This window comes from Oncorhynchus kisutch, linkage group LG21, assembly GCF_002021735.2.
Source record: "Oncorhynchus kisutch isolate 150728-3 linkage group LG21, Okis_V2, whole genome shotgun sequence".
Taxonomy (NCBI): domain Eukaryota; kingdom Metazoa; phylum Chordata; class Actinopteri; order Salmoniformes; family Salmonidae; genus Oncorhynchus; species Oncorhynchus kisutch.
Window position 1 is genome coordinate 23,006,295 of NC_034194.2, and position 72,089 is coordinate 23,078,383.

General features: G+C 42.4%; 1 protein-coding gene across 1 annotated transcript; it reads right to left on the reverse strand.

Moving 5' to 3' along the window:
* Positions 1-1,905: 1,905 nt before the first annotated feature.
* On the reverse strand, positions 1,906-47,383 carry kcnk2b (potassium channel, subfamily K, member 2b). The gene is made up of 6 exons (XM_031800485.1): positions 47,069-47,383; positions 37,013-37,130; positions 26,632-26,792; positions 18,650-18,869; positions 18,232-18,371; positions 1,906-6,212 (listed from the first exon to the last, which is right to left on the reverse strand). The coding sequence occupies exons 1-6, from the start codon at positions 47,255-47,257 to the stop codon at positions 5,862-5,864; spliced, it is 1,179 nt and encodes a 392-aa protein (XP_031656345.1). The 5' UTR covers positions 47,258-47,383; the 3' UTR covers positions 1,906-5,861.
* Between the last annotated feature and the right edge of the window lie 24,706 nt (positions 47,384-72,089).

Sequence of the window (72,089 nt, forward strand, 5' to 3'; positions counted from 1 at the left end):
ATAAGTATTCAGACCCTTTACTCAGTACTTTGTTGAACCACCTTTGACAGTGATTACAACCTTGAGTCTTCTTGGTTATGATGCTACAAGCTTGGCACACTTGTATTTGGGGAGTTGCTCCCATTCTTCTCTACAGATCCTCTCAAGCTCTGTCAGGTTGGATGGGGAGCGTTGCTCCACTCAAGGACATTCAGAAACTTGTCCCGTAGCCACTCCTGCATTGTCTTGGCTGCTGTGTGCTTAGGGTCGTTGTCCTGTTGGAAAGTGAACCTTCGCCCCCGTTCTGAGATCCTGAGCGCTCTGAAGCAGGTTTTTATCAAGGATCTCTCTGTACTTTGCTCTGTTCATGTTTCCCTCAATCCTGACTAGTTTCACAGTCCCTGCCGCTGAAAAACATCCCCACAGCATGATGCTGCCAACACCATGTTTCCTCCAGACGTGACGCTTGGCATTCAGGCCAAAGAGTTCAATCTTGTTTCTCGTGGTCTGAGAGTCTTTAGGCAAACTCCAAGCGGGCTGTCATGTGCCTTTTACTGAGGAGCAGGCTTCCGCCTGGCCACTTTACCATAAAGGCCTGATTGGTGGAGTGCTGCAGAAATGGTTGTCCTTCTGGAAGGTTCTCCCATCTACACAGAGGAACTCTGGAGCTCTGTCAGAGACCATTGGGTTCTTGGTCACCTCCCTGACCAAGGCCAGCCAGGCAGCTCTAGGAAGTCTTGTTGTTTCTAAACTTTTTACATTTAAGAATGATAGAGGCCACTGTGTTCTTTGGGACCCTTCCCTGAGGTATGTGCCTTGACACAACCCTATCTCGGAGTTCTGACATGCACTGTCAACTGTGGGACCTTATATAGCTTGGGTATGATTTGGAAAGTCACACGCCTATCAATTGAACTTACCACAGGTGAACTACAATCAAGTTGAAAAAACATCTTAAGGATAATCAACGGAAACAAGATGCACCTTAGTTCAATTTCGAGTCTCCTAGCCAATGGTCTGAATAGTTTCATTATGTACAGTATATAAGGTATTTCTGTTTTTTATTTTTAATACATTTGTATACTGTACAGTAAGGCAGCTGAGGTTGAGCATCTGTGTCTGATTAGACGTGTCTCTGTGGACAGGGCCAGGGCGAACATCTCAAGTTCTCTGCTAATGCAATGTTCTTTTTTTTCACTGTTCTGATGCAATGATTGGATGATTAGGCTCTGTACACTGTACCTGTGAGGTCACATAGAACATGTTCTCCCGCCTCACACACTTGTGATTCAGAAACCCAAACCTTTCATTAGATAATAATTACATCATCTTACTGAGGATCGCCTTCCCCACTCACAATGATATCTGAGGGAGACTTAAAGCATCTAGCAGTTTGGTCAAATCTACAGTAGGGTCTATGTTCTTCTGCATTTTGAGGCACAGACATTTTCAGAAAGGATTTATACAGAACAAAGGACAACCAGCTGGGGTTAGAATAACAAGCATGAGTTATTGCATTTACAACTGACATTACTTAATGCTATCTAGCAATCTGCAATAACAACCTTTTAGGTTTTGTATGGTATCTGGTCAAGGTCTAGAGACTGAAAGCTTGGTACAGTATACTGTCAGTCTGTACATTTTATTTGGTCATATTGAGTTTCCTTTTCCTGTTAATTGCAATCTTCTGGCTCTGAGTGTTGCTTTCTGTGCAGGAACAAAGCATTGACCTTGAGAGTACTTCATATAAAAATACTTTAAGGTTGTTGTGGTCTGAAGAATTCACACACAGACGTTGACACATTTCATGATAAATGGAAAAATTGTCGTCCAAACCTCTTATTGGAAGCAAAGCACAGCTGGAAATATATATGCATTTACAAACACTGGAAGTAGTAAATAAATTAACATGCAACATGGTGTTATATACACATCCGTTTATTAGAAATAAATGAAAGAACTAACTGTTCTTTTCTCTTGATATACGTTGTAATCATCGAGACAACTTGAATGCTTCTGGGCACACACATCACAATGTTAGATCATGAGCATGTTTACATTCATAATGACTCTCAATATCCATTTCTATAAAAAAAGGCTGAGGAAAATGTAAAATGCTTGAGTCTGGACATTGATGCAAACCATAGACGTGATTATGACGTGTCTTTACCCTTGAAAAATTGTGACACTACCAAGATCCTTCAGGGGGGGATGGAAAATGATTAGTGATGATCACATATACTACACGTATGCGCGCATGCACGCACGCATGCATACACACACACACATACACACACACACACACTAACACACTCTCTCTCTCTCTCTCTCTCTGAGTCCCCCTGTGGGCTGTAGATATGCTTATATAACGTGATGCGCTAGTTTTTCTCTGGTGGTGACAGGACTCCTTACAGTGCCTGTCCATCATACAACAGCCCGGGCAGAAGTCGTACGAGTGAACTCCCATGGGCCTCTGCTCTGAGCTGTGTGAGCATTCTCCCTCATTACCACACTGATAATGGACTGTCCCAATACTGATAAATAGCTTTCTACTGTATCCTTCGTCTCCTTGTTCGTCATGATCACTTGATTTGATAGGATATGGCAGATTATAGCTATGGGGGAAACCTATGCAGTCATTTGACATCAGGGGTAATAAAGGAAAGCTAAGGAGACAAGGAAAATACACCATTTAAGAGTATTAGGACACTTCTTGACACTTCTTGGAAATAGGACAAACCTGTCATTGGATGTCTTTCCCCCCCAGTAACACATGATTCACTTTTATACTGTACTGTACACATAAAATAGTGCCGTGATGGCAATGATGCCTGCTCAGATTTGTACTGTAAATAAACATTTGTTTCTCCAACATGCTCTCACAGTTTCACGTCAGAATGATGTTCATCCATGTTACTCAAACGTCAAAATTCAAAGTGTTTAAAAGTTACGTTTAGGCATTAACTCCGGAATCTTAAAGTTCGGCATTAACTCTGAATGGTTAAGGTAAGGGTTAAGGTTTCGGATAGGTTTAAAATAAAAAGTCTACAAAACTACTTTCTATCTCTGGATTGTAATAGGCAACCTTTGGCACTGGAAGCAGATGGATGAAAGAGATGTTTGTTTTGTAAGCCTATATCAAAAACAGCTTTCTATTGCTGGATTCAAACATGCAACCGTTAGCACTAGAGGCAGCTGCTTACACCCATCCGCCATCCCTGTCCACAAAACCAAAAACTATTTCAAGGTTACTGCCCTCACTCTTGCCCCTAATGCTCGGTTTCCATGTCATCTCCCGAAATCTGCAGAAATGGGCTCCCGAGTGGTGCAGCACTCTAAGGCGCTGCATCTCAGTGCTAGTAGGCGTCACTATAGACACCCTGGTTTGAATCCAGGCTGTATTACAACTGGCTGTGATTGGGAGTTCCATTGGGCGGTGCACAATTGGCCCAGCGTCATCTGGGTTTGGCTGGTGTAGACTGTCATTGTAAATAAGAATTTGTTCCTAACTGACTTGTCTAGTTCAATAAAGGTTAAATAAAATAAATGGATGGATTTCAAATACTGATTTGTATTACAGGTGACCTGGCTGCTTTCTCACCATTCAAACATTCATACATTCAGTTAACAACCATTACCCTGTTCAAAATTGAAAGTTAAATGTAAACCTGTTTCTTGATGAAAGGGGCATTTGTAAGACACTTTGTTCTGTATTGTATGATGCACATGAGAAGTACATGCATGATGTTTTGGCAAGATATGACATTAAAAACGTGATTGGAAATAAGAAAGCACAGAATAAATAATACATTCAAGTAACAATCCAAGTAATTTCTTCATTGTGTCTCCCCTTCATTCAAGTAACAATCCAAGTCATTTTTTCATTGAGTCTCCCCTCAGCCTTATAACACATTGCATAACCAAGCCCATAATCATGCCAATAACCATGCCCAATACCCACACACCCAATCAAAATAAACAGTGAGTAAAATGCATAAAATGGGCCTGATTTGTATAAGAAAATACAATATATCTATGTCCCAAATATATTTATATCCAACATGATGAATAGCCTGTCAGAGGAGAGAAGCCGGAGTAAACCTTGAGGCTACCAAGCTATTTCCCTAATCTGCCTTCTACATCCACCACCCATTGAGAAGTATTCATCACTATGGAACTCCATGATATAAGCCCTGTCTTCCTCGAGCATTGCTTAGCATACTGTTATTCACAGGTGGACACAGGAAGAGTTTTTTTTAATGATGAGTATTCTGTTTAACCCCAGAAATAGTGATGTTGCAGACCAAGTGAGGGACTTAATGACGAAGCATTAGCCAAAACGTCTGTGTTTAACACCCCCTCTCCGTCCCCCTGCTGCATTAAGAAAACCAACCAAAGATGGCAAAAGAAGAATCTTAGAGTCTTTGTACTATGTGTGCAGATCACTTCTGCTTTTGATGGACTTAACATTGAGATAAATACATATCTTACCTTACTATTTCCACATGAATGGATGAGTTGTTGGGATACAGAGTTACTGAAGGCAACCATAGAGGTGAATGGTTGATATGCTTCTGTAGGACCATTTCTCTCTTTGATAAATAGTGTCTACGTTTGTCTATGAGTGGGAGGAGAGGAGGAGGGATGAAGAGGAGAGCAACAGGAGGAGTAGGAGGAAGAGAGTGACATTCTATCAGTAATGCGCCTGAATGACAAAGTCACCATTGCAGGCAGGGGACAATGGGACAGTAACAGGGACAAAATGATTGACACACACAGACAGACGTCAGAAATATCCCAGTCAGTCCAGCTCCAATCAGAAATATGCTTGTATGCTCTGTCTTCTGTTAAATCTCCACTTCAAAAGGTCAAAGTACATATCCTTCCATGCACCTTCTCTTTGTTACTTGATGTGTTGCTGTGTTCTCTAAAAGACACATAAATAATGTACAAATATTCTCAAGGATTGCTTAAGTAAGAATTAAGACTTGATAACGACCCACATAGATAAGACTCAGTCCAACATGCACCGGCAATCCAAAACACTGTTCAAAGTGTTCTTCCATTATTTAAGGCACTAGGAATATTCCTTAGGTAAAAAAGCTGCATGTCCATCTTGAAGGTAAAAAAAAATGATCCAAACATTCTGCTTTAAAACTGTAAGCGGTGTCATTACTGAAAGCAAGGCATCAAATAAATGCTGCCTTAGTAGTCTGAATACATGAACCATACAAAAGTGTCAACTGAAACGAAAAAAGACACAATCTTGGAAATACATCAACTGCATGCTCCGTAAGTTTGGTGATGGTTGTTGCCTCCTGGTGAGAACCTAACACTTGTTGGGTAAAAGGCCTTAGAGAAAGTTTCATCTTGGATGATACAGTGTTGGACAGTGAAGAACCTCTTCATCTGATGCAGACTTCAGAGCCTCTCTGTGTTTTCAGGTGGAGTGGGAGCATTAACGCGTGTGTCTCTCCACAAGCTCCATCAATTAGTGTGTGTGTGTGTGTGTGTGTGTGTATTTGTGTGTGATGATCGATCTACTGTAAGTGATGATCGACCAGTGTCTCTCTCCCTCACAGCACTCAATCGATTACTGCACAGCCTAATGTGTGTATGCATCTCATCACCTTTGACGAACATGTGTGTGTGCATGGGTGTATGTCTGAAAACTCACCTACAGTATGCCTGAGATCTCAGCTTGAAGTGTCTGTCTCTCCAACCAGCCTCTTAACCAATGAGCACAAGTGTGAGCATGAACACACAAGCGTGTGTGTGTGTGTGTGTGTGTGTGTGTGTGTTAGTCTCACTTAATGATCTCCACTGATGACCATAAATGTGTCTCACCTCCATGTTCCTTGCACAACCCCGGTGTCTCATCACTAGAGGCTCTCAATGATGGCTACCTCAGCGTAGTCCGGACTGAGTCCGTTCAGGTAGAGTCCACTGCCATTGCGGGCCAGGGCTCCAGGGACAGGAGTGAGGGAGAGAGCCAGGTTGGGGTAGGCCTCCCTCTCATCCCCTGGCCCCAGGTTCACGGACAGCGTCCTCCTGCCTGGGGTCATCTCCTGGGTGATGGGGTTGAGGCCCAGCTCCGAGGACAGTCGACGCTTAATGGAGGCGGCACGCTCAAACTTGTTGGAGATGTCTACGCTCAGGCGACGCCGTGTCTCCTTGAACTCAGCCGACACGTTTGCCGTCCACTCTGCTGCATGGATCCGGAACTCCCCTACCTACAGAAAGAAAGAGAGAAAGAGATAGAGAGGGAGGAGACTTTCCCCCAGATTCATCAAGAATTCCTGATGTATTTGACCTATTCAAATACTCTTTATATACACAGTACCAGTCAAAGGTTTGGACATACCTACTCATTCAAAGGTTTTTCTTCATTTTTACTATTTTCTAGAATGTAGAATAGTGAAAACATCAAAATTATGAAATGAAACATATTGAATTATGTAGTAACCAAAAAAGTGTTAAACAAATCAAAATACATTTTACATTCTTCAAAGTAGCCACCCTTTGCCTTGATGACAGCTTTGCACACTCTTGGCATTCTTTCTTTCACTCTGTGGTCCAACTCATCCCAAACTATCTCAATTGGGTTGAGGTCAGGTAATTGTGGAGGCCAGGTCATCTGATGCAGCACTCCATCACTCTCCTTCTTGGTCAAATAGCCCTTACACAGTGTGTTGGGTCATTATCCTGTTGAAAAACAAATGATAGTCCCACTAAACACAAACCAGATGGGATGGCGTATCGCAGCAGAATGCTGTGGTAGCCATGCTGGTTAAGTGTACCTTGAATTCTAAATAAATCACAGACAGTGTCACCAGCAAAGCACCCACACACCATCACAACTCCTCCTTCATGCTTCACAGTGGGAACCACACATGCGGTCACAAAGACACAGAGTTTGGAACCAAAAATCTCAAATTTGGACTCATCAGATCAAAGGACAGATTTCCACCCGTCTAATGTCCATTGCTCATGTTTCTTGGCCATAGCAAGTCGCTTCTTATTATTGGTGTCCTTTAGCAGTGGTTTCTTTGCAGGAATTCGACCATAAAGGCCTGATTCACTCAGTCTCCTTTGAACAATTAATGTTGAGATGTGTCTGTTACTTCAACTCTGTGAAGCATTTATTTGGGCTGCAATTTCTGAAGTTGGTAACTCTAAAGAACTTGTCCTCTGCAGCAGAGGTAACTCTGGGTTTTCCTTTCCTGTGGCAGTCCTCATGAGAGCCAGTTTAATCATAGCGCTTGACGGTTGTTGCGACTGCACTTGAAGAAACTTTAAAGGTTCTTGACATTTTCTGGATATATTGACCTTCATGTCTTAAAGTAACGATGGACTGTCGTTTCTCTGCTTATTTGAGCTGTTCTTGCCGTAATATGTACTGGAACTTTCACCAAATAGGGCCGTCTTCTGTATACCACCCCTACCTTGTCACAACACAACTGATTGGCTCAAACGCATTAAGGAAAGAAATTCCACAAATTAGCAAGGCACACCTGTTAATTTAAATGCATTCCAGATGACTACCCCATGAAGCTGTTAGAGAGAATGCCAAGAATGTGCAAAGCTGTTATAGTATCAAGGCAAAGAGTGGCTACTTTGAAGAATCGCAAATATAAAATATATATTTGATGGGATTAACACTTCTTTGGTCCTACATGATTCCTTATGTGTTATTTCATAGTGTTGATTTCTTCACTATTATTCTACAATGTAGAAAATAGTAAAAATAAAGAAAAATCCTGGAATGAGTAGGTGTGTCCAAACTTTTAACTGGTACTGTATATATCACAGGAGGTTGGTGGCACCTTAATTGTGGAGGACAGGCTTGAGGTAATGGCTGGAGCGGAATTAGTCAAATCAAATCAAATGTAACTATTTCACATGCGCCGAATACAACAGGTCGACCTTACAGTGAAATGCTTACTTACGAGCCCCTAACCAACAATGTAGTTTCAAAAAATACAGATAAGAATAAGAGATAAAAGTAACAAGTAATTAAAGAGCAGCAGTGAAATAACAACAGCGAGACTACATACAGGGGGGGTACCGATACACAGAGAATGTGCAGGGGCACCGGTTATGTGAGGTAGTATGTACATGTAGGTAGAGTTATTAAAGTGACTATGCAGAGATGACAACAGAGAGTAGCAGTGGTGTAAAGAGGGGGTGAGGGGGGGGGGCTGGGTAGCCATTTGACTAGATGTTCAGGAGTCTTGGCTTGGGGGTAGAAGCTGTTTAGAAGCATCTTGGACCTAGACATGGCGCTCCGCTACCACTTGCTGTGCGGTAGCAGAGAGAACAGTCTATGACTAGGGTGGCTGGAGTCTTTGACTATTTGTAGGGCCTTCCTCTGACACCGCCTGGTATAGAGGTCCTGGATGGCAGGAAACTTGGCCCCAGTGATGTACTGGGCTGTTCGCACTACCCTCTTGTCATGACGTTGGCCTGGGGGTAGGTTTATGACAGTCATAAATACCTCTTCCCCCCCTTTTCCTCTGTCTACCCTACTGATGTGACATTTTAAAACCTTTGGTTAACATAGAGATTCTGGGAACATCAGAAGGTGAAGGGAAATAAACTATATTCTGGTAATCCGACCAATTGAACATATCCCTTCCTATATAAAGCCTTGACGACAATATAACCTCCTGTTCCAAGTACGTGAGGTCTGCAGCCTCTGCGTTAAAAGGACTAACATGTCAACTACAGAACTAAGCCAACCTCAGCGTGAGCTTTGGTTGTGAATAGTATGAACTTTGAACTCTTATTCACTACAGAAGTGATACCTCCTAGCCGTTGAGTTAGCAACAGTAGCTGCAAACGCAGCTGGTTGCACATTTAACATGCTGATAGAAATGTAGTAAAACGGATTGAAGTTTCCCTGCATTAAAGTCCCCAGCTACTAATATCGCCACCTCTGGGCGAGCGGTTTCTTGTTTGCTTATGGCGGAATACAGCTCATTCAATGCTGTCTTAGCAATAGCTCAAGACTTCCTTTCGTGCACCGGCTGTTGTTTACAAAAATACATAGACCGAAGCCCCTTGTCTTAACAGACACCGCTGTTCTATCCTGCCGGTACATCGTATAACCAGCCAGTTGTATGTTGATGTTGTCGTCATTCAGCCACGACTCCATGAAGCATAAGATGTTACAGTTTTGAAAGTCTCGTTGGTAGTTTCATCTTCCCCGTAAACTCTGCGATTTTATTGTCCAAAGATTGAATGTTTGCTAGCAGAATAGAGGGAAGTGTTTTTTTGTTGTTGATTGTCTGCGAGTTCTTAGAAGGCAGCCGGACCTTCGGCCACTCTTTCTCCTCCTCCTCTTCACACAAATCACGGGGATCGGGGCCTGTTCCCGAGGTAGCAGCGTATTGTTCAAGTCGTGCGCGTCAGAGTCGTGAAAGGAAAAAGAGGATTCTGCTAGTCCGTGGTCAATAATCGCAGTCCTGATGTCTAGAAGTTTTTTTCGCTCATAAGAGATGGTTGCGGCAACATTATGTACAAAATCAGTTTAAAAAATAAGTTATAAACAACGCAAATAAGCAAGTAAGTAAAACGTCTTAATCCTGAGCCATATTTGATACCATTAGTGTAATGGTATCAAATACATCAAATACATGGTTTGATGCCATTCCATTTGCTCTTGTTATGAGCCGTTCTCACCTCAGCAGCCTCCACTGATACATCCTTTTGACAAAAGGAACCAATGTCCTTTTCCCCTTTGAATGAAGTTTCTACCCAGAACTATCCATTTACTACACGAGAACGTACTTTATAAGATGCAATGGGATGCAGGGCATTTTCATGGTTACAGAGAGGAAGAGAAAAGGAGAGTGGGGAAAAATGGAAGAAGGGGGATGAAGTTATTGATTCTTTTCATAAAATATAGCATAGGGTATTTTCTTACACAATAAGCTGAGATGAGCTGTCTTGGGCTACTGGATCGAAGACCCCCAAGCTAAGATTTGTGAGTCTGCATGTGTGCTCTTCTGCTTCCCTCCCCCTCTTCATCTTTTGTCCACATTTCCATTCCTCCCTCTCTTCCCACTCTTACCCTCTCATTTTCACTTCTCCGCCACATACTCTCTTGTTCTCTCACTGTCTCCCTCGCTCTCAGTAATAGGTTTCTATGTAAAACTCAGGTCTGCATCATAGGGCTCACACTCACACTCCTAATGATGTACAATCCTAAGTATTCACACGGCAGTCACACATATCTCTCCCTTTGTAATGGGATTAACTTTTATATCAGGAGGTTTGTGCCTGTCAGCGTTCATTTGTCTGTCTGTCTGTCTGTCTGTCTGTCTGTCTGTCTGTCTGTCTGTCTGTCTGTCTGTCTGTCTGTCTGTCTGTCTGTCTGTCTGTCTGTCTGTCTGTCTGTCTGTCTGTCTGTCTGTCTGTCTGTCTGTCTGTCTGTCTGTCTGTCTGTCTGTCTGTCTGTCTGTCTGTCTGTCTGTCTGTCTGTCTGTCTGTCTGTCTGTCTGTCTGTCTGTCTGTCTGTCTGTCTGTCTGTCTGTCTGTCTGTCTGTCTGTCTGTCTGTCTGTCTGTCTGTCTGTCTGTCTGTCTGTCTGTCTGTCTGTCTGTCTGTCTGTCTGTCTGTCTGTCTGTCTGTCTGTCTGTCTGTCTGTCTGTCTGTCTGTCTGTCTGTCTGTCTGTCTGTCTGTCTGTCTGTCTGTCTGTCTGTCTGTCTGTCTGTCTGTCTGTGTGTGTGTGTGTGTGTGTGTGTGTGTGTGTGTGTGTGTGTGTGTGTGTGTGTGTGTGTCTGTCTGTGTGTGTGTGTGTGTGTGTGTGTGTGTGTGTGTGTGTGTGTGTGTGTGTGTGCGTGCGTGCGTGTGTGTGTGTGACAGAGCGGTAAGATGTCCCATGATTAATTTGCGATTGGAATTTAACTGTAATAATAATCCTTTAAAAATACATGTTACAACTGAATTAATCAGGGAAATCCATCCACGTTTAAATTGTAAACTAGGGGGTTGATGTAGAATTAAGCACTAGGGAGGAGGGTAGGTGCACTAGGGAGGAGGGTAGGTGCACTAGGGAGGAGGGTAGGTGGTTTCGGCATCCTTTATACACTGAGTGTATTTCCATGACATACAGGTGAATGCTATGATCCCTTATTGATGTCACCTGTTAAATCCACTTCAATTAGTGTAGATGAAGTAGAGGAGACATGGTAAATAATAATTTTTAAGCAATTTAGACATGGATTGTGTGTGTGCCATACAGAGGTTGAACAGGCAAGACAAAAGACTGAAGTGACTTTGAACGGTGTATGGTAGTAGGTGCCAGGTGCACTGGTTTGAGTGTGTCAAGAACTGCAATACTGCTGGGTTTTTCACACTCAACAGTTACCTGTGTGTATCAAGAATTGTCCACCACCCAAAGGACATCCAGCCAACTAGACACAATTGTGGGAAGGATTGGAGTCCATATGGGCCAGCATCCGTGTAGAATGCTTTCAACACCTTGTCGTCCAGGGGTAGGCAGCCCCATTTCATGTTTTTGTCCTGGAACACCAGGTGTGTTGAATTTAGGTAATCACTGATAAATTAACTCAGTTGGTCAGGTGTGGTCCCTAGTTGGACCAAAATCCTGCAGTATCTACGGCACTCGAGGAACAGGGTTACCTGCCACTGTTATAGTCCATGCCCTGACGAATTGAGGCTGTTTTGAGGGCATAAGGAGACGCAACACAATATTAGCAAGGCGTTCCTAATGTTTTGTACACTCAGTGTAAAATGGTTAAGAAGATATACTGTACATCTGATCGAAAAGGTTGGTTTATTTTGAAGTGATCCGTTTTAGGTCGGTGTTGAATATGCAAGGTCGTGGTCGAATACTCTAGAAAACACTTTGCCTCACCCTGTTTGGGGATTTGATATATGGTCACAACATGTTGTGCTGTGATTGGGTGAATTCACAGCTCCATTCCAGCTAACAATTCTAGGGAGAGAAAACGTTTTTGTAATGTTCCCCTATTGTTTGAGAGTCCAGTTTTCCGTTAGTATGGGGAACATTGTATGTTAGCAAAAACGTTTGGATATTTTGGTGTTAAAGTTAGCAGAACATTGCCTTAATGTCAAGCAGAACTTCTCTATAACGTGGTTACAATGTTCTCAGAATATACAACATGAATGTTCTAGATGCGTTTTATGGGACGTTGCAAGAACATTCGTGTTAGGAGAATATTCCATCAACGTCCCACCAAACATGGTTGCTATGTTATCAGAATGTAAGATAGTAATGTTCTATACATGTTTAATAACATTTTTATGTATCATTTATCAGGACCTGCCTGATGGTCCCAAAGAAATGTTACCCACAAAACATTTTTCATCACACCCTGTTGGTGTTACCCATCAAGGCCCTGATTGGTGAACCACTGATCCATTCACAACTATTTTTGCCTGTTGGCAAGGGATACTCATACTGCTTTTAACATAGTGTTTTCAACATACATATTTGACGCACTTACATGATACATGAGATACATGATTTTATTGTGTACGGTCATTTACACAGTAATTATTCATCAACATGTCCTCATCTGGGATTTGAACTCACAACCTCTTGGTGCACAGTCTTCAGATCTTGTTGCCATGTCACCATGTCTGTGTCACTTATCAGTTCAGTTGACTATTCTACTACTGAAGTTCTACCAACACATTGACTGTAGTACTTGTAGAAATGTCTACAAGGCCCTCCCTTCGGCAATCTGATCGCGACTCCATTTTGCTCCTCGCTTCTTATAGGCAGAAATTCAAACAGGAAGGACCTGTGCTAAGGTCTATTCAATGCTGGTCTGACCAATCGAAATCCATGCTTCAAGATTGTATTGATCACATGGACTGGGATATGTTCCTTGTAGCCTCTGAGAATAACATTGACGAATACACGGATACGGTGACTGAGTTCATCAGGAAGTGTATAGGATATGTTGTACCCACGTCGACTATTAAAACCTACCCAAACCAGAAATTATGGACAGATGGCAGCATTCTCGTAAAACTGAAAGCGCGAACCACCACATTTAACCATGGCAAGGTGACTGGGAATTTGGCCAAATACAAACAGTGTAATTATTCCATCTGTAAGGCAATCAAACAGGCAAAACGTAATTACAGAGACAAAGCGGAGTCGCAATTCAATGGCTCAGACACAAGACGTGTGGCAGGGTCTACAGACAATCACGGACTACAAAGGTATAATCAGCCACATCGTGGACACTGACATCTTGCTTCCCGGACAAGCTAAACACCTTCTTCGCCCGCTTTCAGGATAACACAGTGCAACTGATGCCGCCCGCTACCAAGGACTGTGGGCTCTCCGTGGCCGATGTGAGTGAGTCATTTAAGCATGTTAACCCTCGCAAGGCTTCCACCCCAGACTATCAGCATTCATCATTCAACACCATAGTACCCTCCAAGCTCATCATTAAGCTCGGGGCCCTGGGTATGAACCCATCCCTGTGCAGGGTAGCCTAGTGGTTAGGGCATTGGACTAGTAACCGGAAGGTTGTAAGTTCAAATCCCTGAGCTGACAAGGTACAAATCTGTCTTTCTGCCCCTGAAAAGGCAGTTAACCTACTGTTCTTAGGCCGTCATTGAAAATAAGAATTTGTTCTTAACTGACTTGCCTAGTTAAATAAAGGTAAAATACATTTTTTTAATAAAAACTACTTCCTGATGGGCTGCGCCCAGGTGGTGAAGGTAGCAAACAACAACTCCACTTCTCTGATCCTCAACTCGGGGGTCCCACAAGGGTGCATGCTCAGCCCCCTCCTGTACTCCTTGTTCACCCACTGCGGGGCCACACATACCTCCAACTCAATCATCAAGATTGGAGACCACACAACAGTAGTAGGCCTGATTACCAACGAGAGAGTGGTGCTGGGAATATAACCTCTCACTCAATGTCAACAAAACAAGGGAGCTGATCATGGACTTCAGGAAACAAGAGGGAGCACACCCCTATCCACATTGACAGGACCGCAGTGGAGAAGGTGGAACACTTCAAGTTCCTCTGCGTACACATCACTGACGATCTGAAATGGTGCACCCACACAGACAGTGTGGTGCAGAAGGCGCAACGGTGCCTCAGGAAGCAGAATTTGTCTTGGTCCCTAAAACCCACAATTGAGAGCATCTTACTGGGCTGTATCACCGCCTGGTACCTCAACTGCAGGGCTCTCCAGAGGGTGGTGCAGTTTGCCCAACACATCACTGGGGACAAACTACCTGCCCTCCAGGACACCTCCAGCACCCGGTGTCACAGGAAGGCCAAAAAGATCATCAAGGACATTAACCAACCAAGCCACAACCTGTTCACCCCGTTATCATCCAGAAGACAAGGTCAGTACAGGTGCATCAAAGCTGAGACTGAAAAACAGCTTCTATCTCAAGGCCATCAGACTGTTAAATAGCCATCACTAGCCAGCTTCCACCCGGTTATGCAACCCTGCACCTTAGAGGCTGCTGCCCTATATACATAGAAATCACTGGTCACTTTAATAATGGAACCCTAGTAACTTTAATGATGCTTAAATAATGTTTACATACTGCTTTACTCATCTCATGTATATACTGTATTCTATTCTACTGTATTTTAGATCATTGCTCGATCTAATATTTATACATTCTTTTACTTTTAGATTTGTGTGTATTATTGAGAATTGTTAGATACTACTGCAATGTTGGAGCATTTAGCTACACCCACAATAACATTTGATAAATATGTGAATGTGACCAACAAAATTTAATTTGATTTGACACATGAATGTTCCTACAACATTTACATTTAAAGCATCTAGAACATTAATAGAGAATGGTGCCGAAGGAGATGGCTGCCGTTTTACGACCCCGTAACCAATTGTGCCTTTGTGTATGTTTTTTTGCGTTATATGTCAATTATTTTGTCCATAACGTTTCTGCCACTGTGTCTTATGACCGAAAAGAGCTACTGGATATCAGGACAGCGATTACTCACCCCATACTGGAGGAATAGTTTTTCTTCAACGAGACAGACGGGAAGGATTTATTTCAGACACCCAACAAGACCCTAATCCCCGTCATTCACCGGAGAAAGATACAGTGGCATCGTGGACGAAGGTCAGGGTGCCTTGTAAGGATCTGTCACCGAGAGGGTAATCTACCTTTCCCATCGGTCCTATTAGCCAACGTACAATCTATCGATAATAAAAATAGACGTACTACGATCACATACATCCTACCAACGGGCCATAAAAAACTGTAATATCTTATGTTTCACCGAGTCGTGGCTGAACGACGACATGAATAACATTAAAGCATTTTCGGCAAGATAGAACAGCAGCCTCTTGTCACGTTCTGACCTTTATTTCCTTTGTTTTGTATTTATTTAGTATGGTCAGGGCGTGAGTTGGGTGGGCAGTCTATGTTTGATTTTCTATGATTTGGGATTTCTATGTTTCGGCCTAGTATGGTTCTCAATCAGAGGCAGGTGTCATTAGTTGTCTCTGATTGAGAATCATACTTAGGTAGCCTGGGTTGCACTGTTTGTTTGTGGGTGATTGTCTATGTTGATGGCTTGTTTCAGCGCAGCTCGCATTAGCTTCACGGTTGTTATTTTGTTTACTGTTTTTGTATAGTGTTTCAGTGTTCATTGTTTTCTTTATTAAAATTCATGATGAACACATATCACGCCGCATTTTGGTCCTCCGATCCTTCTTGCCTCTCCTCTTCATCTGAAGACGACGACCGTGACACCTCTGGTAAGATGGGGTGACAGTCTATGTGTATTTGTCAACAACAGCTGGTGCACAAATTCTAAGGATGTCTTGAAGTAGAGTATCTCATCATAAGCTGTAGACCACACTATTTACCAAGAGAATTTTCATCTGTATTTTTCGTAGCTGGCTATGTACCACCACTAACCAATGCTGGAACTAAAACTGCACTCAATGAGCTGTATATGGCCATAAGCAAACAGGAAAATTCCTCATCCAGAGGTGGTGCTCCTATTTGCCGGGGACTTTAAACTCAAATCCATTTTACCTAATTTCTACCAGCATGTTAATGTGCAACCAGAGGGGAAAAAAACTTTAGACCACCTTTACTCTGTGTACAAAGCTCTCCCTCGCCCTCTATTTGACAAATCTGACCATAATTCTATCCTCCTGTTTCCTGCTTACAAGCAAAAACTAAAGCAGGAAGCACCAGTGACTCGGTCAATAAGAAAGTGGTCAGATGAAGCAGATGCTAAGCTACACGACTATTTTGCTAGCACAGACTGTAATATGTTCCGGGATTCTTCCGATGGCATTGAGGGCTACACCACATCAGTCACTGGCTTCATCAATAAGTACATTGATGATGTCGTCCCCACAGTGACCGTACGTACATACACCAACCAGAAGCCATGGATTACAGGCAACATCCGCACTGAGCTAAAGGGTAGAGCTGCCGCATTCAAGGAGCGGGACTCTAACCCGGAAGCTTGTAAAAAATCTCACTATGCCCTCTGACGAACCAACAAACAGGCAAAGCGTCAATACAGGACTAAGATTGAATCGTACTACAATGGCTCCATTGCTCGTCGGATGTGGCAGGGCTTGCAAACTATTAGATAATAACTATTACAGAGCTGCCCAGTGACACGTGCCCACCAGATGAGCTAAACTACTTCTATGCTTGCTTCGAGGCAAGTCTCACTGAAATATGCATGAGAGCATCAGCTGTTCCAGACGACTGTTTGATCACGCTATCCGTAGCTGATGTGAGTAAGACCTTTAAACAGGTCAACATTCACAAGGCATGTGATCAGACGGATTACCAGGACGTGTACTCCGAGCATGCGCTGACCAACTGACAAGTGTCTTGTACTCCTTGTTCACTCATGACTGCATGGCCAGGCATGACTCCAACACCATCATCAAGTTTGCTGATGACACAACAGTGGCCTGATCACCAACAACGATGAGACGGCCTATAGGGAGGAGATCAGAGACCTGGCTGCGTGGTGCCAGGACAACAACCTCTCCCTCAACGTGATCAAGACAAAGGAGATAATTGTGGACTACAGGAAAAGGAGGACCGAGCACGCCCCCTTTCTCATCGACGGGGCTGTAGTGGAACAGGTTGAGAGCTTCAAGTTCCTTGGTGTCCACATCACCAACAAACTATCATGGTCCAAACACACTAAGACAGTTGTGAAGAGGGCACGACAAAGCCTATTCCCCCTCATGAGACTAAAAATATTTGGCATGGGTCCCCAGATCCTCAAAAGTTCTACAGCTGCACCATCGAGAGCATCCTGACTGGTTGCATCACTGCCTGATATGGCAAATGCTCTGCTTCCGACCGCAAGGCACTACAGAGGGTAGTGTGTACGACCCGGTACATCACTGAGGCCAAGCTTCCTGCCATCCAGGATCTCTACACCAGGCGGTGTCAGAGGAAGGCCCTAAAAATGATCTCCAGCCACCCTAGTCGTAGACTGTTCTCTCTGCTACCGCACGGCAAGCGGTAACAGAGCGCCAAGTCTAGGTCCAAGATGCCTCTTAACAGCTTCCACTCCCAAGCCATAAGACTCCTGAACAGCTAATCAAAGGGCTACCCAGACCCCTCTTTTTCGCTGCTGCTACTCTACCTACATGTACATATTACCTCAATTACCTTGACTAACTGGTGCCCCTGCACATTGACTCTGTACCGGTACCCCCTGTATATAGCCTCGCTATTGTTATTTTTACTGCTGCTCTTTAATTATTTGTTATTTTTATTTTCTATTTTTTACTTATCTATTTTTTTTACTTAACACTTTTTTCTTAACCAACAATGCTTTAAGAAGTTTTTAAGGGCTTTTAAGTAAGCATTTCACAGTAAGGTCTACACCTGTTGTATTCGGCGCATGTGACAAATAAAATTTGATTTGATTAATACCTTATGTTCTGAGAACATTTTACATAAATAAAATGGTCTCTGGAAACATTCCTTGCACATCATGGAAACATGTCTGTGAAATGACCTAATGAGACTTAAAGAAATGTTCTCTAAAGTTCTGAGAACGTTTGTTCTTAGCTGTGATCTTCCCATCTTGGTTCCCTTCCACATTTCAACATGCAGTGATTACCAGTGTACCACAGATACTTATGGTATAGGATACCTATAGTATAGCTTCTGAAAATATCTATAGGAAGTATCTGTGACTGTGTATTGTGGTTTGGTGCAGTGATTTCCACACACATCACGTACCTCCTCCTTGGTTTTCTTGGAGATGACTCTGAACCAGTCTCCTATCATACTGAGCACAGCAGCAAAGTAGGCTAGACCAATCAGGATCCAGAACCACACCACAGGCTTGTAGTAGTCCAGATACTCTATCTCAGAACCACCTATTGGGAGGAGACAGACACATATTTAATAAAGACTACACAAGCTTTTAGTGATATCACACCTCTAGCCAGAGAGCAGAAAGAGAGTGAAGGAGAGAGAGGCTATGTCACACAGAGTTATGATTATTGATCTTCTATTGTGAAGAAGGGTACAGCAATCCCGTTTTGTCTCAGCAGATTAAGCACACGTGTGATTTCAAACAAACTCTTTTGACACAGAAGGTGGGATAGCAGAGGAAGAACATACAACATAGTCAGAAAAGGCAGCTCTTAAATACCCTTTTCAAGACCTTTTTCACCGGCCACAAAGTCACCGAAGCCGATGGTGGTGAGGGTGATGACCACAAAGTAGATGGACTCCAGCGTGCTCCAGCCCTCTATGTGTTTAAAGATGACCGCCGGCAACGCCACGAAGAGGACACAGCCAAACAGGATGAAGATCACGGTGGAGATCACCCTGATCTTGGTCTGGCTCACTTTCCACTTTTGAGGGAGAGACTGGGAGGCAGGGTAGAACAAATGAATAAAGAGATGGATAAAGATATTAATAAATAAACATGGCAATGGAACATGGGAAGACTGCAGAGGTTTGAAAGAGGGGCAGCAAACAGGGAGGGGGGGAAGAGGTGAAGAGGAGGCTATGAATACTAACAAAACAGTTGGATTATGATGGTGCTGCAGTGTATGTATATGTGTTTGTGTGAGCATATTTTTTTATACACTTAAAAAAAAGGCATATCTGTATCTACAGTATCTGTTTTTGAATGGCTGTATCTATTATGTCTGCGGGTGTCAGTATTGTGCAATTTGATTTTGGCATATTTTCTTTTAAATCAGCAGACGTCAACACTTAAGGTCTAAAAACGATCCTCAAATGAATGATGCATGACATAATTAGGGAAGGAATTTAACATTTGAAAATCATTATAAAAACATCCAGGGCCTATTTTAACAAACCGAATGCAGTTCTTTAAATAGCCTGCCCCATATTTGCTAAATATGTTGAACATTATTTCAGTCCACATTGTTCTTATTGCATTGCTTCAGTATGGAAATACATTGTTAAACATGGGCTATAGCCTTCACGCTGATATAGGGGCTAGGCCTACTGTAATTATCAGTCTGGACATAGACATGCCAAATGTAGTCAACAGGAATGATTCAATTCACTAGGCTATTGATGAAAAAAGACAATGTATAATTCTTATCAAATTCCAATAAAATGAAACAACTTGTTTTAAATAGGCTGTGTCTAAATACAGTAACAGGCAGAAACAGGCAGTAACAGGCACCATAATTGCTTCCCATGGGCATATAATACAGACAAGGCAACTTAGACTATGGAGGGTTTTATGCACATCCCAACTTTTCAAAGGAGCTGCATGGACAAAAATAATGTCCAATCTAAAGAAAGAGCGGGGATGTCTGTTCACTCGTGATATTTGAATAAAATATTGGTTATAGGCTATTGATACCGCAAAGACCAGCTTTTGGTGAGTCTTAATATCACCAGTAGCACTGCTTGAAATTGGCACATGTATCTAAGGACACAGCTCAAATATTTCCACCCTTCCCACCTCAGCTCAAACGAGCTGATATAAGACAGGTAAATTACCATCACTGGCGCCAAGGCTGGAAAATAGCAAAGCTCTGGCTTTTACATGTCGAAATGACCAAGGAGCGTGTATTTGACACTAGCACCGCCTTAACGCCAGCCGAAAATAGAGCCCTCAGTCTTTAACAAGGGCTTTCTCTAGTCACTTCACAATGACATGAGTCATTTCCTTGTGTTGGCCTTTTTCCTGGAATATATGTCCAGTGTGTTTTGAATGTCACACACTCAGTGGGTCGGCCTATGAGATTTACTTATGTTCTTACAGATCAAGATGCTGTGCTCCATTGTATGCCATCAGGCTATACATTTTTATTTTATTTTTGAAACTTTATTTAAGTAGGCAAGTCAGCTAAGAACAAATTCTTATTTACAATGACGGCCTACCCCGGCCAAACCCGGACAATGCTGGGCCAATTGTGCGCCACCGTATGAGACTCCCAATCACGGCCAGATGTGATACAGCCTGGAATTGAACCAGGGACAGTAATGACACCTCTTGCACTGAGATGCAGTGGAACACTGTGGGCTTACATCAGTAGGCTACATCGCAACACAAACAGCACAATCGCCGGACAAAGTTGAATTCAAACCCATAGAAAGACAGGTGTAACAGGGGTATGACAGTCTGTAGCACTAGCAAAACTTCTTAATACACTGAAGTGTACACTCCACGATAGAGTCCTTGGCCTTGTCCTTCCCTAGACAGTGGGTTACACAAGAATGAGAACAGGGACACTGGGACTGAAACTTAAAGAAGGGTCATCCTCAGATCAGCTCATCAGTGATGTGTTCCGTTGTGTTTTTCAGCACACAGCAGCTAGAGCCCAGAGAGAGAGAGAGAGGTCAAGAGTCAGGACTGAATCCAGCCTCGGACCCTGACAATAAATATTGATACGGAGGGATTAAGGATGATGAATAGACCAAAGCCGCTTGCCAAGCATAATATATATTTCACAGGTCAGCCATTTTTAAAACCCCTCAAGAGTCGTGCCCACGCGTCATGTGATATAATTCTAAAACATTGAATAGCTCCTGTGCTTTTATGAGACTTACTGTTTCTCAGGGGGCAGCTGGTAGTTTAGCGGTTAAGAGGGTTCGGCCAGTAACTGGAAGATCGCTGGTTTGAATCCTAAGCCAACTAGGTGAAAAATCTGTTGATGTGCCCTTGAGCAGGGCACTTAACCCTAGTCGCTCTGGATAAGATCGTATGTCAAGTGTAAAAAATTACTTGCAGTGGCTGTAGCTCAAGCCCCTCTTTCTGCGTATTCCATAACATTGGCTTGTGAAACAGGATCTGGACAAAGGAATTGTCTGTAAAACTCAAACCGTTTAAGCTAGCAACTCATACTACCCCATCTTCGAAGAGGAGAATCTCACAAACTCCCACACGCTTTGGTACGTGGTATGCGTCCACGTACTAATTTCAAAGATCTCTTCTCACAAAACTGACTGTCCAGACTGAGCTACAATCTAATAAGTCACCAACATTGACAGGTAAGACTTTAAAAAACATTAGAACTCACTTGTTTGCCATTCGACACACACAAGCATTAGGGGAGTTGTTAGAAGGTGACCCAGTACCACACTGTAAAAACGTCACAAAATTTAATAGGGTGTAAAAAGTGCCAAATCGTAAAACTTAAATGAATAGCCTGGGTGTTAATTTGCTTGAATCACTGAACAACACAGGCACATAATAGAGACAGGCATCTATTTCCTCAATGCAAGCAGCGTTTGCTGATTTTAATTCTCTTCCAGCATTTTAATAAATGTCTTAATTTCCTGCACTAATATGTTATCATTTACACACTGTGTCATGTTTCTTTTGTCTTAGTATGCCTCTATTTTGGAGAAGGAAAAACAACTTTATTATTATAATTATTCTCCACTTTGTCTGTGCATTTTCGGTAGTTTTTACCTTTGCCAGTAGAGGGTGATCAGACAATATCTGGAGGTCTGTACTCTCGAAGTTGTGGACTATTTTTGTGCTTATCGGTTAGCTGTAAGCAGCCAATGGCGAGCAGATTTTTTACTGAATTATGTAATGTAACAAATCAAACATTAAACTTCGTAAAGAATTCATGGTAACCTCGTTAACAATTCATTTACGACAATTCACGACAATTCAAAGTCGTGCCATTGCCCTATTTGAGACTGTGTTCAATTGAAGTTTCACGCTAACCAAAGTGACTTAGTATTGGTCTACATGTTGTCTTATATCTCCTAGATATAGGACAGACACTTCAAAACCTTATTCCTTGTGATTAAGTTTTTGACTGTCTGTTTTGCCATTTATGAATGTGTTATTGAAATCTATGCAGCCTACTCAATCACTTTTTATAGCTACTGTTTACAGGTCTCCTGGGCCATATACAGCGTTCCTCATTGAGTTCCCTGAAATCCTATCGGACCTTGTAGTCATAGCAGATAATATTCTATATCGAATCTTCCATTCCTCTCAAAAATGTTAGAAAAGGCTGTTGCAACTCACTGTCTTCCTGAAGACAAACAATGTATATGAAATGCTTCAGTCTGGTTTTAGACCCCATCATAGCGCTGAGACTGCACTTGTGAAGGTGGTAAATTACGTTTTAATGGCATCAGACCGAGGCTCTGCATCTGTCCTCGTGCTCCTAGACCTTAGTGCTGCTTTTGATACCATCGATCACCACATTCTTTTGGAGAGATTGGAAACCCAAATTGGTCTACACGGACAAGTTCAGGCCTGAAAGATATCAGTTTGTCTCTGTGAATGGTTTGTCCTCTGACAAATCAACTGTAAGTTTCGGTGTTCCTCAAGGTTCCGTTTAGGACCACTATTGTTTTCACTATATATTTTACTGCTTAGGGATGTCATTCGAAAACATAATGTTCACTTTCACTGCTATGCGGATGACACACAGCTGTACATTTCAATGAAACATGGTGAAGCCCCAAAATTGCCCTCACTAGAAGCATGTGTTTCAGACATAAGGAAGTGGATGGCTGCAAACTTTCTATTTTTAAACTCGGACAAAACAGAGATGCTTGTTCTAGGTCCCAAGAAACAAAGAGATCTTCTGTTGAATCTGACAATTAATCTTAATGGTTGTACAGTCGTCTCAAATAAAACTGTGAAGGACCTCGGCGTTACTCTGGACCCTGATCTCTCTTTTGAAGAACATATCAAGACCATTTCAAGGATGGCTTTTTTCCATCTACGTGACATTGCAAAAATCAGAAACTTTCTGTCCAAAATTGATGCAGAAAAATTCATCCATGCTTTTGTCACTTCTAGGTTAGACTACTGCAATGCTCTACTTTCCGGCTACCCGGATAAAGCACTAAATAAACTTCAGTTAGTGCTAAATACGGCTGCTAGAATCCTGACTAGAACCCCAAAATTTGATCATATTACTCCAGTGCTAGCCTACATACACTGGCTTCCTGTCAAGGCAAGGGCTGATTTCAAGGTTTTACTGCTAAACTACAAAGCATTACATGGGCTTGCTCCTACCTATCTCTCTGATTTGGTCCTGCCATACCTATCTACACGTACGCTACGGTCACAAGACGCAGGCCTCCTAATTGTTCCTAGAATTTCTAAGCAAACAGCTGGAGGCAGGGCTTTCTCCTATAGAGCTCCATTTTTATGGAATGGTCTGCCTACCCATGTAAGAGACGCAAACTCGGTCTCAACCTTTAAGTCTTTACTGAAGACTCATCTCTTCAATGGGTCATATGATTGAGTGTAGTCTGGCCCAGGAGTGGGAAGGTGAACGGAAAGGCTCTGGAGCAACGATCCGCCCTTGCTGTCTCTGCCTGGCCGGTTCCCCTCTTTCCACTGGGATTCTTTGCCTCTAACCCTATTACAGGGGCTGAGTCACTGGCTTACTGGGGCTCTTTCATACCGTCCCTGGGAGGGGTGCGTCACTTGAGTGGCTTGAGTCACTGGTGTGATCTTCCTGTCTGGGTTGGCGCCCCCCCCCCCCCCCCACTTGGGTTGTCCCGTGGAGGAGATCTTTGTGGGCTATACTCGGCCTTGTCTCAGGATGGTAAGTTGGTGGTTGAAGATATCCCTCTAGTGGTGTGGGGGCTGTGCTTTGGCAAAGTGGGTGGGGTTATATCCTTCCTGTTTGGCCCTGTCTGGGGGTGTCCTCGGATGGGGCCACAGTGTCTCCTGACCCCTCCTGTCTCAGCCTCCAGTATTTATGCTGCAGTAGTTTATGTGTCGGGGGGCTAGGGTCAGTTTGTTATATCTGGAGTACTTCTTCTCCTGTCCTATTCGGTGTCCTGTGTGAATTTAAGTGTGCTCTCTCTAATTCTCTCTTTCTTTCTCTCTATCGGAGGACCTGAGCCCTAGGACCATGCCTCAGGACTACCTGACATGATGACTCCTTGCTGTCCCCAGTCCACCTGACCGTGCTGCTGCTCCAGTTTCAACTGTTCTGCCTTATTATTATTATTATTATTATTGGACCATGCTGGTCTTTTATGAACATTTGAACATCTTGGCCATGTTCTGTTATTATCTCCACCCGGCACAGCCAGAAGAGGACTGGCCACCCCACATAGCCTGGTTCCTCTCTAGGTTTCTTCCTAGGTTTTGGCCTTTCTAGGGAGTTTTTCCTAGCCACCGTGCTTCTACACCTGCATTGCTTGCTGTTTGGGGTTTTAGGCTGGGTTTCTGTACAGCACTTTGAGATATCAGCTGATGTACGAAGGGCTATATAAATACATTTGATTTGAATGGGTTTCTATGGACCATAGCAGTAAAGGCCAAATTCAATAATTGATCAAATAATAAATAAATACATGTTTTTATACCTACATGGGTCCTAGAATTCAAATAGCTAAATGACCCATGGTTAGCTTAGTAGTTATCGCGAACGAAGGGCTTAGACTCACAGTGGCTCTCCTGCTGGATGATGTAGTACCGTACTACTCTGTTGCTCCCTATGGGCAACACTAGCCGAGAAACACATCAATCAAAGCTCATCTTATAGAGCCTTCAATTAAATAATTAAAGAGAGCGGTCTATTAGATGGCTACTATAACTAATAAAGCTAATGAAGCTATAGGCCCAGCCCGGGGAAAATATAGCAAAACACTATTAGTCAGTCAATGTAATAGTTCCAACAAGGACAGAGAAATCATCAAACAGTCATTGTGGCTGTCTCAGTAAGTTCTGTGTTGGCTGGTGCCTCACTACGGCGTGTTTGATAGACCAGGTTTACATGCCGCTCCTTGTGGCTGGTTTTGGATTGGTGCGGCTCACTGTACCTCGTTGTGAGTCGTTGTAGGTGGGCAGGGGGGGGGAAGATGAATGACTCACTATAACACTGTGCTCTTGTTCCGTTTATAGAGTACGTGTCAACCTGGCTGAGAAATGGTCCTCTCTAATCACACGGTGTGTGTGTGCAGTGAACAGTAAGAGCAGAGTACCTTGGTGATAGGTCTCCTCCAGTGAGGGAAAGACTCTCCTTACTGGCATTAATACTGGCTGTACATGTTTGCTACAGCAACACAGCCAAGCTCTTCTTTTGACTCTTGTAGTATTGCTGTTAATATTCAGTCCAGAGGAAAAGATACTACATGTATGGGAGAAAAAAATCCATATCCTCATGTGAGCTTGGTAACCACTCAAATAGTCTGTATTGGAAGCGTGGTCTCCAGAAGCCATTGTCATGGCAACCTAAATAATGCATTTTTCTTTTATCAGCTCAAGAACACGCAGCTCAGTGATGGACAGCAATGGTCAAACTACTTCTGCATTGCAAATCTCCTTATGCGTTGGAAATTAACTGAGGGGGTGTAGAAGCTGGTTAGGTAAAAACAAATACTCAACCACTAGTGTGTGTGTGTGTGGACAAAGAACTCTTATTTTCATGTCATCCAACAAATGTAAATGCCTGGAATTTGCTAAAATGGCATTGGCACTTGGATTGGATCCAGTGCTATGGTCAGATGACATGTTAATATAACTCTTTGGCCACGCACACCAGTGGTGAGTTTGGTGTCGAAATAAGGATGCATAAGAAGAAAATAACCTTATACCTACTGTAAAATAGGATGATGGATTTTTGATGTTAAGGGGCTATTTTGCTTCCACTGGTCCTAAGGCCCTTGTTAAGGTCAACAGCATCATAAACTTTATCCAATACCAGGAAATTTTTTACTAAAACCTGGTTTCCTCTGCCAATAACATTTTGCAATGACCATCTCAGTCTCTGGACTGGAACCCCATTGAAAACCTGTGGTATGAATTGAAGAGTGCAGTCCATAAGAGCAGAAAAAGGTTATCAAGGATCTGAAAATATTCTGTATGGAGGAATGGTCCAGATCCCTCCCAATGTGTTCTCCAATCTCATAAAACATTTTAGAAAAAGGCTCAGTGCTGTTATCCTCGCAAGGTGAGGTATTGAAAAGCATTGAAAATAGGGTGCCAATAATTTTTACATATGCATCTTTTTGAGAGAAAAAATACTACGAAATCTCTTTTTCTGAGCAATTGCATTAGTATAAAATAATGTAATTTTCAAAAAACATTAAGCATACAATATAGCTCAGAATCTGTATTACTTGTTTTACACAATATTTTTTGCTCATCTTTATTAAGGATGCCAATAATTTTGGACCTGACTGTATGAAACGTTTAAAACTCACCCCAACTATCTTCTCCACTCTGTTGATGCCTTTCCCAAAGATGGTTCCAAGCTGGTCTCCAACACCAGCCAACAGGAAGCCAAAGAGGGGGATTCCCAGGAGGGCATAGATGATACAGAAGATACGTCCCCCCTCCGTGTGGGGAGCGATGTTCCCAAAGCCTAGAGAAAGGAGTGATCATAAACCCACACCCACACACAAACACACAGGAAGAGGTTAACTAGACCAGGGGTTCCCAAACTCGTTTTTGTTTTTTGCCCTCACACTACAAAGCTGATGAAAATAATCACAGCTTGATGATGGGTTGGGTGTTTGAATCAGCTGTGCAGTGTGTCTGGGCCAGGACAGAGTTGGGGCCAGGACAGAGTTTGGGAAACCCTGAATTGGACAATGGATTCTCAGCTCCATGCAGTCCTGGGCACCGGCAGCAGGTTTTTATATTCCAGACAATTATTCTCATTACCAAGACTGAACCAAATGGGACCTAGTGAATGACCTGCAGAGAGCTGGGACCAAAGTAACAAAGCCTACCATCAGCAAGGGCATTGAAGATGAAACGTGGCTGGGTCTTTCAGCATGACAATGATCCCAAACACACCGCCTGGGCAACGAAGGAGTGGCTTCGTAAGAAGCATTTCAAGGTCCTGGAGTGGCCTAGCCAAGTCTCCAGATCTCAACCCCATAGAAAATCTTTGGAGGGAGTTGAAAGTCCGTGTTGCCCAGCAATAGCCCCAAAACATCACTGCTCTAGAGGAAATCTGCATGGAGGAATGGGCCAAAATACCAGCAACAGTGTGTGAAAACATTTGACCTCTGTCATTGCCAACAAAGGGTATATAACACAAAATTGAGAAACTTTTGTTATTGACCAAATACTTATTTTCCACCATAATTTGCAAATAAATTCATAAAAAATCCTACAATGTGATTTTCTGGATTTTTTTTTCTCATTTTGTCTGTCATAGTTGAAGTGTACCTATGATGAAAATTACAGGCCTCTCTCATCTTTTTAAGTGGGAGTACTTGCACAATTGGTGGCTGACTAGATACTTTCCCCCCCCCACTGTATATGAAGTATTCCAAGAAACAATTTAAATGAACTATTCAGATCTTGTCGTGTGACCTACTGAGGATTGAATTGAGTTTATTTCAGTTAATTGGTTTCCCTTAACCAAGAGGAGCTACTAATTAATATATTCTATATTTGCTGCTCAGCTGGGGTGAAATTCAGCACACAGTGATTCTATAGGATAGACGTGAAGAAAAACGGATTAAAATACACACTGAGTGTACAAAATGCTCTGTGACCAGGTGAAGACTGATCAAGTGAATCCAGCTGAAAGCTATGATCTCTTATTGATGTCACTTGTTAAATCCCCTTCAATCAGTGTAGATTTAAGGGAGTTAAATAATTATTTTAGAGACAATTGAGACGGATTGTGTATGTGTGCCATTCAGATGGTGAATGTGCCAGGCGCATTGGTTGGAGTGTTTCAAGAACTGCAACGATGCTGGGTTTTTCCACACAACAGTTTCCTGTGTGTATCAAGAATGGTCCACAACCCAAAGGACAACCAGCCAACTTGACACAACTGTGGGAAGCATTGGAGTCAACATGGGCCTGCGTTCCTGCGGAACGCATCGAAACCTTGTGGAGTCCATGCCCTGACGAATTGAGGCTGTTCTGAGGGCAAAGGTGGGTGCAACTCAATAATAGGAAGGTGTTCCTAATGTTTTGTACACTGTGTACACTGTGTAAATCTGTCAATTAAGATTCCATTAAAATACCCCTTTTAGGGGGACATCAGGTGATGACTAAACGACAGTCCTGTCTGACCCTTCAATTTTCGGATCAGGAAAATATCTTGAAAGAATCATGAATAGCTAATAATCCAAGCATGATTTTTGAGTGCTCCAGTGCCTTGACTTAAAAACATTCATGTTTTGACAATAACTCTTTCAAGCAATTGCAACAGGAACTGTGTGATTTAGGATGTGAAGACAAAGCAGATCATGATCATGTCAACTGAAAGCTGCAGCATTAACCAGTCTGAGAGAATGAATGAGTAGAGGGAGTTCTACACTAACTGGCTTAGAGGTTGTAGAGAGAGCCTAATCACAAGGATCAGCAAGCCAGTGCCACATCTATAATTCACACACACCCTCCTCTCACCTCCAGGAGCTCACACAGCAGACCTGTGCATTACACACACACACACACACACACACCTTTTTGCTCCCCAATTCAATGGTATCTAATTGGTAGTTACAGTCTTGTCTCACCGCTGCAACTCCTCAGGAGAGTCCGTACGGTCGAGCGCCATGTATCCTCTGAAACACAACCCAACCAAGCTGCACTGCTTCATGACACAATGCCCACTTAACACGAAAGCTGGAAGCCACACCACTATGTCAGAGGAAACACTGTACACCTGGCGTGTCAGCGTGCACTGAGCCCAGCCCACCACAGGAGTCGCTGGTGCACAGTGGGACAAGGACATCCCTGCCGGCCAAACCCTCCCCTAACCCGGACGACACTGGGCCAATTGTGCACTGCCCCATGGGTCTCCCGGTCGCGGCCGGATGCAACAAATCCTGGACTCAAACCCAGGATCTCAGGTGGCACAGGTAGCACTGTGATGCAGTGTCTTATACCGCTGCGCCACTCGGAAGGCTCTACAGGCACACACTTAACCAATTAGGCTGCACTACTGTATTCAGTGTGGTGAATGATCCCCATTGAAAATCCACCATCTAATTGCAGCAAGAAATGCATATATCAGGCAAAGCCCATTATGATTCCCATTCAAAAAACCCTTAGCACTAAACAAATTGAACACTCATTCACAAATCCCTTCATGTACTACAACAGCGCCATTCAAAATCCCTTTGGTCTGAAACAGCTTATAGTAATTACAAAAATCTGAACGACACATTAACACTATCATTCAAAGCACAGAATCACTCTCCTCATTAAATACTGTAAGTAGAGTCAGTGGATGTAACCAAATCTAAATCCAATTGCCATTGGAATTTCAATAGATATTAAAGGAACTACTGTATATTTAGACAATATATATATATTTTTTATTACACCACTTTACATTAAAAGGAGTAGATTTCCCAAAAGCCAAACCCCCTTTAGGCTACATGCAACTGAGCCAATTCCATCAGCCAATTCCACCTGTTTAGACTGTAGACTCCTGAGCCAGGACAGGACAGGAAGGGCCTGCAGGGTGGAGTCTAATGGCTCTGTGGCTTCACTTCCTGACAGACAGTCACATGCCACACACACACCAATCACGCCTCATTAATTGCTGCACTCAAACAATCAGAACTCCACAGGACACAACATTAGTCATTACACCCCATGCATGTGGTGAGGAGGATAGATATTGCTCTCGCTTTTTAACTTCATGTCTTATTATTTATTTATTTGAGACAGATGCCAATCAGATGCCAATCAGCACTGTCTGGCATGTTGAATGAAATAACCAATAGACGTGTTGTTTCATTGCACTTGCTGACACTTCCTGTTCTCAGCATCAGCAAAATCTCTGGTTAAGATTTCCTCTGTCTGAATGAATCTAACGTGACACACACACAGAGAGATACACAGAGAGAGAGAGAGAAAGACACAGAGAGAGAGAGAGAGACAGAGAGAGAGTGAGAGAGAGAGAGAGAGAGAAGCCCATTTCCATGGTCAGTAGCTATTGTCATTACTCAGGAGGGAGGGCTCCTTTCATGGGATGAAAGAGAGGACTACATGGGCAGAGAGTGGAGGAAAGTGGAGGAGAGGAGGAAATCAGGAGAGTTTCTGAAGGAGAAAACCCTTTTAGCACCGGAGATGGCGAGGAAATATGTGAAACATTACTATAGGCTGTCAGTCACTGACTTCTGTACAACTGAAGAGTAACCCTCTGCTCTCTGTATCAAAGACATTTGATGGGAGAGTAGTGTAGAGTGTAAAGCTATAATCCTTACCCACTGGGCACACACTGGTTGAATCAATGTTGTTTCCATGTCATTTCAATTCAATTATGTTTAACCAACGTGGAATAGACGTTGAATTGACATCTGTGCCCAGTGGATAGTTGCTACAACTTTGTTTTATTATTAAATAATTAAATATACCCATTGGTTCTTAAATAATATAACATATAAATGCCTCATGAACTTATTTATCTTTTAATCAGTTGATGATATTGGCGAGAGAAAGAAAGGGGGAAAGGGAGAGAGAGAGAAAATGAGAGGGGTAGAAAGCAATAGACATGTCTGACAAGCTAAAGCTGGTAGATTAGAGCATAGTTTACTGTGGGTTTTTAAAATGTGGCTTCAGATTTTTAACACTGAATATAGTACATCACAAATTAAAATGTGTTCAGGCCTTAAAGAGGCAGTGTGTGAACTGTGTGTGAGAACTGTGATGACACCTGACAAGACCTCCACCGCCATTATCCACACATACTCCACATCAAGTACAGTGTGTCATCACACATACAGATGTAGGATCTTAATTTGAGCCAGTTTGCTACAGCTGGAAAATAATCCTGCAGCAACAAGGAATTGTGAATTATTATGTGGATTATAATAACATTCACATTTTTACAGGGGTTGATACATTTTTCATAAGTAAAAATCAAGTCTGAAATGTCAAAGTGTGAATTAAAAACTTCAGAAGCTTTTTTAAACCTCAATTACACTACACATTTTAAATGTCCAGCATTGCAGGAGAGTTCTCCTTCAACAGGTTGATAAAATGAAGATCCTACATCTGCACTGTAATAGGTTATCATTCATCAAGTCACGCAATAGCAACGTGCTAATTAACAAGACAATACAGTGTATGCCATAACACACATAGCAACCTGTCGTAGTCCCTCTCAGTGGGACCAGTGGGACTGCAGATGGACAATAAAAGCTGAATGATGGCACTGCTCTGGAAATGAATGTACTTTAAGATGCAGGATCTAAAACGTTATTAAGGTGAGCCGCTTCATTAGCCTTTACAGTGGGAACAGGCTCGTTAGGCTTTATTGAGACACATTTGAGCCCCTATGGATGGCGTGACAACAGATATACCATGGCCTAGTTACTGTAACTGTATACTGAGTTCAGCAAACTTGGTTCAAGATTCATGGTGTTTGTCGGCACCATTTGGATACCAAAAGTTCCATTATTTATCTATCCATTATTTATCTTAAAGTGGATAATTCACCCTCTCGTCTCTCGTGTACAGAACTTGGGGGTACAAGATCTAGGGGAGAAGCAGCGTTAGATACAACACCAGAACAGAACACTGTAATGAACTATTAACCCTTCAATGTTAACTACCTCTCTCATTTACCCGCTCTGTGCCTTAAGTGTGGGATAAATCCTCTGAGAGCTGTTTGATTTTCACACCATGGAGATGCAGCCTTCACAGGAGACACAGGCTATAGGAGGAGGACTAAATGAGGGTTCCCAGGAGAAAAGCCCATTGTGATGAATTGAATTGTTTGCCTCTGCCTCACTGTCAGATATAGATGGCAAAGACAGAGAAAACAATTACAGTTGTTTCAATTCACTTCCTGGATAGATTGAAATCCAGACAAAGCCAGAGAACGCCTGATAACCAATTAGACCTCTTCTACCCCCACATCTCCCAAACTAATCATTATAAGGTAAATTAATCAGAGAGGATACTGTTCAACCATCTCTAATTGATTCAAAGAAGCAACTGCAGCAGAGAGAAAGAGATAGAAGAAGGCTAGTTATAAACACGATTTAACCAAAAGGCTTTAATTATTATCGTGGAGATGAACTGTTAGCCATTTCGTTGTTGGAGAAAGTCTGCCAGTCTAGTCTTTTGTTTCTGGGCAGTGGGATGAAAAAGATAATGGGAGAAAATTAATCACCTGATTGTGTGTTATATTCTTTCTACTGTACCTCTCCTCTATTCAATGAGCTAAGCAATGGCTGCATATCTGCAAAGCAGCAGTTGGCAGGGAAGATTGTCTAAATGGCTAGACAAAGTGTGGCCATTTAATACAAACGAATTGTTAAAGCATTAAAGTGGTGTTATGTCTGTCAAGTTGACAGGAAGTTCCCCTAGTTAAAGGATATGTAACATTAGCTGTGGACAACCCCTTGAAAACAAAGGCAGTCAAAACAACATCAAAGCAGTTCAAACATTTGTAAAGAGAAACAGAGATGATGCTGTTTAGTCAGACAGAGATCCAAAATCAAACATCTTGAAAGGACAGAACTGTCCTGCAGATAAAAAAAGCATTCAAACTAGAGCCGTTTTAGTTGGAAATCTAGAAGTCTTATGTCAGTGAACACCATTGCCTGGTTCCAACAAACAGCAATCTCAAACATGCCTACACAAGACTTGTGCTGCAGTGAAGGGAGAAATAGAACTCCGTTCTCACATCTCAGATGACTATCATCAAATGTCAGAAAATAACTGATGGAGGGAACTATAGATCTGACTCTCTCCCACCATTCCTCTTAGTGCGTACACAAACAGCACATTGAAGGTTAATGTTTATGTTGATTTAAAGACGCAAAGACAAGTGCCTAGGAAAAGGTTTGGAACCGGGCCCAGCAGACACACGTTCCAGACAAGCTATCAGACTAGTGGCGGCCCCGTGTGTCTGTTTGTGTGTGTGTGTCACACTTTTCTCCTTTCTGCAGCTAAGCTCTTACAGCTGGAGCTGACAAGTAAAGTGACGGGAAGAGGGATGCCAAAGCTGTGAAGAGATATAAAAATTCAGGCTCATACCCACCTTTGGGATTTATGACAATCCCTTAGTATGTATGGTGTTGATTAGAAATTACACTCAGTTAGTACTAAGCACTTCAGTGAACCCCCATTATTCATGAATCCACACTAGAATACTCACGCATCAAACATTATTGACCATTCCTACTCTCCCTTCCAGGATGGCTACAAGGCCCTCCCCCGCCCTCCCTTCGGCAAATCAGATCACGCCTCCATTCTACCTTTCACTTCCTATAGGCCTGTTCAACACTGGTCTGACCAATCGGAATCCATGCTTCAAGATTGTTTTGATCACGCTGTAACTGACAGACTTAGAGGTTATGTTGTTGTCTTTTGTTTGAATTGTTTACGTGTCTGCTGTGCAGGGGAAATAATAAGACAAGCGGAACTACGTAGCTAATACTGTTGTAACGGGGATCCTTATTGTAGCAACACACTTTTGGGGGGAAGGCAATCCTGCGCTGTGTTAGCTAAGTTTTCATGTCATCGGGTGTAGTTCATAAAGGTTGCAGCGTGTATGTTGGGATGAAGTGTGAATTCATGCCAGGAAGTTTGATTTCCTCCCTTCTGTAATAAGCAGCCAATGAGGTATTTTTCCTTTATTCATGCATTTAATTTGATACTGTTATAGCGCCGGTTAAACTGTTATGTATGTAAGCACTTCAGAGTTATACCAAGCTAATAAGTCACTCATAAGATAAGGTTGTAAGTAAGAGTGTGCTTAACTGTATTTTTCATTTACTTTATAGTTCTCACGGAAGGTGATAATTCTGACTAAAACTACAGAATAAAGCCACCAGTTAAAATCAAGGAACGGTTGTGCTCGTGGTTACTGGAGGGAGCTACACACGCAGACTGGGATATGTTCCGGGTTGCCTCTGAGAATAACATATACACTGACAAGGTGACTGAGTTCATCAGGAAGTGTATAGAGAATGTTGTTCCCACCGTGTCGATTAAAACCTATCCGAACCACAATCCATGGATAGATGGCAGCATACGCGCAAAACTGAAAGTGTGAACCATTGCATTTAAACAAGGTAAGGTGACTGAGAATATGGTTCAGTACAAACTGTCCAGTTACGCCTTCCATAAGGCAATCAAACAGGCAAAACGCCTGAACAGTGACAAAGTGGAGTTGCAATTCTATGGCTCACACACAAGACGTATGTGGCAGGGACTCCAGACAATCACGTGTTATAAAGGGAAAATCAGCCACGTCGCGGACTCTGACGTCTTTCTACCAGACAAGCTAAACACCTTCTTCATCCACTTCGAGAGAAACACAGAAACACGTGGGTGACTGCCACTTCCAAGGACTGTGAGCTCTCATTCTCCGTGGCCGAAGTGAGTAAAAAATTTAAGCATGTTAACCTTTGCAAGGCTGCCGGCCCAGATGGCATCCCTAGCCGCGTGCTCTGAGCATGCGCAGACCAGCTGGCTGGAGTCTTTACAGACATATTCAATCTCTCCCTATCCCAGTCTGTTGTCCCCACTTGCTTCAACATGTCCACAATTGTTCCTGTACCCAAGAAAGTGAAGGTAACTAAACTAAATTACTTTAGCCCGTAGCACTCACTTCTGTCATGAAGTGCTTTGAGAGGCTAGTTAAGAATCATATCCACTGCAATTTGCATACCGCCCCAATAGATCCACGGATGACGCAATCGCCATCGCACTGCACACTGCCCTATCCCATCTGGAAAAGAGGAATACCTATGTAAGAATGCTGTTCATTGTCTACAGCTCAGCCTTCAACACCATAATACCCTCCAAGCTCATCATTAAGCTTAGGGCCCTGGGTCTAAACCCTGCCCTGTGTAACTGGGTCCTGGACTTCTTGACGGGCCTCCCTCAGGTGGTGAAGGTAGGCAACAACACCTCCACTACCCTGATCCTCAACACAGGGGCCCCACAAAGATGCATGCTTAGCCCCCTCCTGTGCTCCCTGTGCACCCATGACTGCATGGCACGCATGTCCCCAACTCAATCATCAAGTTTCCAGATGACACAACAATGGTATACTGCAGTGGAGAAGGCAAAAAGCTTCAAGTTCCTCAGCTTACACATCTCTAACAATCTGAAATGGTCCAACCACACAGACAGTGTGGTGAAGAAGGTGCAACAGCACCTCTTCAACCCCAGGAGGCTGAAGATATTTGACTTTTACAGATGTACTATTGTGGGCATCCTGTAGGGCTGTATCACCCCCCTCAACCGCAGGGCTCTCCAGAGGGTGGTGAGGTCTGCCCAACACATCACCGGGGGCACACTGCCTGCCCTCCTTGACATTTACAGCACTCGGTGTCACAGGAAGGCCAAAACATTCAAAGGACCTCAGCCACCCGAGCCACGGCCTGTTCACCCCACTACCATCCAGAAGGCGAGGTCAGTACAAGTGCATCAAAGCTTCCATTCAGCCACAAGAGCATTTGTGAGGTCGGGCACTGATGTTGGGCGATTAGGCCTGGTCGCAGTCAGCGTTCCAATTCATCCAAGCGGTGTTCGATGAGGTTGAGGTCAGGGCTCTGTGGAGACCAGTCAAGTTCTTCCACACCAACCTCGACAAACCATTTCTCTATGGACATTGCTTTGTGCACAGGGGCATTGTCATGCTGAAACAGGAAAGGGCCTTTCCCAAACAGTTACCACAAAATTTGAAGCACAGAAATGTCTAGAATGTCATTGTATGCTGTAGCGTTGAGATTTCCCTTCACTGGAACTAAGGGGCCTAGCCCGAACCATGAAAAACAGCCCCAGACCATTATTCCTCCTCATAGTGCCAAACTTTAAAGTTGGCACTATGCATTCGGGCAGGTAGCGTTCTCCTGGCATTCACCAAACCTAGATTAGTCCGTCGGACTGTCAGATGGTGAAATGTGATTCATCACTCCAAAGAAAGCGTTTCCACTGCTCCAGAGTCAAATGAGGGAAAGCTTTCCACTACAGCCCACGTTTGGCATTGCGCATGGTAATCTTAGGCTTGTGTGCAGCTGCTTGGCCATTTCCACCATAATTTGCAAATAAATTCATAAAAAATCCTACAATGTGATTTTCTGGATTTTTGTTTCTCATTTTGTCTGTCATAGTTGAAGTGTACCTATGATGAAAATTACAGGCCTCTCTCATCTATTTAAGTGGGAGAACTTGCACAATTGGTGGCTGACTAAATACTTTTTTGCCCCACTGTATATATATATGTACATACAGTGGGGCAAAAAAGTATATATATACCAATATATATACACACAAATCTAAAAAGTAAAATCTAAAAAGTAAAATAATGGAATTAAGAAATATAGAAATATTAGGACGAGCAACGTCGGAGTCCGGAGTATACATATATACAGTGTATAACTGCACTGTTAGAGCTAGGAACACAAACATTTTGTTACACCCGTAATAACATCTGATAAATATGTGTATGCAACCAATACAATTTTATTTTATATGGATATTCTGATCGATTTATTATGAAAGTACCACTACTTTAACAGCCTGGCTGAAAGTTACCAGTTAAAAAATATATATAGCGTTGACACAGCATTGATAACATAAAAGTCTGGCTGATGGTTGATTATGGATCAGAGAGTACTGATTATTGACCAAACTCACCAATAGTGGTGATGACAGTGCCAGCGAAGAAAAAGGAGGAGCTTAGGTCCCACAGACTTGTCTGATTGGATGAGTTCGCTGATGGGTTGACGCCCGCTCTGATGGCAGAGATCACTTGCTGAGGAGACAGAGAACTGCAGTTTAGGGTTAAGGGTCACACACATACTTACACAAACACAAACACACTCCACTCAAGTAGGATAGTACCTCCTAATGCGTGTGTGTGTGTGTCTGCGTGCATTCGTGCGTTTGTGTATGTGTACAGTAGAGCACATGTGTGTGCAGGATCTGGTGTGCACGTGTGTGCATGAGTCTGCTCTTATGGTAGATGCACCACATGCTGGGAAACAAGCCTTTTCACTCTGCATTCAATCACTACCAGAGCCGCCTCTTCCTGCACTCAGACTACGAGCTGCGTGTATGGCCCCGCGGCCGCTAGTGTGTGTGTGTGTGTGTGTGTGTGTGTGTGTTTGTGTGTGTGTGTGTGTGTTTGTGTGTGTGTGTGTGTGCGCGTGTGTCCCAGCCTGTTGCATAAGGAATAGAGCAGCAGAGTGTAAACTCACTCAGACAACTAGTCTTATCTCAGGAGACAGAGAGGGAAGTCATCTGATGGAGACAGAACACACACACACACACACACACACACACACACACACACACACACGCACACAGGAAGAAACTTAGGGGATCTAAGGAGGATGTGCTGTCGGGTGAGAAATTGTGGTCATGCATAGGTTCAGCTAAACTCAAAGCTTTCTCCTTCAGGCATCCATAGAGTTTCAGCCAGTGCCAGTGGAGTCAGAGCATGCTTCATCCCCTATAAACCCACTAAAACAGCTCGAAATATTAGATGGCGACAACACTCTGTAATCCTAACATATCTCATTAGTGGGTTCAGCACTGCTCTAACAAACATGTCTGGACATCCTTGTGTGTGTCCATGAGGGAAATAACACTGTAACAAACACAGAGGAAACCACCCAGTCACTGATAATCCTGATAATCCATGGGCGTCCATGTGTCCCAGAGCAAACATAGAAAGACAAGTGGAGTCTAAACACAGCTCTACTGCTTCCATATCAGTCCCTTTAACCAATCAATAACTTAAATAAACATCAATCTGAGTCTCTTGAGAGTTGGAGTCTTTTTTTATACTTAGTTTTTATTGTAGGAACACAAAGAAAGTACAAATAAAGTCAAATAAAATCAAAAATCTAAAAAGATCTGGCAGTTACAGTGCACTTCATACATTCATCATCATATCATCATATTAGTTACATTGACATCTTTGAATTAGACCTTTTCCAAGTACGAAACCCATTTTTCCCAGTATTCTTGACCTCTCTCCTGTTGAGTTCTTAAAGCAAAGGTCATACGCTCCATGTGGTGTATTTCTTCTACAATGTCTATCCATTGTGTCACTGTGGGAGGGTCTTTTTGTAGCCATTTCCTTGTGAAAGCCTTTTTACTGGATGCCAGTAGGACCTTCAAGAGGTACTTTTCTCTATTGTGTAAGTCATCAGGTATTTCACCCATGTACAAAAAAATGAAAATTTGTTCTATGTCAAATCCCATTATTTTTCCAATGTTAGATCTTATTTCTCCTCAGTAAGTTTCGATTGCGGGGCAGGACCAGAAGATATGAGAGTGATCTGACCTCAATAGACCGCATTCTCTCTAACAAGGGTGTAGGGAGTCAGTCTGTTTTGATTTCAGTTTAGGTGTTATGAAGAAACGTTTAACATTCTTCCAACATAATTCTCTCCATGACCTTGAGTTGGTGGAGTTTTGTTGAGTCTCTAATATGTTCAACCATGTTTCATCAGTTATTTCAATGTTAAGTTCCTCCCATTTCTTTTTAATACAGTTTGTAGAATGTTTCTTTGAGGATTGAATACCCAAGTAGAGATTTGAAGTAGTTTTTTTGTTACTCCCCAAGTTGTATGCGTTAGTGAATACTTGGATAAATTTTGTAGGTGCTCGAGGGTCAGTCACTTTTATCTCCCTTAAGAAATAGTGTCAAACTTGTAGGTATCTGTAAAAATCTTGTTTATCCAAGCCATGTTCTTTACTTAGGTCCTGGAAGTTATCTAGGTCCCCATTCCTTATAATTGTACTGAATGATGTGATGCCTTTCTGCGCCCATTGTTTAAACTTGCTGTCCTGAGTTGCAGGGATGAAGCTGGGGTCGTATGCGGGCCAACTCAGCAGTTTGATCTCTCTGTCTAAATTATTTTTGCTTAACTACCCTAAACCATGTCTTCAGAGAGAAATTAATCCACTGATTTTGTCTATTGTATATTTATTTTATCATGTCCTTATTTCCCAGTACTGACTGTATGGGTATCTCTGTCAAAGTAGTCTCCATGTCTTTCCATTTGGAGTCGTATTCTGAATTGCACCAACACACCAGAGGTCTCAATTGGGCTGACACATAATACTCTTTTAGGTTTGGTAAGGCCATACCCCCACAGTTTTTTTGGTAACTGTAGTGTTGTATATCTAGTTCTTGGTCTCTTACTGTTCCAGATAAACCTTGATATCCGTTTATCCCATTCCCTAAACTGTTTAGGCGGGATTTCTATGGGCAGTGATTGGAACAAATACAGTAAACTTGGCAGGATGTTCATTTTGATTGTTTCAATTCTACTACTAAGATCTAAGGGAAGTGAATTCCACCTATATGTCATCATATATTTTCTTGTTAATGTGATCGTAATTCATGCAATAAAGTTTGAGTGTATCTTTTGGTAAATTTACTCCCAGATATTTAATGGATGAAGAGGTCCAGGTGAAGTTATACCTATTCTTCAGCTCTTCCTGTGGGGTATAATTATATACTAAGGCTTGGGTCTTGTGTACGTTAAGCACATACCCTGAATATGTTCCAAATGTTTGTAAAACATCCATCAGTCTAGGTACACTTGAGCCTGGGTCTTTAAGGAATAACAGAACGTCATCAGCATACATGCATATCTTGTGTTCACTGCCTCTTATTGTTATTCCCTCTAAGGTTGGGTCCTGCCTTATTGCCTGTGCTAATGGTTCGAGGTACAAGGAGAAGAGCGTGGGTGAAAGATTACAGCCTTGTCTTGCCCCTCGCTCTAATTTGATCGTTCGTGTCAAATGTCCATTTATCTTTATTCTAGCGGTCGGACATGAATACAGTGTTTTGATGCACTGTATCACTTCTTTGTTGAAACCAAATCTTTCCATAACTTGGAATAGGTAATCCCATCCCACTGAATCAAATGCTTTTTCTACATCTGGACTGATTAATATTGCACTTGTCTTATTCTGAGTAATGTGGTCCATGACATGTAGTGTTCTCCTTATATTGTCCTGTGTCTGCCTATTTTGTATGAAACCAGTTTGATCTCCGTCAATCAATTCTGGGATTATGTTCTCCATTCTTTTGGCTATTATTGATGCATATAGTTTATAATCCGTGTTAAGAATTGCGATAGGTCTATATGAACTGCATTCCTTCTTATCTTTACCCTCTTTTGGGATTACTGATATGATGGCCTCCCTCCATGATGGTGGGAGTCCAGTTAAAACAGGCCTTAAGTAGAGGTGTTAGTTGTTCTCTGAAGGTCTTGAACCATTCTGAAGGGAAGCCATCAGTGCCTGGAGACTTGTTGACTTTTTGTTGAGATATTGCTTTATTAATTTCTTCGGTGGATATTTCTAAAGTTAGTCTATCATTTTGCTCTGTCCCAACTGAAGGGAGATCAAGTGAGTTCAAAAAGTCCTCTATTGTCTGACTCCTGCCTTCTCTGGTTGCTTGTACAGATTTGTATAATATGATTCAAATGCATTCTGTATTTCATCTAATTTGCATGTGATCTTCTTTGTTTTGGGGTCTTTTATTTTGAAAATGGTATTCTGTGCTTGTTGTTTCCTGAGTCTCCATGCTAGTAATTTGGTTGCCTTTGAGCCTGCTTCATAATATCGTTGTTTCAGGAACCTAAGCTTTTTCTCTACTTCTTCTCTATAAATCTGGTCAATTTCCTGTTTTACCTTTTGAATCTCTCGTAATATAAGAGGGTCTTTGGAGGATTATATAAGAGGATCTTTCGACGATTATATCTTCTGCTGTCGTGTTACGGGCTGTTATTGTAGCTCCGCGACCTTTTCCTATTTTCCCCTTTTCCATTTTGCGTAAGTTATTATAATGCTCAGATTAAATACTTGAATTTAGGGGGGGGAATACCAAACTAGGCAGCCATTTCCTAAGTTGCGTCACCGGAAGCCCGAGTTGGAGCCTTAAATGCTGCTTTTGTTGGATTAAATGGATTTTCTCATTATGTGTTCTAGAGCGGGTATTCTGAAACTGGGGTACACGCGATGCCGTTGGGGGTACACCAAATAAAAATGTGATTTACATTTTTTTAAATGTCCATTTATATTTTCCAACGGGGCTATACATTTGGGTGAGGTTTTCTTCTCCCCTGAGTAGCCTCGTTTCACTGCAAAATAAATAAATAAATAAACCATCTAGTGTTCAGAGTAATAACAACACAATGTCAAATACAGGTAGCCTAGTCATACAATTAAAATCCAATCACATTAACCATTACTCTCTCGTAGGAATTCCACTAACGGTCCGTATGTAGCCAAACGTAGCTGCTGCTCATGTTGGTATATGCACTGATGGCGCAAAAGCCATGACAGGGAGACATGGTGGAGTGGTAATGCACGTGTAGGCAGTTGCGCCAGACACCACTTGGGGACACTGCAGCATCCACCGAGAGGCTGTTGCTGCCAAAGGAATGCCTGACATCTTGAAAGATGTTTTGGACACTACAGTGACAATTGTTAACTTAAAGCAATGATATGGGCAGTGACCATATAATGCTTTTACAACACAGAAACGCGCTGATTATCAAGGGACAAAGTATTGACACGGTTTTTTGAATTGAAAGACGAGCTTAAAGTTTTTTCTACAGACCATAATTTTCACTTGTTTGATCACTTGCATGATGACGAGTTTCTCACACGACTGGCCTATCTGGGTGATGTTTTTTTCTCGTCTGAATGATCTGAATCTAGGATTACAGAAACTCTCCGCACTATATTCAATTTTGAGGCTATGATTAAGAAGTTGGAGCTCTTCTCTGTCTGCATTAACAAGGACAATACACAGGTCTTTCCATCATTGCATGATTTTTTTGTGTGCAAATGATCTCAAGATTACAGACAATGTCAAATGTGATATAGCGAAGCACCTTGAGTTGGATGCGCAGGTACTTTCCTGAAACGGATGACACAAACAACAGTCCACTTACCGGTATCTGAACAAGAGAGCCTCATCAAAATTGCAACAAGCGGTTCTGTGAAAATTTAATTGAATCAGAAGCCACTGCCAGATTTCTGTATTGGGCTGCGCTCAGAGTATCCTGCCTTGGCAAATCTCACTGTTAAGACACTGATGCCCTTTGCAACCACGTACCTATGTGAGAGTGGATTCTCGTCACTCACTAGCATGAAAACTAAATACAAGCACAGACTGTGTGTGGAAAATGATTTTAGACAGACTCTCTCCAATACAACCCAACACTGGGTTGTGTGCATCCATTCAAGCACACCCTTCTCATTAACCTGTGGTGAATTACTCACCATTTTTGATGAACAAATAAGGTTTTATATGAAAGATGGTTAAATAAAGAGCAAAATTATTGATTATTATTTATTATTATTTGTACCCTGGTCCTATGAGAGTTTTTTGTCACTTCCCAGAAGCCGGGTTGTGACAAAAACTCACACGCATTCTTATTTTTAATAAATGCATTGTATAGAGTGTGTGGCAGGCTTACAATGATGGCAAAAAAACAACATTTGAGAGTGCTAGAGGGGGTACGCAGCTGGAGGTTTGAATGTTTGAAGCGGTACGGGACTATAAAAAGTTTGGGAACCACTGTCCTAGAGTAATGGGACAAGGGCATGATCTTAATAGATTGAGATCCAGCCTCAGTCCCTGAGGGCCCATAAACTCCACCTAAGAAGCTCTTAGTCCAGGAAGACATTGTATACAGTACATATCTAGAGTACAGTATAGCCTTATGATAATATAATATTAAAAATTCCTGAAAGAGTGTCAGAGATAAAAATAAAAAAAAACTTGAGATATGCTATCTGCCTAAAAAAACCTTGCAGATATTACAAGGCTATGAAGGTTTCCGATAACATTGTGGAGAGCAGATGTGGGCAGCGGTCTGCGTGCTGCTGGTGGGAGTAAAACAGAACTAAGGCACTGTCCTGCAGAAAGTCATAGCAGAAAGACAAAAGAAAGAAAAAGGAGAGAATTTGGTGAGCTGGTGGAAATCATTAGGACTTCAGATGAAATGTTTGATCTGATTTAAGTCCTTCACAGGCACATTGGGAGGTTTTTTTCATCTTCCACATTCTATGATTGCCTGCTTGCAATCATATCACATTCATCTCAAACCTGATCTTATCTGAGATGTGCACTTGAATAAATAAACTAGGGGACATAACTGCAAAGCAGGCAGGAAGCATGCAGCTAGACCAGGGACTCTGTGTTCCATTGCTATTATTATGTACTGTAGCATTAAAGCCAGGCCACACACCCCAGAATGGGAAACAACACAGAGCACTGTCCATGGTCCTGATCCTTCACAATCAGCACCTACACAGGCTAGGCTGCATGCTAGGCTACACACCACACTTCAAACACTTTGTAACAGGAGTTTAACCCAATGAGTCTCGCTGACTTCTAACCCATTTTAAACATTGTGTGTTTGAGCGACAGACTTATGGGTTGTACCATTGGATTTGTATATTTCTTCTGCATCCATATATATCAGATATTAGTCTGTGTAAGTAATGGGGGCTGAGCTACAGTGGTGTTTGTGAGACAAGGGCAGATCCGGAAAGACCTCACAAGCTACACAAGAGGCGTTAGAAGCTAAGGGGTTCTTCTACATATCATATGAAATCCCAGGACATAGTATCTATAATACTGTAATAAACTCACATAGTTGCTGTCTCAAACTCCAAACAGTTGTCACCGACTAGCTGGATATTAATTTCCTGGTGAGCAAACAATTTCTGCACAGTATTCACATAAATGAATAAATACATTTTACAATAAATCTCATGAATGCTATTCATGTCAAATAGTTGTGTGTTCTACTTGTTGCCCTGGCTGTCCTGAAAATAAAATGGGAAAACACTTCATTTTGAGGCTAAATATAATGACTGGACATGCAGATAAATGAAAATCTGATATTTGCTGGGGTCTCGGGTGTCGGGCCTGAGGTCGTTCCACGAAATGTGTGCCTTTTGCATTCCTTTGATATTTAAAAGTGGAACTGAAAGCATTTTAGCAACATGAAATCTTATTAAAATCTGTTCATATGGTGAGGCTAACAAGGTACAAATCTGTTGTTCTGCCTCTGAACAGGCAGTTAACCCACTGTTCCTAGGCTGTCATTGAAAATAAGAATTTGTTCTTAACTGACTTGCCTAGTTAAATAAAAGTAAAAAATATACATCCCCAGGAAGAATATGACACTTTAGTTGTATTTTATATTTTCTGACAAGATGTGGTGATTTTTGTGTTTTCATAAATTCTAAGATTGTTTGGTGAATTACGTATACTAAGGCATTTGTGAAAATTCTACAGCAACATATAGTGGGAAATCGGACGTGAGTTTGGACAATTAATGGACACTGCAGTAAATAAAACCTAATAAAAACATCTGTCTTGTCCAGGACAGGAGTCCACGCAGGCCGGTGTGCCATAGCCAATCAGAGCTACAATAGGCCTTCATGCAGACAAGCCATTTGTCATCACTCACTTTGAACTGGACTGTGTGTTTACAGGCAGTAGCAACACAGTGACTTTAGACCATTAGAACGCATTCGCCAAAAGTCACAAAATACACCTGGATGGAATTCTGCAAATATGTAAATACCACGGGAGTCCTCTTACATTTGGGAACTTTACATTCTTATTGATCAAACAACCATGATATTATCTCTTATGCACATCACCAACAACAAGACCAACAACTAATGCTAGCCAGAGCAAGATGAGCTAAAATCTAATGAAGGAACATTAGATAAACCCTCTCAAACTTCTTCAGCTTGGTGGCAGTCAAAATTGCACTGAAAAACGATGGGGAATTGTAGCCTACTCATCCTTCTGCAGCTTGCAGCCAATGCATGCTTGTCCCAACCAAGCACCCAAGCTAACTGGCTAAAGTTGACAAGCTTGATTATTATAGTATTTTTTTTAATTAACCTTTTGATATGGGAAGAAAAAAAAAACGTTCAACATGTGCTATTTATGACAGAATGTTAAAATGATGTGAAATCAGAAGTTTTTTTTCACCAACTTACGCATCTCTAAAGGCACCGAACTGGTGGAACAACTCAGCTACTACTACCCCAGTGACTTTCAGTAGAGTAGCAACTGGGTTGGTGCAAAGTCAAGGCGCTGTTCACTTCAATTCATCACTGTGAATGAAGGGGAGACAAAACTTTAAATCTGGCTAACCCAACCTGTTACTGTTGAATGTGATTAGAACGGTGTTATAGTGTGCTGTTAAGGGAGGGAGGATGGTGCTGTGACTACAGTGGGTAGACGTTATCTACACTCATAGGAGAACCCTTTTTGGTTCAAGTAAGAACCTTTTTTGTTCCAGGTAGAACTCTTCTGGGTTCCATTTCGCATAGCATCCACTCTGATATGCCTGCTGGCTCCATCTCTCTGGATGTCTGTCTCCTCTCTGTCTCCCAGCAAAGGCATGCAGAGATATTAATGCACATATTAAGGCAGTGTTTTAGCATTCACTTCCAGTTGTTCTCACTCTAACCCTGTGGAATCATACAATGGGTATAAGAAGAGGCCCACAATGGAATGCTTTTCTGTTGGCATTAACAAATGTGTCTTCCTCCTCGTCGCCGCTACGCTGGAATCCCCCCTCGGCCGGGCTTTCAATAACACACACGCTTTTAATTACTCCCTTCGAGGGAATGTCTCTATTCATTCATCTAGCGAGGTGGAGAGCCAGGGGCTCTGGAATACTGTGAGCTTGGTAAAAGGTGTGAGTGAGAGAGAGAGAGAGAGAGAGAGAGAGAGAGAGAGAGAGAGAGAGCGAGAACGTGAGAGTGAGAGAGTCACGATGTGTGTATGTAAGCAGTGCATATTAAAGAGAGGTGTGTGAAAGTGGAGGGACTATGTGTGTGAGATAGAAAAGAGTGTTTGTATATTAATAAATCATCCGAGTAGCCAGGTAGTGCCTGGCACTAACCCCACTGAAGGCCTTACTGGAGTGGTACAACATCTGACTAATGGCTACTAATGGAAGGAGTCACCAACCACTGCGGAGTTTCCCACTTAGAGAGGCTTAGCGAGAGCGAAGTCATGTTCCTTACCTCCTACTCCCCTCATAAAACTATCCTGAACTTGCAAGCTTACATTCTGTTTAGCGAAACAGAATGAAACCTTGCGAGATCAGGATGGTTCGTACGAGGCCAACTCCCCACCCCCATTCAAGCCTCAAACAGTTTGGCTTCAATAAAGTTCAGTTGAAAGTTATTTTGGTGTCACAAGCCCCCAGCTGTTGTGTTCAGTGTGCTTTTATGCTCCGACTACAAAACAAAATGTATTAGGAAACATAGAGCAGGCTCAAATATTAATGGCATTATTACTCTACTCAAACATTAGCAGGTATTCACATCAGCAAAGTGTCTATTACCCCAGATTGATAAGCCATGGTAGCCAGCCAGGTGGGTGCCACAGCATTGGTAGTAGTGGGAGATTTTGACAGTGATCTCTATTATGGATAGACACTAGCAAGTGATCACTTCGGCTAGGGTGTTCCTCTAAAAGAGTAAGGCTTTTCCCTCAATCACACTCCAGCAAAAAGGAACATAAATTTAAACCATTATCGTTCATTACTGTATGTAAACACTAGCACATCAGCTAGGGGCATTTTTCCCAGGAAATAATCCAGTGTTTTTCGTACTATAACTTTAGTCTACACAGTAGCTCTGTGGACAGGATGTAGAGTCTGGACCCACCTTGACGAGGTCCTCCAGTTCGGAGGAGTTGACACAGGCGTGCAGCGACAGGAAGTCCAGTTTCTCGGCCAAGATGGCCAGCTTCTGTTGGCTCTCGTGGGGCTGCTCCAGTGCCCGGAACACCAGGGCTCCCACAATGAGGTAGAGCACCACCAGGAAGAAGATGACTGATACCGTCTTCCACCTCATGACGGTGAAGCGTGTGGTGTCGTATTCGTCCTCGGGGGAGTTCAGGACCAACGGCTTGGCAGCCGAGAAGGAGAGGCGGGGCTTGGAGTTGTGAGCGGCAGACTTTGGGTCAAGGAGATCAGGTGGGGCCACTGTAAGAGCGGAATCATTACCATTGGCTGTTAACTGGGATGTCAATAATCATTGGTCATTGATCACTTTGTTGTGGCCTCTCTTGTAAACCCATCTCTCTAATGAAAAGGTTTACTTCATTTAACTGATAAACTGGTAAATTAAAGTTCTGTCACACCCTGATCTGTTTCACCTGTCTTTGTGCTTGTCTCCACTCCCTCCAGGTCTCGCCCATCTTCCCCTCTGTGGATTTATACCTGTGTTTTCTGTCTGTCTGTGCCAGTTCGTCTTGTTTGTCAAGCTTACCAGCGTTTGTCCTGTCAGCTCCTGTCTTTTCCCAGCCTCTCTTTTTTTCATCCTCCTGGTTTTTGACCCTTGCCTGTCGTGACCCTGTACCTGCTCGCCTGACCACTCTGCCTGTCCCTGATCCTGAGCCTGTCCCTGATCCTGAGCCCTGATGTTACAATAAACATTGTTACTTCACACAGTCTGCACTTGGGTCTTACCTTGATACCTGATAAGTTCAATATTTTGTGTTAAGCCTTAGCTAAAGATGCAACAACAACATTATTAAATTATGGTGATGGACCTAATCATAAGATAAAAATGATTATGTGGGCCATTTAAACCATATTTGCAATTGCAAATTGCAATCATCTATGGCCTTAGCAGTACTCAGACATGAATGCAGATGCAGGAGGACATCTCACCCATCTTTACGTGAATCACGTAAATTCCGGTTGAGGGACGACTGCTTGTTGTTCGATGTTCACGACCTTGCTTAATTAAAAAAGGATTCCGTTTTAATTTTCTCTCAGCCATTTTAACAATCCTAGTAACAAAGTCCGGTTACACACTCGTTTTATTATTGCACTATCTTACATCGGTTTTTAGAACGTGTAGCTTTTTAGGTTTACACTCTTTCTTGCATCCTGATCTACTAGACTACCTGTGAGTTGCACCTTAGAACATTTGACCTGTCAATGAAGATAATCCCATTTGTGTTATCGATATCCAGCTAGTACATCAACTGGTATAGCTGCTTTTAGTGTTTACACACCAGCATTGCTGGAAATTAGCTTGCAAAACAAGTAATAGTCCGCCGGAAACCAGAAGTTAAATAAAATTCAGTTTAAACTTGCTCTGTTGATTGTCTGTAGGTTTGGTCCTTATGCAGGGGGGAATTTGAGAAAAAAAACATCTAATGGAATGTATAATTAAACTAAATGTACAAACTTGTCTGTTGTAGACCCATGCTGTTCCTCAGTGAAGCCAGTTCCTCTCTGCTTACCTCGTATCAAAATAAAAGTCCCACACAAGTCCTTGCTTTTTTGTGCAGGTATGGTACACATGCAGGAATTGCATTTTGACATTAGCTAAGCAGAGAGGAAGTGGGTCTACAACAGACCCACGTTTGGAAAGTCTGTTTTAATAGAGCTCGTCAGCTTGTAATTCTCAAACCCAAAAATGAGTTACCTCTGGATGGTTCAGCCATTCCTATGGGGAAAACGAATGGGGAAAGAATATGGTTTTGGGATAAACGCCGAAAATAAGGTCTGAAAATAACACAGGCTTATTAGATAATATCAGTCAGTTAATATTACCTTTATAAATAATGAAGCCTATGTGCTATGTGTGTTTTTTAATGTGTTTTTCAACTTTTACCCTTTTTCTCCCCAATTTTGTGATATCCAATTGGTAATTACAGTATTGCTGCAACTCCCCTACAGACTTGGGAGAAGCAAAGGTCGAGAGCCATGCGTCCTCCGAAACACAACCCTGTCAAGCCACACTTATTTTTGACACACAGCCGCACCAACGTGTCAGATGAAACACCATCCAGCTGGCGACCGTGGTCAGCTTGCAGGTGCCCTGCCCGCCACAAGGAGTCGCTAGAGCACTGCCGGCAAGGAAATCCCAGCCGGCCAAACCCTCCCCCCCTGTCACTGCCGGCAGTGACACAGCCTGGGACCGAATCCTGGTCTGTAGTGATGCCTCAAACACTGCAAGTGCATTAGACTGCTGCGCTACTCGGGCGGCCTGTGTACCTTTTTTATTACATAAATACGAACAGAATTCACAAAAAGTGACGTTAGCTGATGAAGACTATCTCATAGAACAAAACATAGAAGATCTCCTAAGCCTATGTTTACCACAGGCCTTATTTTCAGCATTTATCCAAAAACTCCATAAATTTTTCCATAGGCTTTGTCCAACCAACCATGGCGGAGTTAATACCAACAAAGAAAATGCCATTAGTATTGCTCTCTATTTATGTTTTATTAGATGTTTTTTCTCCATTTCCCCCCTTCATAAGGACCAACCCTACAGACAATCAGACAATTAGCAGAGTAAGTTGAACACGACCCTGCTAAGCCGCACTGCTTCTTGACACACAGCCGCACCAACGTGTCAGAGGAAACACCATAGATGCAGAAAGCACACAACATAGTGGGTACATTTCTGCAGCAATTAAGAGCGTTGAAGCGCAAGGCTCAACTACTCCAACGTTTTGGTGCCCTAGCTACCACACTGTGAACAGCGCAAAGCAAATCTGTGCCCATGCGCAGATACTGTGTGTGACTGTGTGAGACTGAAGTCTTGCTTCTCATGGTGCTACTCATGGCAACGTCATTTCACTGAGTCTACCATTAACTTCTAGCTGACTATTTTGTTTTTTTGCAACCTAATTCCTAGCATTGCTAGTGTGTAAATATAAGTGTTGCTAAAAGCAGCTACAACTGGTAAGGATTGTTGGTTCTTAAAACTTCTTCAGGATTGGTGGTTCCCCTGTGGGACAGTTGAGCTAACGTAGGCTAATGCGATTAGAATGAGGTTGTAAGTAACAAGAACGTTTCCCAGGACATAGACATATCTGCTATCGTCAGAAAGCTTAAATTCTTGTTAATCTAACTGCACTGTCCAATTTACAGTAGCTATTACAGTGAAATAATACCATGCTATTTTTTGAGAAGAGTGCACAGTTTTGAACATGAAAAGTTATTAATAAACAAATTAGGCACATTTGGGCAGTCTTGATACAAAAGTTTGAACAGAAATACAATGGTTCATTGGATCACACTAAAACTTTGCACATACACTGCTGCCATCTAGTGACCAATATCTAAGTTGCACCTGGGCTGGAATAATACATTATGGCCTTTCTCTTGCAATTCAAAGATGATGGTACATTCCTTTCACGTTTCCACAAACTTCAGTGTTTCCTTTCAAATGATACCAAGAAAATGCGTATCCTTGCTTCATGGCTTGAGCTACAGGCAGTTAGATTTGGGAATGTCCTTTTAGGCAAAAATTGAAAATTGTCAACCCTTAATTGAAACGTTAACATTCACACCCCGGCACAGTTTCAGTACAAAACTGAGGGATGGGGCTGGAGAAATGCAACCACTCTCAAATCTATAGACTATGGATGCAAGGAGTGACCACCCATTATATCAAAATTATAGTTGTAACTATGTTTTTAGGTCATACAGTGGTTGTTTGGATTTAGATTGTTTACAAACATTTGAGTAAAACAAGTTTAGGCCTATATTTTGGGTTCTGACGGGGTATGACAGTTGGACTAGGCTCATGAGGCATGTATACCTTGTATTTTTCAAGACTCAATGAGTATATAATTGATTTATAAGTCCAGAAATGGTTGTAGCAACTAAAGATTGCCCCATTCAATTTAAATGGAACAATTTACATAAACAAATGCATTTACCATATTATAAAATGTATCAGAAGGACAATACCAAAGATACATTTGCTCTATTTCTGAAGAAGAAGGATTATCTCTCTGTAATTCGTGACAGAAAAGGACCTAGGCCCACTGTAATGTCAAAAAATGTAACATTACAAGAAAGAAAATGAAAAGCAAAGATTGAAACAAGGGCATCATCTGTATTGTGCATCAAATGTGGTTTCGCCATTATTAACAAATACGCCCATGCATTTTTAATCTCTTGTTAAATTAAACATCCTCAGTTTCACACAAGGCAGACAAACCGATAACAAGCGTTACGAGTCTGTATTAATACATAATGACAATGATTTTTAAAGGAACAAGGAAAACGTCTCTTGGCGATTGTAGCCGATACTGTAGGCTATTATCTCGTGAATAAAATTAATTATCTACTTGTCATAATTGTGTCCCACTCATGCATATCGTAGCTTGATGCGTTTAAGATTTTAGAAAAGCACCCAATGACGTCCGTTGTGCACAACTAACTATCCACTTGATGTTTTGAGTTTGAGCCGTTTTTAATCGGATAACTGTCTCTATTGCACATGGTTAAAATCGAATAGGTCCATTGAATAGAATATTAGGCTACGCATCGAATAACCCAGATTTTCTCATTGTCAAATAATTGTCTGCCAAAACAAAACTAAACAATAGAAGAACACCAAACACTGGACACGCGAAAGGACACCACCAAATGTTTCACTGTACCTGGGCATGGTCTTTTCCTCCAAAGCAACGGTTTTCTGAATAATATTAAACGATCTGAGAAAGGCACGGTAGACTGACCAGCTGGTGGGAGTGAGTCACGCAACATGCGATTTGAATATCAACCCACGGTAGGCTACAGTAGTCTAGTCTAGGCTACTTATCATGCGTCTGAATTTCAAAATGAGTGGGTATCGCACTTACTTCTTCTCTACCAAATGCCCGTTTCTTGCTGTTCCTCATCGGCAGAGATTTCCAAATGTAGGCCTAAATATCTTACTGTTTTAAATTCTCCTCTCTCGGTGATGAGAGCTCGGTGCATCAAGGGTCGCAATTCTCCACATGGTTTTGGGGAGGCGTACTTCCCACATAAAAGTCTTCTTACTCTCTGCTCTCGTTTTGGTCCAGTTTATAAACTCCCAATTAAATATTTGTCAGTACGCCGCGTTACCATTTAATGGTGCGCGAAGATGGAGCGTGAAACCATAGCGGGAGATCGGAGAGGAACACATGGTTCCAAGAAATCCGTCCAGTTCTTTCCAGACATAGTGCCCGGGGAAGAACGCATACATCCCTTTCAGATTATGTGCTTCCGCTGGCCAGCGGCTGCGTGGCAAATGCACTGGATGTGCCAAATTGACCTAACTCATATGGGGTTATAATGAAGACGGGCGCTCACAATTCTAGCGTGCTTGGAGTTCGAACCCACGTGAGAACTCAAAGACGGGATCTTTATCTGAAAAATGTACAGTATGACAGTTTTTTGTGTTCTTCATCCCTTTGAAGAGCTGAATTGCATCCTAGTACTGGTCTTTCTGCTTTGCCTGTATCCTTCTCTGTGGTGTCTACTGTGTCCATCAAACGAACAACATCCTAGAGTATCAGTTAGAATGTGCTGTGTTGCTACCTCCTCCTTCAGTAATGCTGGGTAAAAGGTCACATTACTTATTCAACATAGTTTTCTATCTATTCATTGCATGTTCTATGTTATGCAGGGCCTGTAGGCCAAAGTACATGACTTAATCAGAGGTTATCGCCCTATAACACTTAATTTTGACATTCTGTCATATATGAATTTTCTGTTTATATCTATGGCCAGCTAGTCTTAATGGTTCGTGATGGAGTAAGACAGGTTCACATCTGGGAGGATGTGTGTGTGTTTCTTAATCATTCTGCACATAACTCAGCTTCACTCACTTCACCCCCTTTATCTCTCACGGTCTCTAAGAGCCTGCACAGGCATACCTGTCAAAATGTTTTCTTTTTGCGTTTTGCTTAAGAAAGAGGCCCAGTTATGGTGTTGTCCCCCGAGATATGGTTCTTGACTCTCTTTCTGGTCTATTTGAACAACCCTGATTTAGCAAGCATTATCTTGTAGTCTACGTCAGGTGCATAGGCCGGATCTTGTATCATCTGTTTGGGAAAAGTTCACAGATATAGTCTCTGGTTCAATTCAAAAGGACTTATTGAAAATCCCATTTGTGCTTAAACTGACAAAATATATAATTGCCCGCTGTCCTCTTCTCCTCAAGAGAAATCCAATAATCAATGCTCTGTGTGACTTGAGCCCTCCTCTCACTCCTCTCCCTTCCCCCTCTATCTTTCTCTCACTCCACATCCTCAAAGCTGACTCTTTTTATTTTTCACCGTACACAAGTCTTCAAATGGGTCATTTCCCCCATGTATATTCATTAGTCTGCAGGTGTGAATGTGTATGCATTAGTGCTTATATTTAATGAAACCACATGACTATTTTTCAACACATAATTACCATATTTCCATACTATGATTTTGGACCGTAGGTAGTTGATGTGACCCACGTTCAGGTGTACCTCTGCTGGCTACACTCACTGGTCATGTCGGGAGTCTGTGGCCCACTCTAATATGTTCAGATGCACCCATGTTGCACTACATTTGAGGTATGGACAGTACTCACTCATGAATCAATACTTCTTCTTAACTAAAGGTACTTGGGTTTTAAGGGATCATTGACAATCTCTATCTGAGCTTGGTTTGTGTCTCAATGGATTTTAAAAGCTACAGTATATCTCTCCTTGTGTGCTCTCCCACATCATCACAAATACCAATTGACATGATGTGTGATATCACTATGGTTTAAAACCCCTCTAGCCTTCTTAACTCTAGGTGGCCATGAAAGTAAAGGATACAGGGTAAGGAGTATTGGAACCAAGCCTGAGTGTTTGTAGTAAACATCTTACCTTGTATTCATTATCTTTGATTCCTTGATGCCCTTCCAGACTCCCTCAGCCTACCCAAGGATGTCAGAGGACAAAAATCAGTTAACCACCTAACTGAGGAATTCAATTTATCCTTGCGCAATACCCTAGATGCAGTTGCACCCCTAAAAACAAAACATATTTGTCATAAGCAACTAGCTCCCTGGTATACAGAAAATACCCGAGCTCTGAAACAAGCTTCCAGAAAATTGGAACGGAAATGGCGCCACACCAAACTGGAAGTCTTCCGACTAGCTTGGAAAGATAGTACCGTGCAGTATCTAAGAGCCCTCTCTGCTGCTCGATCATCCTATTTTTCCAACTTAAATAAGGAAAATAAGAACAATCCGAAATTTATTTTTGATACTGTCGCAAAGCTAACTAAAAGGCAGCATTCTCCATGAGAGGATGGCTTTCACTTCAGCAGTAATAAATTCATGAACTTCTTTGAGGAAAAGATCATGATCGTTAGAAAGCAAATTACGGACTCCTCTTTAAATCTGCGTATTCCTCCAAAGCTCAGTTGTTCTGAGTCTGCACAACTCTGCCAGGACCTAGGATCAAGGGAGACACTCAAGTGTTTTAGTACTATATCTCTTGACACAATGATGAAAATAATCATGGCCTCTAAACCTTCAAGCTGCATACTGGACCCTATTCCAACTAAACTACTGAAAGAGCTGCTTCCTGTGCTTGGCCCTCCTATGTTGAACATAATAAACGGCTCTCTATCCACCGGATGTGTACCAAACTCACTAAAAGTGACAGTAATTAAGCCTCTTTTGAAAAAGCCAAACCTTGACCCAGAAAATATAAAAACTATCGGCCTATATTGAATCTTCCATTCCTCTCTAAAAATTTTGAGAAAGCTGTTGTGCAGCAACTCACTGCCTTCCTGAAGACAAACAATGTCTACGAAATGCTTCAGTCTGGTTTTAGACCCCATCATAGCACTGAGACGGCACTTGTGAAGGTGGTAAAATTACCTTTTAATGGGGTCAGACCGAGGCTCTGCATCTGTCCTCGTGCTCCTAGACCTTAGTGCTGCTTTTGATACCATCGATCACCACATTATTTTGGAGAGATTGGGAACCCAAATTGGTCTACACGGACAAGTTCTGGCCTGGTTTAGATCTTATCTTTCGGAAAGATATCAATTTGTCTCTGTGAATGGTTTGTCCTCTGACAAATCAACTGTAAATTTCGGTGTTCCTCACGGTTCCGTTTCAGGAGCACTATTGTTTTCACTATATATTTTACCTCTTGGGGATGTCATTAGAAAACATAATGTTAACTTTCACTTCTATGCGGATGACACACAGCTGTACATTTCAATGAAACATGGTGAAGCCCAAAACTTGCCCTCACTAGAAGCCTGTGTTTCAGACATAAGGAAGTAGATAGCTGCAAACGTTCTACCTTTAATGTCTTACGGACAACAAAGTCAAGGTATTGGAGTGGCCATCACAAAGCCCTGACCTCAATCCTATAGAACATTTGTGGGCAGAACTGAAAAAGTGTGTGCGAGCAAGGAGGCCTACAAACCTGACTCAGTTACACCAGCTCTGTCAGTTGGAATCTGCCATAATTCAGCTAACTTATTGTGGGAAGCTTGCAGAAGGCTATCCAAAATGTTTGACCCAAGTTAAACAATTTAAAGGCAATGCTACCACATACTAGTTGAGTGTATGTAAACCTCTGACCCATTGGGAATGTGATGAACGAAATAAAAGCTGAAATAAATCATTCTCTCTCCTATTATTCTGACATTTCACATTCTTAAAATAAAGTGGTGATCCTAACTGACCTAAGACAGGGAATTTTTACTAGGATTAAATGTCAGGAATTGTGAAAAATTGAGTTGAAAGGTATTTGGCTAAGGTGTATGTAAACTTCCGACTTCAACTGTAGTTAGACACTGAGACTGTCACAGTCTGCTACAGTACAGTCTGCTGTTTGTCTTTTGTGAGCCACACAGTGCTTAGCGGTGGTAAGTTCTGAGCTTGGCTTGGAGAGCTGTGTGACTCAGGCTGCTATCTGTACTGTGTTGTCTTATGTGTTGATACTTGTTTGGCTTTGCTTTGGGTCTGTGTTGTAACTGCTCTCTCTCAATACTGCTTTGATGAGCTATCACTAACATTTGTGATTTGACAATGACATTGGCTATTAATTGTACACATTTAGGCCTTGATTGGGTATTGATGTTGCTCACTTATTCCTGACTGTCTGTATTGTGATGTGTCAGACTTAGGCTCTGATTCGCTGGGCTATGGCTAATTTGACCCTTATTATGGCCTGTTTTATAGCTGGATTGATGGCCTTTATGGGTTGATGGAAGATGATGGTATCCTGATGGCATCAGCTGGATGAGTTCTAAGGGTCCATTTCAAGGCCTCTCTCTATCCATCAAATAGGCCATTATGGTCCAGGTCAACTAGATTTATAAAATAGTCACATCTCTGGATAATTGCCTTCAAGCTATTCACAGATGAGTGATCTAATATGAGGAGGATCATGGTATGGTTGTATGTTGAAGAGACATAGAATAAAACAACCTGGTGTCTTGAGTCAGGACAAAGCTTGAATCTAAACGGGTACCGTTGTACAGGCATGTGAGTAATAATCAGATTATAGCGTTACTGGCGGTCGCATTAATGGCCGTTATTACTATGGTAATCTATTGTAATATTGCGGGGGGAAAAACCAGATGGAACGCAGAAGCGCAATGGGCCTTGTGGAGGGGGAATTATCTGGGTCGAGATGACATGACGTGGTTACTACGAGGCAACCTCGTGACCCTCTGAATTCAGTTTGTATGGTGATGTAGGATTTTCACAAACAACAAATTCAACAGGAAAACTTCCGCCCCAATTCATTTTCAACAAGTGTACGAGGCAACATGTGTGAGTGATTGTGGAAAGTGAGCGGGGAGTACCCTGGTTGTGGAAAGGTGAGAGGGGAGTACCCTGGTTGTGGAAAGGTGAGCGGGAAGTACCCTGGTTGTGGAAAGGTGAGCGGGAAGTACCCTGGTTGTGGAAAGGTGAGCGGGAAGTACCCTGGTTGTGGAAAGGTGAGCGGGAAGTACCCTGGTTGTGGAAAGGTGAGCGGGAAGTACCCTGGTTGTGGAAAGGTGAGCGGGAAGTACCCTGGTTGTGGAAAGGTGAGCGGGAAGTACCCTGGTTGTGGAAAGGTGAGCGGGAAGTACCCTGGTTGTGGAAAGGTGAGCGGGAAGTACCCTGGTTGTGGAATGGCAGAATGTTTGCTCTGCTTTATGCAAATTTAAATCGAATCACTGCCTTGGTTAAAACCCACTGTGAGGGAAATAATGCACACACAGGCAATCAGTGATGCCAATTTAGCCATTTTGTTGCTAGATTTAGCAACTTTTCAGACTACCCTGGAAACTTTGTTTTCAAACAGAACCTAGCAACAAATTTAGCTACTTTTAAAAATGTATTTTGAACTTTTAGCAACTTTTGAAAAGTGACTCAAATGGTAAAATGCACGCATTTTCCCTCTAAATGACACAAAACGATTTTCTCTGTCACACAGTCAGTTACAACACACCTGCCTGGCTGGAAAAGTGCATTGTGAATGAGGTCAGCAGCAGGCGCTCAGCTCGTGCACAGGCAGCAGCAGGCCAACATCAATTTCAGCAAATTTCAAATCATTGTTGGTTGACTGCAGCAGCAGTAGTGTGCATTCGGCGAGACAACCCCAATGACTATAGTTGGTCACAAATGTTTTATCTTGAACAGAACGTACAACATCAATCAACATGTCTCAATCAAAATTATACAGTCAGAAGTACAGAAAAGGGTGGGAGTCTGTACCTGAATTTAAAGGGTGGCTGAAGCCAGTAATTGGGGATGATTGTCAGGCATTGTCACGTTCTGACCTTAGTTCTTTTGTTATGTCTTTGTTTAGTATGGTCAGGGCGTGAGTTGGGTGGGTTGTCTATGTTCCTTTTTCTATGATTTGTGATTTCTGTGTTTGGCCTGGTATGGTTCTCAATCAGAGGCAGCTGTCAATCATTGTCCCTGATTGAGAACCATACTTAGGTAGCCTGGTTTCACTTTTGAGTTGTGGGTGATTATTTTCCGTGTTAGTGTTTGTGCCACACGGGACTGTTTAGTTTGTTTCGGTATTTCACGTTGTTATTTTGTAGTTTAGTGTTCTTGTAAATAAAGTAATGTTATGGACACTTAGCACGCTGCACATCGGTCCAACCTCTCCTACTCCTCCTCCTCCTCCTCAGAGGAAGAAAATTGTTACAGGCATTTTGTGTGTACTGCAAATCAGATATGCTTGCAAAAATGTATGACGTCAAAAGACATTGTGCTACAGCAAAGCATATAAACCTTTTGTCCTCTGACAAATCAACTGTAAATTTCGGTGTTCCTCAAGATTCCATTTTAGGACCACTATTGTTTTCACTATATATTTTACCTCTTGGGGATGTCATTCGAAAACATAATGTTAACTTTCACTGCTATGCGGATGACACACAGCTGTACATTTCAATGAAACATGGTGAAGCCCAAAACTTGCCCTCACTAGAAGCCTGTGTTTCAGACATAAGGAAGTGGATGGCTGCAAACTTTCTACTTTTAAACTCGGACAAAACAGAGATGCTTGTTCTAGGTCCCAAGAAACAAAGAGATCTTCTGTTGAATCTGACAATTAACCTTTATGGTTGTACAGTCGTCTCAAATAAAACTGTGAAGGACCTCGGCGTTACTCTGGACCCTGATCTCTCTTTTGAAGAACTTATCAAGACCATTTCAAGGACAGCTTTTTTCCATCTACGTAACATTGCAAAAATCAGAAACTTTCTGTCCAAAAATGATGCAGAAAAATTAATCCATGCTTTTGTCACTTCTAGGTTAGACTACTGCAATGCTCTACTTTCCGGCTACCCGGATAAAGCACTAAATAAACTACAGTTTAAAAATTTGATCATATTACTCCAGTGCTAGCCTCCCTACACTGGCTTCCTGTCAAAGCAAGTGCTGATTTGAAGGTTTTACTGCTAACCTACAAAGCATTACATGGGCTTGCTCCTACCTATCTCTCTGATTTGGTCCTGCCGTACATACCTACACGTACGCTACGGTCACAAGACGCAGGCCTCCTAATTGTCCCTAGAATTTCTAAGCAAACAGCTGGAGGCAGGGCTTTTTCCTATAGAGCTCCATTTTTATGGAACGGTCTGCCTACCCATGTCAGAGACGCAAACTCGGTCTCAACCTTTAAGTCTTTACTGAAGACTCATCTCTTCAGTGGGTCATATGATTGAGTATAGTCTGGCCCAGGAGTGTGAAGGTGAACGGAAAGGCTCTGGAGCAACGAACCGCCCTTGCTGTCTCTGCCTGGCCGGTTCCCCTCTTTCCACTGTGATTCTCTGCCTCTAACCCTATTACAGGGGCTGAGTCACTGGCTTACTGGGGCTCTCTCATTCCGTCCCTGGGAGGGGTGCGTCACCTGAGTGGGTTGAGTCACTGATGTGATCATGCTGTTTAGGTTGGCGCCCCCCCCCCCCTTGGGTTGTGCCGTGGCGGAGATCTTTGTGGGCTATACTCAGCCTTGTCTCAGGATAGTAAGTTGGTGGTTGAAGATATCCCTCTAGTGTTGTGGGGGCTGTGCTTTGGCAAAGTGGGTGGGGTTATATCCTTCCTGTTTGGCCCTGTCCAGGGGTGTCCTCGGATGGGGCCACAGTGTCTCCTGATCCCTCCTGTCTCAGCCTCCAGTATTTATGCTGCAGTAGTTTATGTGTCGGGGGCTAGGGTCAGTTTGTTATATTTGGAGTACTTCTCCTGTCCTATTCGGTGTCCTTTGTGAATTTAAGTGTCCTCTCTCTAATTCTGTCTTTCTCTCTTTCTTTCTCTCTCTCGGAGGACCTGAGCCCTAGGACCATGCCTCAGGACTACCTGACATGATGACTCCTTGCTGTCCCCAGTCCACCTGGCCATGCTGCTGCTCCAGTTTCAACTGTTCTGCCTTATTATTATTGGACCATGCTGGTCATTTATGAACATTTGAACATCTTGGCCATGTTCTGTTATAATCTCCACCCGGCACAGCCAGAAGAGGACTGGCCACCCCACATAGCCTGGTTCCTCTCTAGGTTTCTTCCTAGGTTTTGGCCTTTCTAGGGAGTTTTTCCTAGCCACCGTGCTTCTACACCTGCATTGCTTGCTGTTTGGGGTTTTAGGCTGGGTTTCTGCACAGCACTTTGAGATATCAGCTGATGTACGAAGGGCTATATAAATCAATTTGATTTGATTTGATTTGATAAAGAAATCAAAACCGTACAATGCAATGCAGTCTATATTACCACAGTTGGCTAAGAAAGTGGACAACTGCTGGATGCACAAGATTTTAAAGGAAGAATGTGGTATTCATCTGCTGTGTGTGTCATTCTTTACAATTGGCTGTCAGTGCAGCATCCAAAGAAACCATCCCTATGAGTGTTGAGTACTTGATCAGGAAAACCTACAACTGGTATTTGATTGCCCCAAAACGGCGTGAGGCGTAGAATGCACCATTAATTGTATCCAGAAACCCCTGCAGATCATCAAAATGTGTGCCACACGTTGGCTATCGATTGAGCCTGTGGTAACTCGTATATTGAGCCAGTGCGAAGAACTGAAACTCCACTTTGAGTTGACCAAGGCCAGTGAGCATTACTATATGGCGGATGTGCTCCACGTCATGTACATGGACAAGACCAACTATGTGTCTACCTGACATTTTTTAAATCAATCCTGTCTGACGAAGTTGCAGTGAAGTCATTTGAGGGAGAGCAAACAGATCCTGTCAAGCTTTTGGACAATCTGGTACACCTCTTAACATCAATTTGCAGCAGAGTCGTCAACCCTATGGCAAAAATTGATGTCCTGAAGGATGCCATTGATGGACATCTCTATCCATCACCATACCATGGGTACCTTTTTGAGAGCACGGTGTATCAACTGTGGTAGCAGAATCAGAATTAGTTAGGTAACGTTGATAAATAAGATGTTTTATTTACATAATAATGCTTATGTGAGATGTTTGTCATTAGGATGTTTTCTTTTGGATAATACTGTTGGCAGTTGCATTTTCCTCTCTCTTCTCCCAGGGCTTAGTCACTAGGGGCCCAGAGAGGGGAGAGGTCAGGCTTGTCTTCATATGTCAATGTATCTGTTAAACCATTTGATGCTATGAAGAATATCAGAAGGGGAGGAGGACAGAATGGAGGCTTGTCTTCTCATAGGAATGTGTCTGTAACTATTGTATGTCCCCTCTGAGGTTGCCCTTAGCTTGATCTAGTATATGACCTAAGAGGCTCACTGTCTCGGTGAGCTTGTCCAAGAGGGAGTGTATTTGAGATGGGAGTATCTAGAATTGACAATTGATATATGCCATTGGATGAGGTAATGTTTAGGTCCTAAGTGGTACCAAGAACGAGATTAGAACCTTGTCTAAGAGAGCAAACTGAACGATAATTCATAGCTAATGCTGTCTGGCTATGGGGTACTCCTCTCTCAAGTAAAGTCTTCCTTTGTACTGTTCCTAAGATCTGTTATTTGTCATGTGAGTTGAGAGGGGTGTGTCTTGGCTATAAATGATACTAAGAATTGTTTTGTAAGGACTCTCAGATAATTAATTTATAGACACTCAAAAAGGGCTATGGTGAAGCTCATATAATTAAAGATGGACTTTATAATATAACTCTGACTTGCGTGTGGTTTGCTCTCTCATTATTTGGTAATACAGGAAATTTCCACGACACAACTCAGTCTTGCGGACGAAAAGGTCATTCAGAGACAGTGCATCAACTACATTGTTGCTTTAAGTAAGGAGCTGCAAGCAAGGCTCCCAGACAACCTTGAAGCCTTGCGACACATGGCCTTGTTCAATGTTAAGGAAACGCTAAAGCACAATAAAGGCACCACTGAAATGATTAAAGTATCTGAGCCACTGGGGAACCAGCCCCAAACAAATGATACAATTGTTTCCCAATGGAGAAACATCCATCTGTTTAGATGGGACTCAACTGAAAATACAGTCGAGTTTTGGAGTGAAGTGAATACCTACACTGACTCTTCCGGGTCAAATCCATTTGAAGAACTGTGCAAAGCTGCACTCGCTGCCCTCTCCTTGCCACACTCAAATGCGGAGGTTGAACGGCTGTTCAGCCAAATGAGTGTGGTTAAGTTAAAGTTAAGAAATAGAATGTCACTTCACACTCTCAGCTCCATACTCCTGGTGCGGTATGGACTGAAGCTGGCTGCTGATACCTTTTCCCAGCATAAACTACCAAGTGAAGTTCTGCAGCAGTTTGGCACCACAGCAGCGTACAGCTTTAAGGCCAGTCCATCGTCTTCTGCTGGTTCCAGCTCCGTGACAATGCAGTTGGACAGTGAAGATGAAGAGGATTTCCTTGCCAATCTATGATTCATCATATTTACAGTACGTATGCAAGGAGTGGACTTTCTGGAACTGGCGGAGACACACAGCTTATGGTGGCAGTGTGCACTGCAGCGCGAGCGAGAACAATGGCAATATCTGGAGGAAACCATTAAGCAGCTAGCCAGCCAAGCAGCACAACAACCTGGAGAGAGCTGCCTAGCGCACACATCATTATTTCAGTTAAGTTGCGAGATGGCCACTCAATTGGAGTAACGTTATTGTGTATTCTACATAAGGATGCAGTTTTACGTTATTATGTAATGATGTCATCACAACGTCATTTAGCAACAAATCGACCTGCCTCTAGCAACTTCCCCTGAAAATTAGTTGGCAACATTGACAGGCATACACCTCCTTAAGAAAGGTTACTTTACATAAGCATATTGATTCTGACAGCATTATAGATTATTTTTTATTGTAGTCATATTTCCATTTAAGTAATTTAGCAGATGCTCTTATCCCAAGTGATTTACAGTACTGAGTCCATATATATCTTATTTCCATACTGGTCCCTCATGGGAATTGCACCCACGACACTGTCATTGCAAGTGCCATGCTCTACCAACTGAGCCACATCTATCTGAGTTACAACAAATATAAATTAAGCCAACATACTTAGATGCTAGAGTAGGTTAGCCAATCACAATAAAGAAGCCAGACAACTTTTCAACAATGTTCTTGGAAAGAAGAGCTTTGAAGGAAGAAGTAACTTGGCAGGCTTCTGGTGAAAGGATGGAGAAGAAAATAAGAAAGAGAGAGAGACTACAGTGCTGGTGTCAGTTTACCATAAGGTATGCAAACTCTAGACTACTTAATGCAAGAACAGAGATGGTACAGGTTTATTGGAGTTTGCACACAGGAAAGCCTGCATACAATTGTGAAGATTACATCACAGCTCCAAATGTCGCCAAACGTAATTTAACTATTTTGCTGAGCTTGCAGTTTCCCTATAAGCTATCCCATGAAGACATATTATATATATTTTCTTTTAAATAAATAATGTCTACCTGCAGATCCTCTACTGAGTATAAAACTCTGGCAGTAGTAATATCTAACAGTGCAGTAATATCTAACAAGTAATATCCCTAACAATTTCACAACATATACCCAATACACACAAAACTAAGTAAGGAATGGAATTAAGAATATATACATATATGGATGTGCGATGTCAGAGCGGCATGGACTAACATACAGTAGAATAATATTGAATACAGCATATAAATATGAGACGAGTAATGCAAGATGTGTAAACTTAAAGTGACTAAGATACAATAGAATAGTATAGAATACAGTAAATACTGTACATATGAGATGAGTAATGCAAGATGTGTAAACATTATCAAAGTGACTATTGTTCCATTACGTAAAGTGGCTAGTGATTTCAAGTCTATGTCTATAGGCAGCAGCCTCTAATGTGCTGGTGGTGGCTGTTTAACAGTCTGATGGCCTTGAGATAGACGCTGTTTATCAGTCTCTTGGTCCCAGCTTTGATGCACCTGTACTGACCTCGCCTTCTGGATGATAGCGGGGTGAACAGGCAGTGGCTTGGGTGGTTGATATCGTTGATGATCTTTTTGGCCTTCCTTTGACATCGGGTGCTGTAGGTCTCTTGGAGAGCGAGTAGTTTGCCCCTGGTAATGCGTTGGGCAGACCGCACTACCCTCTGGAGATCCTTGCGGTTGCGGGCAATGCAGTTGCCGTACCAGGTGGTGATACAGCCCAACAGGATGCTTTCAATTGTGTATCTGTAAAATTTTGTGGGGGTTTTTGGTGCTAAGACACATTTCCCAGCCTCCTGAGGTTGAAGAGGCTCTCTGTGGTGGTCCATTTCAGTTTGTCAGGGATGTGTATGCCAAGGAAGCTTTCCACCTTCTCAACTGTGGTCCCGTCGATGTGGTTAGGGGGGTGCACCCTCTGCTGTTTCCTGAAGTCCACGATCATCTCCTTTGTCTTCTGGACTTTGAGTGAGAGGTTATTTTCCTGGCACCACACTCCCAGAGCCCTCACCTCCTCTCTGTAGGCGGTAATCAAGCTACTACTGTTGTGTCGTCTGCAAACTTGATGATTTAGTTGGAGGCGTGCTTGGCCACACAGTTATGGGTGAACAGGGTGTACAGGAGTGGGTGGAGCATGCACCCTTGTGGGGCCCCAGTGTTGAGGATCAGCAAAGTGAAGGTGTTGTTTCCTAACTTCACCACCTGGGGGCAACCCGTCAGGAAGTCCGGGACCCAGTTGCACAGGGCGGGTTTCAGACCTAGGTCACAGCTACATGATGAGCTTGGAGGGTACTATGGTGTTAAATACTGAGCTATAGTCAATGAACAGCATTCTTACATAGGTATTCCTCTTGTCCAGGGATAGGACAGTGTGCAGAGTGATGGTGATTGCATCGTCTGTGGATCTATTGGGATGGTAAGCAAATTCAAATCAAATCAAATCAAATCAAATCAAATTTATTTGTCACATACACATGGTTAGCAGATGTTAATGCGAGTGTAGCGAAATGCTTGTGCTTCTAGTTCCGACAATGCAGTAATAACGAACAAGTAATCTAACTAACAATTCCAAAAAAAACTACTGTCTTATACACAGTGTAAGGGGATAAAGATTATGTACATAAGGATATATGAATGAGTGATGGTACAGAGCAGCATAGGCAAGATACAGTAGATGATATCGAGTACAGTATATACATATGAGATGAGTATGTAAACCAAGTGGCATAGTTAAAGTGGCTAGTGATACATGTATTACATAAGGATGCAGTCGATGATATAGAGTACAGTATCTACGTATGCATATGAGATGAATAATGTAGGGTAAGTAACATTATATAAGGTAGCATTGTTTAAAGTGGCTAGTGATATATTTACATCATTTCCCATCAATTCCCATGATTAAAGTGGCTGGAGTAGAGTCAGTGGCATTGACAGTGTGTTGGCAGTAGCCACTCAATGTTAGTGGTGGCTGTTTAACAGTCTGATGGCCTTGAGATAGAAGCTGTTTTTCAGTCTCTCGGTCCCAGCTTTGATGCACCTGTACTGACCTCGCCTTCTGGATGACAGCGGGGTGAACAGGCAGTGGCTCGGGTGGTTGATGTCCTTGATGATCTTTATGGCCTTCCTGTAGCATCGGGTGGTGTAGGTGTCCTGGAGGGCAGGTAGTTTGCCCCCGGTGATGCGTTGTGCAGACCTCACTACCCTCTGGAGAGCCTTACGGTTGAGGGCGGTGCAGTTGCCATACCAGGCGGTGATACAGCCCGCCAGGATGCTCTCGATTGTGCAGTGGGTCTAGGGTGGCAGGTAAGGTAGAGTTGATATGATCCTTGACTAGTCTCTCAAAGCACTTCATGATGACAGAGGTGAGTGATACGTGGCGATAGTCATGTAGTTCAGTTACCTGTGCGTTCTTGGGGAAAGGAAAAATGGGGGCCATCTTGAAGCATGTGGGGACAGCAGACTGGGATAGAGAGAGATTGAATATGCCCGTAAACACACCAGCCAGCTGGATTGCGCATGCTCTGAGGATGCAGCTAGGGATGCCTTCTTGGTCGGCAGGCTTGCGAGGGTTAACACGTTTACATGTTTTACTCACGTCAGCCACGGAGAAGAAGAGCCCACAGCCGTGTTGGTGGCACTGTGTTATCCTCAAAGTGGGCGAAGAAGGAGTTTAACTTGTCTGGAAGCAAGACGTCGGTGTCGGTGATGTGGCTGGTTTTCCTTTTGTAGTCTGTGATTGTCTGTAGACCCTGCTACTCCACCTTGTCTCTATACTGATGTGTTGCCTGTTTGATTGCCTTGCGGAGTGAATAACTACACTGTTTGTATTCTGCCATATTCGCAGTCACCTTGCCATGGTTAAATGCGCTTCTTAAGGCTAGGGGGCAGTATCCTGAATTTCCGGATGACTGACAATCCCAAAGTAAACTGCCTATTACTCAGGCCCAGAAGCTAGGATATGCATATAATAGAAAACACTCTGAAGTTTCTAAAACTGTTAAAACAATGTCTGTGAGTATAACAGAACTGATATTGTAGGCGAAAACACAAGTAAAATCCATGCAGAACATTTTATTTTTTGAGGTCACAGGCCTTTTCAATGCTAGCCTATGGGATATACAAAAAAAATAGAACCCAGATTGCAGTTCCTATGGCTTCCACTAGATGTCATCAGTCTTTAGAAAGGGTTTCAGGCTTGTTTCTTAAGAAACGATCAAGTACTTGTAGTTTATCCAAGGTGTTCTCATCAGGACAGGTAGACTTCTGGCGTGCGTGAACGAGGGAGCTCTCTTCGTTATTTTCATTTCTATTGAACACCGTTCTTTCCGTCTGAAATATTATAGTGTATTTACATATTAGGGCACCTGAGGATTGTTTATAAACATTGTTTGACTTATTTGGACGAAGTTTACCGGTAGACTTTTGGATCCTTTGTATGCATGTTGAAGGAGTGGATTACTGGAATCAATGGCACCAACTAAACAGACGTTTTGGATAAAAAGAAGGACTTTATCGAACAAAATTAACATTAATTGTGTAGCTGGGACCCTTGGGATTGCAAACAGAGGAAGATTTTCAAAGGTAAGTGATTTATTTTATCGCTATTTGTGAATTTTGTGAAGCCAGTGCTGGTTGGAAAAGTATTTTGATGTGGGGCGCTGTCCTCAGATAATCACATGGTATGCTTTCGCCGTAATGCCTTTTTCAAATCTGACAACGTATCACAATCCCAGATTCATTGGTGAACTAGGTAAGGGCCAGACAGGGGGCAAAGCCCCATAGGACTGAGCTCAGGGCAGTCATAGTTGGGGGTAACAATGATTTGATAGTACCTAGAAAAAGGTGCTAGATAATGCCCAACTGGCCGAGGCGTAAATGAAATTGAAGGGCACTCTTCGGAGCAGTGCCCTCGATGTAGCTACTCCATCATGTAGACTTTCCACTACAGCAGACGGCAGAGGTTGGCTGACCAGACGATATGCTGTAGTAATAGTGTTGTTGTATCGATAGGCTCAGCCCAGGACTCTCTCACCATAGCAAATGAATAGCCAATCAGACTGTCATGTTGTCTGTGTCTGTGCAATGTAACTGTCCAAGGCCCTGACCCAGGCAGAGCACATTTGGGGGGGAAAGCACCCAGCTCACCTGCAGCCGCTGGAGGAGCATATGCTGTCAAATGTAAGGGCCAGTTCAAATGTCTGTCAGACAGTACCCTTGGCCAGAATGAGGGGTTTGGGTGTAGGTTGACACTCCTTCACCTGAACTCATTGGGAAACATTCAGTCAACCAGCGCTTGAACACTAGAAGGCCCTGAGACGATTGAGGAGCCAGTATTATAGCAGTGAACCAACATCAGAATTACATAGCCTTCCAGCACTGTATTCAGTGCTCATGGGGACTCCACTTGCCACTCTCACTTTGGCCTTTGGGCCTGTGAGAAGCTGCCAATTCCAGCGGCAAGCACCTCAGGAAATTGTCCACCCAGCTACATACTGTGCAAGATCGCAGGGAAACTAGGATGGTCACTGGAAACTAGCATAGTTGCTGTATGTAGTCTACTGTAAGTAGTGCAACAGAAAAACTATGGTAAACCCAGCTATACACTGTGTCATGACGTTGGCCTGGGGGTAGGTTTATGACAGTCATAAATACCTCTTCCCCCCCCCGTTTTCCTCTCTCTACCCTACTGATGTGAAATGTGAAAATCCCTTGGTTAACATAGAGATTCTGGGAACATCAGAAGGTGGGGGGAAATTAACTATATTCTGGTAATCTGACCAATTGAACATATGCGGTGGTGCTTAATTCTTGACGCTACCCATCCCGGTACCGGGATAATTGTCATCAGCAACCGCTGAATAGCATAGCGCCACAGTCAAATAATATTACAAAAAAATATTCATATTCATGAAATCACAAGTGCAATATTGCAAAACACAGTTTAGCCTTTTGTTAATCCACCTGTCGTCTCAGATTTTGAAATTATGCTTTACAACGAAAGCAATCCAAGCGTTTGTGTAAGTTTATCGATAGCCTAGCATAGCATTACAGAACCAATGTCTGTGCACTTGGACGGGGCCTCTGAGTGAGCAGAGTGGTGTTCTTCTGACAAACTGTTCTCTAAAAATGTAATTTCATCTTTTCTTGCACAGTTTAGTCCCCTGGGACATAAATCACCCATGTCTGTATTATTGAATGAGCTTCCCAGGTTACATGCTTAGCTACAATTCTGCATGATAGAAATAGATCCACACATGCTATTCTCTATCTAACCTTGTGAATAAACTCCAAGAACAAGATGATTTTCCTGGTGGCTGGGTGGTTCCCAAGTTTTTTGCATCTTTCTGGGGGTTAGCAATGTGCTTCAACCTGAGGAAAAGAGCAAGGAGTGGGAAGAAATTAACCTCACTGCTCAAATTTCAGTGCTAAGAATGACAACTACCTTAAATGTGCCATCATTTTGTAAACCGTTTTACATACGGTACATTTGGAAAGTATTCAGACCCCTTCCCCCTTTCCACATTTTGTTACATTGCAGCCTTATTCTAAAATGGATTAAATAAATAAAAATCCTCATCAATCTAAACAAAATACCCATAATGAGAACGCGAAAACAGGTTTTTAGAAATACATTATATAAGTATTCAGACTCTTTTCTAGGAGACTCAGAATTGAGCTCAGGTGCATCCTGTTTTCATGGATCATCTTTGAGATGTTTCTACAACTTGATTGGAGTCCACCTGTGGTAAATGCGATTGTACATGATTTAGAAAGCCACACACCTGTCTATATAAGGTCCCGTAGTTGACAGTGCATGTCAGAGCAAAAACCAATCCATGAGGTCGAAGGAATTGTCCATGGAGCTCCGAGATAGGATTAAGTCGAGGCAGAGTTCTGGGGAAGGGTACCAAAACATTTCTGCAGCATTGAAAGTCCCCAAGAACACAGTGGCCTCCATCAATTTTAAATTGAAGACGTTTGTAACCACCAAGACTCTTCCTAGATCTGGCCGCCAGGCCAAACTGAGCAATTGGGGTAACAGGGCCTTAGTCAGGGAGCTGACCCTATGGTCACTTTGACAGAGCTCCAGAGTTTCTTTGTGGAGATGGGAGAACCTTCCAGAAGCACAACCATCGCTGCAGCACTCCACCAATCAGGCCTTTGTGGAGGAGAGGCCAGACAGAAGCCACTCCTAAGTAAAAGGCACATGCCAGCCAGTTTGGAATTTGCCAAAGGGCACCTAAAGGACACAGACTATGAGAAACAAGATTCTCTGGTCTGATGTGAAACCAAACTCTTTTAGCCTGAATACCAAGCGTGACATCTGGAGGAAACCTGGCACCATCCCTACGGTGAAGCATGGTGGTGGCAGCATCATGCTGTGGGGATGTTTGTCAGAGGCAGGGCCTGGGAGACTAGTCAGGATTGAGGCAAAGATGAACGGAGGAAAGTACAGAGAGATCCTTGATGAAAACCTGCTCCAGAGTGCTCGGGACTTCAGACTGGGGCAAAGGTTCACCTTCCAGCAGGACAATGACCCTAAGTATACAGCCAAGACAATGCAGGAGGGGCTTCAGGACAAGTCTCTTATTATCCACCATAATTTGCAAATAAATTCATTATAAATCCTACAATGTGATTTTCTGGATTTTTTTCCTCATTTTGTCTGTCATAGTTGAAGTGTACCTATGATGAAAATTACAGGCCTCTCTCATCTTTTTAAGTGGGAGAACTTGCACAATTGGTGGCTGACTAAATACTTTTTTGCCCCACTGTATCATTCTATTATAATGTATGTAACAACTGCAGATTGCCCCTTTAATGTATGTGTTTCAGTACCGCTACTGTGTGTGAGTGTTTGATGTCCTGAGTGTTCCAGTCACTAGGTTTGGAAGAGAACTTAGTTCAAAAAGAATAATTTCAGCTTCACAGTTGACGGTCTTTTATCTCCCGCTCAGTGCACTGAACACTTGAAAATCTATCTCATCATGAACAACCCACTGAAATAAATGCACACTAGATTGAATGTGTGTACGTATATACTCAATGAACATACACACACATACACACACATACACACACACTCACAGTGCTGATAGTGTATATAATTCACATTCTCACACAAGTGCCATCAAATCCCTTTCACATTTTCAAACACATGCCTGTATGGGGTAGATACATCAATACTCGCAGTGCTTTGGAATTTAAAAAGCTAATTTATCAGCTGGTGTAAATGGATGTTGAAGTTTATTGTGTTGTTGTGTTCTGCCTCTTAAACCTCAGCTCTCTTTCTTTTTGGAACAGTGCTGTACTTCTACTATATTCTTAAAGCTGTTAAATTGAGATTTGGTTAGCTAACATTGTTAAATTAATGAATTAAGTATTGTATAATTAATGAAGGAAAATATATATTTTCATTAAAGTATGTTGGAAGAGAGATGGTTTGATAAAAGAAAAGAAAAGGTGCAATAAGGTCATTATAGGGAGGGAAGAGAATCAATAAACAGACCCTAGATTTTAAAATTAAGCCATTGTTGGAAGGTTGGTTGGGATTCATCCTTCCACGGCATGAGAATATATATATATTGTTGCTGGTTTGCAGCAAGGACTATAAATTGTTGTTTATCCGATTCAGTTTCATCTGAGAGGATCAATATGTCTGGTTCAACAGTTTTGAGGACTGTTCCCAAAAAGTGAGTTATTTTAGACCAGTAATGTCAATAAGAAATATGCTAACATGATTGCCCACTAGCTCGGTTAAGATAGCAAGAATCATCTTAATAAGATAGTTAAGAAGTTCGTAAGAAGATATTTGAGGTGAGTAAATCATAAATTCTTAAGAAAAGTCTGAGGAATTGCACTTCCAAACTATCTTATGAACTTGTGAACTTTTCTTAACGGAGGTTCTAAAGTCTTTGTGTAAGAAGTGTTTTTTGAATCTGGGCACGGAAGCGTAAGTGAGCTACGAATCACAGCTCAATTTAGACTGTGCCAGATTTCATGGAGCAGGGGTGGGGAATTTACACTTGATTGTTGGTAATGTAATATTCTCAGTTCTCTCTGACTGTTTGTGTGTGTGCTACTAGTATCAGGGTATATTAGTATTTTTTAGAGTTACATGTATCACCCTATTGTGTTGGCATATGGGTGAGACACGCACCCTGAAATTCTAATACAAATTATCAACCGCCTGCCATCAGCACTGCTCCAGACTTCTGTCCCTATCATAACCCTGTTAGGAGTGGCCAAAGCTGGGACATAACAAGGCCTGACCCTGGCCAACCCAGGACAATACCTAAAGGTTATTAGTGTAATGGAAGGAATGCACTGTATTAAATTAACCAACAGTAGTGTAATGTACTTAAGTAGTACTTTAAAGTATTTTTACTTAAGTCGTTTTTAGATCTGTACTTTACTATGTATATTTCTGACTATTTATTGTTTTGACTTTTTCTTCAATACAGTCCTAAAGAAAACAATGTACTTTTTACTTCATGCATTTTCTCTGACACCCAAAAGTACTCGTTACATTTTGAATGCTAAGCAGGTGTAAGGGATCTCGTCCTCCTCTT

Excerpts from the sequence above, each read along its gene's own strand:
- kcnk2b (XM_031800485.1), bottom strand. The coding sequence starts at position 47,257 with ATGAGGTGGAAGACGGTATCAGTCATCTTCTTCCTGGTGGTGCTCTAC. Across the intron at positions 37,131-47,068 it reads AACTGGAGGACCTCGTCAAG|CAAGTGATCTCTGCCATCAG; the intron begins GTGGGTCCAGAC and ends CTGTCTCCTCAG. Across the intron at positions 18,870-26,631 it reads GAGTGGAGAAGATAGTTGGG|TCTCTCCCTCAAAAGTGGAA; the intron begins GTGAGTTTTAAA and ends CCTGCCTCCCAG.